General features: G+C 42.5%; 1 protein-coding gene across 1 annotated transcript; it reads right to left on the bottom strand.

Moving 5' to 3' along the window:
* Nucleotides 1-13,653: 13,653 nt before the first annotated feature.
* On the bottom strand, nt 13,654-44,871 carry P2RY8 (P2Y receptor family member 8). The gene is made up of 2 exons (XM_075713742.1): nt 44,834-44,871; nt 13,654-15,884 (listed from the first exon to the last, which is right to left on the bottom strand). Exon 2 carries the CDS (start codon nt 15,814-15,816, stop codon nt 14,743-14,745), a length of 1,074 nt encoding a protein of 357 aa, XP_075569857.1. The 5' UTR covers nt 15,817-15,884; nt 44,834-44,871; the 3' UTR covers nt 13,654-14,742.
* Between the last annotated feature and the right edge of the window lie 27,218 nt (nt 44,872-72,089).

The following is a 72,089-nucleotide window of genomic DNA, read 5'->3' as shown; positions in this document are numbered from 1 at the left end:
AAGTCCAGGTAAATGACATCCACAGCCTTCCCATCATCTACCAGGCGTGTCACCAGGTCATAAAAGGAGATCAGGTTGGTCAAGCAGGACCTGCCTTTCATGAACCCATGCTGGCTGGGCCTGATCCCCTGGTTGATCTGCACTTGCCTGTTGAGTTCACTCAATATGAACCTCTCCATAATTATTCCCGGCACCGAGGTCAGGCTGACAGGCCTGTAGTTTCCTGGGTCCTCCTTCCGGCCCTTCTTGTAGATGGGTGTCACATTGGCAATGTCCCTGTAAATGTTTTTACATATACTTAATTTGAAGATATCTATCCCACATAGCTATCAAATGACATTATACCTTGCCTCTGAGGAAACTTGACAACTGCTGAGGGAGTGCAGTATATCTAGTACTAGAAGAATACCAGCCTGTCTCTCAGCTCTGTGTCCATCTCATGGGACAAGAAGAAGCAGCTACGTTAAACATGGATGTAGCAATGCCCAGGAGGAGAACATGGCCATTCACAAAGCATCTTTTAGCAACACAGAAATCATTATTCAAGCCCCAGTGAAGCATCCTTGGCCAGCATATTTAAATAGTATAAAGAGTTTCCTTCCAAGAATCATTAAAGTGATGTCAGGCATTCAGACTAACTGCTTTGCCTTTGGCCTCTGCCACAGAGAAGGTATTGCAAGGTGGAGAAGCCTAGAGCCTTGAAAAAAATCTCACTGTGAACACAACTAAATCCTAGTGAGAGGAGCACAGACAGGTTTGGTCCCTGTGTTACCCAAGAGGATGAGCTGCTAGGGCCACAGCAGCAACACAGGGCAGAAGAAAGAAAGGAATTCTTCCCTCCTGCTAGTTTCCCTCTGATATCAAATGTGTGCTATAGCCCCTTCTGGGACGAAATGGTGTGCTGCAAGCACATCCCAATTTACATGGTCGGGAGCACAGATAGTGTTTTCCTCAATCCCATCAGTGCCAGGGAAGAATACTGAAAGGAACAGGAAAGCTCAGCTGATTAACATGTGGCTCAGAGGCTGGTGCTATCGATGGAATTTTGTATTTTTTGATCATGGGGAGGTTTACACAGCACTGGGCCTGCTGGCGACAGATAGAGTTCAGCTATCTCTAAGGGGGAAGAGCATTCTCGCTCATGAGTTGGCAGGGCTCATCAAGAGAGCTTTAACCTAGGTTCAAAAGGGGAAGGGGATATAACCAGGCTCACTAGAGAGGAGCCCAAGGGTGGCATGCCAACGTTGGGGGTGAAATCGATAGCCCAGCTCAAGTGCATCTATACCAATGCATGCAGCATGGGCACCAAACAGGAGGAGCTGGAAGCCATTGTGCAGCAGAATAGCTATGACTTAGTCACCATCACAGAAACATGGTGGGATGACTCTCATGACTGGAGTGCTGCAATGGATGGCTATAAGCTCTTCAGAAGGGATAGGTAAGGAAGGAGAGGAGGTGGGGTGGCTCTGTATGTTAGGGAGTGTTTCAATTGTACAGAGCTCAACGATTGTGATGATAAGGTCGAGTGCTTATGGGTAAGGATGAGGGGGAGGGCCAACAAAGCAGACATCCTGTTGGGAGTCTGTTATAGACCACCCAACCAGGATGTGGAGATAGATGAAGAGTTCTATAGGTGGCTGGCAGAAGTCTCACAATCGCCAGCCCTTGTTCTCGTGGGGGACTTCAACTTGCCAGATATCTGCTGGAAATACCATACAACAGAGAGGAAACAGTCTCAGAGGTTCCTGGAGTGTGTGGAGGATAACTTTCTGACGCAGCTGGTAAGCGAGCCTACCAGGGGAGGTGCCTCGCTTGACCTGCTGTTTACAAACAAAGAAGGACTCATGGGAGATATCGTGGTCGGAGGCCATCTTGGGCTTAGCGACCATGATATGATAGAGTTTTCGATTCTTGGTGATGTAAGGAGGAGGGCCAGCAAAACCACTACCATGGATTTCCAGAGGGCAGACTTTGGCCTGTTCAGGACACTGCTTGGGAAGTCCCTTGGGAGGCAGTCCTGAAGGGCAAAGGGGTCCAGGAAAGCTGGGCCTTCTTCAAGAAGGAAGTCTTAAAGGCACAGGAGCAGGCTGTCCCCATGTGCCGTAAAGACAAACTGGCGGGGAAGATGACCAGCCTGGCTGAACAGGGAGCTTTTGCTGGGACTCAGGGAAAAAAGGAGAGTTTACCACCCTTGGAAGAAGGGGCAGGCAACTCAAGAAGAGTATAGGGATCTCATTAGGTTATGCAGAGAGGAAATTAGAAAGGCAAAAGCCCAGCTAGAACTCAATATGGCCACAGATGTAAGAGATAATAAAAAATGTTTCTACAAATATATCAACAAAAAAAAAGAGATCCAAGGAGAATCTCCATTCTTTGCTGGATGTGGGGGGGAACATTGCCACTAAGGATGAGGAAAAGGCTGAGGTACTTAATGCCTTCTTTGCTTCTGTCTTTGATAGCCAGACCAGTTATCCCCAGTGTATTCAGCCCCCTGAGCTGGAAGACAGGGACAGAGAGCAGAATGAAGCCCCCATAATCCAGGAGGAAGCAGTTAATGACCTGCTACACCACCTGGACACTCACAAGTCAAAGGGCCAGATGGGATCCACCTGAGAGTACTGAGGGAGTTGACGGAGGAGCTTACCAAGCCACTCTCCATCATCTGTCAGCAGTCCTGGTTAACAGGGGAGGTCCCTGATGACTGGAGGCTTGCCAGTGTGACACCCATCTGCAAGAAGGGCTGGAAGGAGAATCTGGGGAACTACAGGCCTGTCAGCCTGACCTCGGTGCTGGGAAAGATTATGGAGTGGTTCATCTTGAGTATGCTCGAAAGGCATGAACAAGTCAACCAGGGGATCAGGCCCAGCCAGCATGGGTTCATGAAAAGCAGGTCCTGCTTGACCACCCTGATCTCCTTTTATGACCTGGTGACCCACCTAGTGGATGAGGGAAAGGCTGTGGATGTCATCTACCTGGACTTTAGTAAAGCCTTTGACACCATCTCCCATAGCATTCTCCTAAGGAAGCTGGTGGCTCACAGCTTAGGCAGGTGTACTCTTCACTGTTTAAAAAACTGGCTGGATTGCCAAGCCCAGAGAGTTGTGGTGAATGGAGTTGAGTCCAGTTGGCAACTAGTCACAGGCGGTGTTCCCTAGGGCTCAGTTTTGGGGCCAGTCTTGTTTAATATCTTTATCAATGGTCTGGATCAAGGGATTGAGTGCACTCTCAGTAAGTTTGCAGATGACACAAAACTTGGTGGGAGTGTCAACCCTCGAGGGTAGGAAGGGATCTGAACGGTCTGGATCGATGGGCCGAGGCCAACTGTATGAGCTTCAACAAGGCCAAGTGCCGGGTCCTGAACTTGGGTCACAACTACCCCATGCAACGCTACAGGCTTGGGGAAGAGTGGCTGGAAAGCTGCCTGGCCGAAAAGCACCTGGGGGTGTTGGTTGACAGCCAGCTGAACATGAGCCAGCAGTGTGCCCAGGTGGCCAAGAAGGCCAACAGCATCCTGGCTTGTATCAGGAAGAGTGTGGCCAGCAGGAGCAGGGAGGTGATTGTCCCCCTGTACTTGGCACTGGTGAGGCTGCACCTGGAATACTGTGTCCAGTTTTGGGCCCCTCAGTACAAGAAGGACATTGAGGTGCTGGAGCATGTCCAGAGAAGGGCAACAAAGCTGGTGAAGGGTCTGGAGCACAGGCCTTATGAGGAGCGGCTGAGGGAACTGGGGTTGTTTAGCATGGAGAAGAGGAGGCTGAGGGGAGACCTTATTGCTCTCTACAACTACCTGAAAGGAGGTTGTAGTGAGGTGGCTGTTGGTCTCTTCTCCCAAGTAGTTAGCAATAGGACGAGAGGAAATGGGCTCAAGCTGCGTCAGGGGAGGTTTAGGTTGGATATTAGGAAAGTTTTTTTTACTGAAAGAGTGGTCAAGCATTGTAACAGGCTGCCCAGAGAGGTGGTGGAGTCACCATCCCTGGAAGTGTTCAAAAAACATGTAGACATGGTACTTTGGGATGTGGTTTAGTAGGCATGGTGGTGTTGGGTTGATGGTTGGACTGATGATCTTAGAGGTCCTTTTCAACCTTAATGATTCTATTCTAGTTTTACCTGCATTAAAGAATAATCCAGCCACCAAGCCAGGAAACATGAAATTAATTATTATTCTACCCTTAATTGGTTTAGTGGTGAAGTTGGTCATGTTAGGTTAATGTTTGGACTGGATGATCTTAAAGGTCTTTTCCAACCTAAACAATTCTATGATTCTATGATACAGAAGCAGTATCACTGTTGCACATGCTTCCACAGCTCTCTTTCTCAACTGTTGCCACAGCCCAGTGTCTGATGATGAAAGCAACTTCTGATCTGCAGCTTGCTTTCTCTGTGCTGTTAGCTTGAGGCCAACAATCAGCCTCAGAGGAGAAGACAAGGCAGTGCCTAATAACCCTGTAATCACTGGAACAGGAGGGTAAGTGTTTGCTGACAACATCCGTACTTCTCTGTGTGTTTGTGAGTTTGAGGGGCAGTGGATTATATCGAATCCCCTAGCCCCTCTTAAAGTCATGTGGCTGGCTTGTGCTGCGGGGATAGTTCCACTTCTAACCTCAGAATTTCCCCAGTCTCACTCCTGTTAACATTTAGATAATCTCTAGAGCAAAAGAAATAGTATATCAGATTATAAAGACCACTGTTTCTTAATTGTTTATATTTGAAAACCACATAAACAAGTTCATAAAATATTTTCAGAAAATGTGTGTGTGTACATAATGTATCTATTATGTACACAACATGCACATGCTATATATATGTGTGTATTTATATAAACACATATATAATGTAAGATATGTATTTGCCTAAGTATGAAAAACAACTCTTCCTTCTACTTGTACGCTATAATGATTACTGCAGATACAACGGTATAAAGTTAGGGAAAATGAAGATAAGATGCAGAGAAGAGAAGGTTTATTGGCTCAGCTAGAACCCCAGCTCTTCCTGAAAATGACTTCGAGGCTCGAAGGTCAAGAACATTTGTGGAGCTCTTAAGAATATGTTTGTTATTTAAATCTCCACAAGAGGGCAGTGCATCCCATAAATTTTCTACATACTTGCTCGCATACTTTAACTTTCAAGTAGCTGTAGAGAGCTGTAACTTTTAAGGACTACAGACCACGCACCAGAAACATTCAAAGTCCTAGTTTTAACTATAAGGATTACTTAATATAACTGGGTATGCATGCATGGGTGTACATATAGGGACAATCAGAGCTAATGTTAATGTCAATAGATCTAGCAATATCTTGACAGAGATGGATTGAGATTGGAGCTATAAAGGGACACCATGAACACATAAATAGGTACTAAGATATGTTTGTAACAGAGCTCAAGGTCCCTCGATCAAATTTGCATGCTTGTTAAAACAGGAATAATTCCACCATGTGACCCAAGTAACTTTATTGAATATGAAACTAAAAACTTAGAGTAAATATTGTCAGATTAAAGGCTGTAGTTTTGTCTTCTGTCTTCTCAATATGATCAGATTTATCAATTGAAGAAAAGTTCTTTGTTGTATTTTATCTTATTTTTGTACTCCTTTAAAGGTTTAATTTTAGCAGCAGTATGTGGGAACACTTGCCTTGTTAAAAAAGCTCAAATATATTGACATTCTAGGTAAAAGTGTACAGAGTGGTTTGCATTATTCATCAGAATGGGGTGAGATAGTGATGCGTTCTGCATATGCTATGGAAAGCAAGGTGAAATAAGGAAAGGAAAAATGTCAGCCTGTGGATAATAATGCGGAACTGAGGAAACAGAACCATCAGTGTTGCAGTGCGGAAACTTTTTGAAGGAGAAAAAGCCATTGCACCTCTGTAGAGGGTTTCTAACTGAGAAGGTGGTACAGTCTCTTTGTAGAGGTAAATGATGGGAAGAGGCTTCATCATTTAACTTACATATTTGTCTTTATTTTCTGAAGCTATGTGGGTTTGGGGAGGTAAGAAAGACCTGCAGCCTATTTAAGTGTTTGCTGAGGTCCCCAGCAATATTATTTCCCAGGTCATGAGCCAACATGGCTTTCCACCAGACGAACAAGCTGCTGTTACAAGCATGAAGTTGGCAAAATCCAAAGACAGCTGTCAAGAAGAAGGTGGTAAGAGTCCTAGGATACCAGCATTGATTTTGTGGTGTAGGTCCCATGGTAACACGGCAGTCTACCAACATCTGGATGTTTGAATGCAACCAACAGCCAAAGCAGTTATCATTCAGGTTTCAGAAACGGAGGAGGCAGTCAACATGAATGCTGCCAAGCAATATGTTGCTTAGCACAACACTTAATATTTGCTTTTGGTCGGGTAAGTTCCACCTTTTGTGACTGGCAAGCCCACATTTCCAGAGATCTGAGCCGCTCTGAGAGGTGTTTGCTCAGTTTCTAGGTAGTGGTTTATTTGTCTGTTAATCGCATTCCTTTCCTTACAGCAAAGATCTGGAGATTTGCTGCTGTTTCCAGCTTTCACACTGAAAGGGCTTTTTTTTTTTTTTTTATAATGAAACTGTCTGTTTATGAAGAAAGCTATTTACAGACATTCTCTAACTGCAGTTGGCCTCTTGCACAGACTAACTTTCTGGATCTTTTTCCAAACTGTCAGTTACTGTATTTGTCCCTGCCACTGCCACAGAGGTTACTTCTTCAGTCTCCCTCCTGTCTCTATTTTAAATCTGTTTATACATCCCTTAAGTCTGTTGTCCTTTTTCCTTTGACAAGGCTGCTCAGGTATACAGCAGAGGAGCCAAACCTTTGAGTTTCCTCAGATTTAAGGCAATCAACAAAATATTTCCCCATTTTTCTGGTACCTCACTGTATCCAACAACAGCAGTTAAGGGTGTGGAAGATGTTGGGGAAAGCTTCAAAGGACAATTAACCTTGGCAGCTCCCAGCAAGACAACATGCACACTTTACTTTCTGCATCTGAGTAATTCTGGCATGCCAGAGCCAGGTTATGTGGGCAGTGGTGCAGAAACTGGAGAAAAAGGACCATCAGTGTCCCAGTGCTGAAAATTTCTGCAGAAGGAAGAGAAGAAGACTGACTGCAGGCCATCATCATGAGCCAAGATAGTGAAGCAGGGGGTTGAGGTATTTATGCTAAAAGCTAGAAAGGTATTCTGTCTGGCAGCTCAGAATTCTTGTTTTATAATTAGAGGCCTGAGAGTCTCCTCATTTGATAACATATTCCAGCTGTTTAGACTTTAAGAAAAAATACTAGAAGTTGTAAGACTTGCAACTAACTCATGAAAGACCAGGAGTTTAGTAGGAGTCCAGACTTCAGGCAGGGGTTTTCTGTCAAATAAAAGAGCAAGCTTTAAAAAAGGTATTTCAACTAAGCATTACGCTCTATTCTATTATGTGCTCCATAATGACACTTTATAGGTTTGACAAGAGAACAGTTACTTGCAAAAAATTAATCCAGAATTAATGTAATCCAAATATATCAAGATGAATAGTACGATTGAAATCTTGCCCTCAATAACTCCTTTTAAGTCTATGAACTACAGCATAAATGAGGAAAGACAGTACAAGATTTACTCCAATAAAGAGTTCCTCTTTTTTTTCAGGATGGAATTAATTACTAAGTACAATAACCAAGGCTTATATCCTAATTGTTCTTGTGAGAGTAATTTTATTTTAGAATTTTCATTTTGGGCACTTAAAAGAACTGCGGCTTTAGCTAAGTCTAAAAAATTTGCCAATAAAACTGTTTCTCTTAATGGACTTTGCCAGGACAAGATACTGTCACAATATCTTAAATAAGCTTCTCTGGAAGAAATTGTCAGGTCATTGAAAAAGAGACTAGTGTTACATGATCTTTCAGCAAAGGGACACTAGAGGTCTTGCCAGTGTATTTGTGACAATTCAGGCCAGGGAATCATACTCTTTCACTAATGCAGCTATGACAGCTTTTAAGAGTAGACTAGGCTGCTACCTGCAAAGCCAAAAGAGAGCCAGCAGCTGTGAATGGCCCTGCCCCAAGAGGCAGTGAGGTCTGCTGTTAGTCAGCACCAACAGCAGCAGCCTTCAAGAGAGCTGAGTGATGGAAAAGTGAGAACAGAGGTAAGAAAAGATGTGAGAAATGGAATTAATAATGATATGCTTTGAAGCAAAATGAGTTAACTGTTACCAGCAGCCAGAGGGGTTTGTTGAAGGGCGATACACGAGTTCATCTTTACCTGGAAGTGAGGGACTGCTTGATCAGGGGGGTTGGACAAGGTGACCTCCGGCAGTCTCTTCCAAACTCAGCCATCCTGTGATTCTATGACTTGTCAACAGGGCTAAGTGAAAGAGGGCCAAGCTTGTGCCCCAGGCTCACCCTGGGGCACTCTCAGCTCCCTCCCTGACTCTGGGATAGCCTCTTCCAAGACAGTAGCAGGCAAAGCTCCCCACTGAATCCCCACTGGCAGCACCCCAGCAGGCAGGGTGGAAGAGGCCAGGCTCCATGGCAGTTCTGGCAGGCTTTACATGGAAGCATGAGACTGACTAGAGTGGGGCCAAAGGGCTGTCTAGCTTATGGTGTCGTGCCTTAATTTCAAGAAAAGGAAGAACAGGGCAATCCCATAATGTCACTTCCCCTTAATACTCCTCCAACCTCTGACCTTTTTAAGCTTGGGGTTTTTCCTAAGTCTGTTGTTGTTTGCCTATTTAGTAACCTACTGTGGATTTCTTTTTCTATGTACTATGTGCATCCATAACATCCAATTCTACTATGAGTTATGAGAAGAGATACTAACTTTTAATGGTTTTCATCCTCGATCTTATTAGCTTATGTATTGGGTTTGTGTGGTAGGGTTTTGGTAGCGGGGGGGCTACAGGGGTGGATTCTGTGAGAAGCTGCTGAAGCTTCCCCTATGTCCAATAAAGCCAGTGCCAGACGGCTCCAAGATGGCTGGCCAGGGCCAAGTCCATTAGCGATGGTGGTAGCGCCTCTGGGATAACATATTTAAGAAAGCGAAAAAAAACCCTGCGCAATGGCAGCTGCATCCAGAGAGAGGAATGAGAATATATGAGAGGAACAACCCTGCAGACACCAAGGTCAGTGAAGAAGGAGGGGGCAAAGGTGCTCCAGGCACTGAAGCAGAGATTCCCCTGCAGCCCATGGTGAAGACCATGGTGAGGCAGGCTGTCCCCCATGGAGGTCCACGGTGGAGCAGATATCCACCTGCAGCCCGGGGAGGACCCCACGCCGGAGCAGGTGGATGTGCCCAAAGCAGGCTGTGACCCCGTGGGAAGCCCACGCTGGAGCAGGCTCTTGGCAGGACCTGTGGACCCATGGAGAGAGAGGAGCCCACGCTGGAGCAGGTTTGCTGCCAGGACTTGTGACCCCATGGGGGACCCACGCTGGAGCAGTCTGCTCCTGAAGGGCTGCACCCCGTGGGGGACCCACACTGGAGCAGTTTGTGAAGAACTGTAGCCCATGGGAAAGACCCACGTTGGAGAAGTTTGTGGAGGACTGTCTCATGTGGAAGGGACCCCACATTGGAGCAGGGGAAGAGTGTGAGGAGTCCTCCCCCTGAGGAGGAAGGAGCAGCAGAGACACCATGCCATGAACTGACTGCAACCCCCATTCCCCGACCCCTGTGCCACTGAAGGGGAGGAGGTAGAGAAATCAGGAGTGAAGTTAAGCCCAGGAAGAAGGGAGGGGTGCAGGGAAGGTGTTTTAAGGTTTAGTTTTTATTTCTCATTATCCTACTCCATTTTGATTGGTAATAAATTAAACTGATTTTCCCCAAGTTGAGTCTGTTTTTGCCTGTGATGGTAATTGCTGAGTGATCTCTCCCTGTCCTTATCTCGACCCATGAGCCCTTCACTATGTTTTCTCTCCCCTGTCCAGCTGAAGGTGGGGGAGTGATAGAGCAGCTTTGGTGGGCACCTGTTAACCAGCCAGGGTCAACCCACCACAGCTTAATTTGTTATTCCCCAGTTCTTGTTTGGGTAAAGACAGTGAAACTCATGCCTATCAGCTACTGCACTCCATTGAGGATTTTGTAGACCTCTTTCCTACCTACCTTACATTGTCTCTTTTCTTAGCTGAAGAGTCCTAAACTATTTAACTTGTAAGGGTTTAAATTCATACCTTATATCATCCCTTCTCTTGACCTTTTCCAGTTCTTGTAGATCCTATCTGTGACGAAGAGACCAGAAGTGCACAAAGTAAACAAGGTCTGGGTGAACCATGGATTTCTACAATGCTGAGATGATGCATGGAATTATGTGTTATGATTCATAGTGGTCACTGCTGAGCAACATCATTTGGTACACAAAGCTATGACTGGATTTCCCCATGTGCGTTACTTCACACTTACCAACGCTGAATTTCACCCTCAAACATTCATGCTAGCATGCACACCCTTGGGTATGTGGCATATACCCTAAGCATCTCCTTAGAGAAATACCACTCTGGTGGATACCAATGTAGACCTCATGTTATTTTAAACACTTTGAACTGGAAAAAAGGACAAAAAATGATCTAGTGACTTTACGATGATCTGTGGCCCTCTCATGTATCAGCATAGATGTAGCCAAACAGACACTGAAGCCAAAATGGAGCATAGTCAGTCTAGGGAACATTTATCAAGGCACCACTAACCCTGACTGTCCCTGCCTATGGCCCAGGACGCCACGTCAGTCCCCCTTGGGGCTCTCCCCACATTGCCCAGGGCCCAGAACCCCATCTTAGCCCCCTGGGGGTGTCAGCCCCCGCCCCAGCGACGCCACAGCAGGGCTGGTCTCTGGCTCCCCACAGCCCTGCCCTGCCCGGCCATGGGCCCCGCTGAGCCGGCCCAGCCCGGCCTCAGCCCATCCCCAGGGAGGTGCCCGATGCCCCGGGCTGGGGCTGCCCCGGTGCCCCCCTGGCTGCCCTGCTCCTGGCTGGGGCTGGACAGGCCCTGGCTGCCAGCCCCCTTCAGAAATGCATTGAAATTTAAAATGATTTGTATTTGGTGCACATATTGGGCAAGGAGAAGGATTCCATGCTAGCCAACATCCCATTCAAGTATTGCTGCTTTTAAAACTTGTGTGAAGGGGGTATGCAAATGCCAGCTTCTAAGATATATATATATATATATGTAAAAAGAAAAAAATGTACAGGTATGGAAACAAAAAAAAAAATCAATCTTCAAAATGCTTGGGGAAAATAAGAGACCTAAAATGATACAGAAATCTAAAAAAAGCACAATAGCAATGGGAAACGGATTCATTTTATTTCATAATGTCGTTTCCCTGCCCTCTTCTAAGCTTGTAAGTTTCTCACACATGGTAGGTGCAAACAAAGGAAAGAATCTTATATCATTTTTGTGGGGTTTTTTGATTATTATATATACAAAAAAAAATCCAAGCACATTCATAGATTAAACTGCTAAACAATAATTAAAAAAAAAAAAACCACAAAAAACCAATACCCAAAACCAAACAGAAGCATATACATTCATGTCTTCTCAGTAAACTTACGTTAACCACAGAGGCAATCAAGTAAGCATGTCACCCAGGACCCATATTCCCCAAACCAAAGGCAATGGAGACATGAACTTCTCAATAACCTCTTGAATGGCAATCTATATTTATGTGTATATATTTTTATATATATATATATATGCATGTATGTCAGCTCACACCCACTGACCAAGGAGAGTAGAAGTCTTGCTACCTTATGGTGCCCCAGAAGGACATGTTTCCAGTGTCAAAGAACAGTATGTTGGGCCACTTTCATGACTTGTTCTCCTCCTCTCTAAAAAACCCTCCCCAAACTTCACAGTATACATGGTTGGACTCAAAAGATTGCAGTCGTTGGGTTCATTTCTGTATTCCTTTCTCAAGGAACAATCCTGCTGACCCAAATGGGAATTTTGCCTAATCTGAGCTAACCAGAGGCTAGTTAGTAAAATGGCATGAAGAGGTACCTGAAGGAGGCATCCTTCCTGTTCCTTTTTAGACAATGTCACAAGAGGGATGAAGGGCTATGAAAATCAGTGTAAGACTGGACCGAAGAACATTTTCAGTCAGTTGTGAGCATCTTTTCTCTCTTGCAAAAGGAGCAATTGAGTATTTTTCAAAATACAGCAGTTGATGTCCAAAGTGCAAAGTTTCTGCCCTCTTGGCTCTATTTGGTGTCAGTTATAGTTCAGGCACATCACAGCACATTTTAGGAGGCACTAAGCACCTGAGGATCAGGTTCAAGATAAAACAGTGAAAATCTGCATTAGAGGTTGGAGAAGTAATTGTTTTCATTGTAAAAATACTTGGATGTTAAAAAAAAAAAAAAAAGAAAGAGATTTCAGTATAACCTCCAAAAAAGTTTCTGCCACAGCAAAATGCTGAAAACAGTTTTGGTAGTGAGAAAGCTGGAATTCTGTGAAAGTGGATGGTGAAGGGACTTGAACAGCAAGGGGAAACAATGCACTGCTAAATTAATATACAGGTTTGCAAACCACAAGTAAACTTAACTGAATTTCTGCCTGATGGATGTGGGACAGCTTAGGAAGAGACATCGTTCTTTCTTTGGAGGTCGTGGCGCAAGCAGGCATTTTGGAGCATTAGATAGAGCTGAACAGGAGCTCAGATCCCTGGATTCACACAGGAACATATTCAGTGGGCTCCTCTCTTTCAGCACACGCGAGGTGATTTAAAGTCGTAAGCCCATCTCACCGCACATACGCGCCCAGCACACAGGTTGGTGGTGCAGGGTAGCTTCCAGGCAAACTGATGGGAAGGTTTGGACAGGTTACGTATCACGAAGGTTGGCCTTGTGGGCAGAAAATGTGCAGAACAATTAAAACTAACACTGTGAAATGCCACGAAACACTTCAGATGGATTTTGAAAGGTAGTACCAGGTCCACTCACATTTATCCTGCTCCAATAACTGACAATACTTTAGCAGAAGATACAACATAAAAATATCTCACAGTTGATTTTGTGGTTATGCAGCCTCTATCGTGAAGAAATTAATGTGATTAGTGGTTGAAAATTGTGTTTTAATCATGTCATACACAAGGGAAAAAAGGCAGATTTTAAGGGCCTTGGGTGTTGTCTTTTACTTCGGCACAGGAGCACAGAAACCAGTATAGGTCTGCTCAAGGCGGACCTAGAATGTTGTATCTGAACCAACTATCCGTGATGTCAAAGACAGCTTCCTACTCAGCATTGAATGGAGTCACAGTGCATCAAAAGGATACCTTATAGCTTTGTCTCGTTTGTGAGGGGAAACTTGTCTGTGTCTGTCAGGTGTTTTTTGGCTCTTCACTGTCAATGAGGACCAAAGGTAGGTAAAAAGCTGTAAATACTACAGGGAAAACTTCGCCTTTGTCTGGCCCCAGTACATATTCTGTAGCAGCTGTCTTTCCAAGCACACATGCAGTTGTTGAGATATGAGAATAATTAAAACATGACACAGTATAAGCAAACAAGCTGGAGAAGGATATTTCAGGGAGGACTCCCAAACACAGGACTGCACAATCAACCTGCCATAACCTATTTCCGGGGTATTTGGTACATCTCCCATTCTCAAGCCTTGCTTTCATTTTTTATCATTGAATCATAGAATTTTGGGGGTTGGAAGGGACCTTTAGAGGTCATCCAGCCCAACCCCCTCTGCAATGAGCAGGGACAGCTTTAACCAGATCAGGTTGCTCAGAGCCCCGTCCAACCTGACCTTGAATGTTGCCAGGGATGGGGCCTCCACTACCTCTCTGGGCAACCTGTTCCAGTGCTTCACCACCCCCACTGTAAAAAATTTCTTTCTTATGTCTAGTCTAAATCTATTCTTCTTTAGCTTAAATGCATTATTCCTTGTCTGCTGAGGGGGATGGTGCTTCTCCATATAGCCTATAGTGAATTGGTGAAAATGACTTGTTGATACCAATCACATATGAGCAGCAGCATTATTACTGTAGTAGGTCAATGTGAGAGAATTTGTTTTCTTAAATCAACTGCTCCCCACTGTCCTGACTAATTAATAACTTCAAGAAATGAAAATACAATCCACTCAGCAGCTGAAGTAATCTCAAACATTGTTAGTTCTAGCTTTCCTTTCATTGTATGAGATATTTTGCTATATAAAATTGAAATAAATAATATGAGTCAACCTAACCTTCTCAAAGGCTAGTGTGGTTTGGTTTTGATAAACAGTTGGGTGAGTGTTGTGGTAAATTCACAGTGCCTATACATTATGCATTAATGGTAAAATGACAAACTATTTTTACTCATTCTTTTATAGAAATACAACAAAAGAAAAAGCAATACATTAAAAAAACAAAACAAACAAAAAACCCAGAACAGTTTTTAGAAAAATAACTCGCCCTACCCCAAATCCAGCTTCAGTTTATGCTCTAATTCATATACATTACTATATTACATATAACATATTACTGTATTTCACATTCACTGAGAATCACAAGCCTTTGCTTAAACACTGAGATCATACATATTTTTGTTCTAAACTTATTCCTTGGTTCCATGTAGTAGGACTAATTCCAGGCCAACCCTTAATTATCAAGGTAGGGTTTGCTTCAGTGCCTTCTTGAGTAAAATCAGTTCCTTTAATGCTTCCATTTCTTCCCAGAAAATACTGAAGTAGGATGCACAATGTAAGTATGGCTTGAGTTCTGTCACTGGAGCAAGGTATTTTGAGGGTAGCCATTCAAAAATAAATGTATTCTGTGTTTGCTCATGGATCTCACAGGTGCCTTTCTTCTGGGGATGTCTAAGGCTAAAAAACACTTTCCTGCCTTTGCAAGTAGACCTTTACTCCCTCTAACCCATCCATAGGTCCGCTTGACATCGACCTGGCTGACATGGTCCTGCCAGAGAATAAGCTTTCCCTTCTGGTTTCCAAACTGTCGCTGAGCAGTACCTTAGGGCGAAACACTTGCATGAATTTCTGGTAAAATTCTTTGGATGCAAAATAATAAATGAAGGGGTCTATGCAGTTGTTGAAGCAACTGAGGCACAAGGTGAGCTTGTAGGCAGGATACAAACCCCTGCCATAAAATAGGCGGACAATCATATGCACAAGTAGGATAAAGTTATTGGGGGCGAAGCAAGTGATGAACACCAAAAGGACTATCATCGCCAGGTATATGGATCTAGTCTTCTGCCTGTTACCATATCTGTTCGATGTCTGAATAAGCTTCCGAATGGTGCCAATATAGCATCCAACTGTTACAACAAAAGGGATCAGGAAGAGCACGACAAATAGCGTGAGGAGAAAGGCTACCCAGGCTGTGAAGTTGGGCAGCATATCCCATTTGAGGACATCAAAACAGGTTATAATCCCCAATTCTTTCACTTCATAAGTCAGATCTGTGCTTTCTAGTGGGTAGAAGGCTAGTAGCAAGAAAATCCACATACCTAGGCAGGCAGCCAGGGCATATCTTTTTCTTCTCCACTTGATCAACTTCATGGGATATACTACACCCATGTACCTCTCAATGCTGATACAGGTCATGGTCAGTATGGAAGAATACATGTTAGAGTAGAACATCACGGTCACGAGGCTGCAAAGAGTCTTGCCAAAGCTCCAGTGATTTCTTTGGATGTGATAAGAAATCTGGAAGGGAAAACAGCTGGCCAGCATGAGATCTGTGATGCTTAGGTTGATCATGAAGATAACAGAGGGAGTTTTGGGTTTGATGTGCCAGCAGAGCACCCAAAGGGAGAACAAGTTGCCAGGGATACTAATCATAGCCACCAGTGTATACACAACTGGGAGGGTGATGGAGATAGCTCTATTCTGGAGCATTGCCAGCGTTTCAAAATCCAGGTGGGATCCGTTTTCAACCATTATTCACAAGGGGGTTGTTGATCCCTATAAGCCAGCTGGGTCATATCATGAACACTTGGCTTAAAAACCTAGAGAACAAATGTCAAGAGAGAAAAGCAATATGTCAAAACAGAAATTAAGAACCTACTTCTTCTATTAATTAAACTAAGAAAAAGCCCCATGTAGCTTGACAGATTATCTCTGAATGAACTGAATCCATTAAAATTATCCCCTGAAAACTCTCTCCTCCCTCTGAATCATGGTAATGTTCTACCAGTCTCACTTCTTCCTAGCTTTGAACAGCTACTTTTTCCCTGCTGAGTGACTTTCTGATACTTTTTGCAGTCTAGACACTATCACAGCTCTTACATTACTGTAACATAAATAAAATCACGTCACAAATTGAAATTAAATTGATGTCTGCATGAGAACACTATGCCATAGGATCGCCATAAGCTAAATCCATCCTATCTACTCTGCATGTCATGACCTCACTTGTAATACACAATATTTTCCAACTTTTTTTTGGTCCAACTAAACAGTGCTCCATTCCAAGTAAGCACTGGATTTTTTTAAAAAATTGGTTCCAACTGGGGAAAGGAGAACATGCAATCAGTTATTCTTGGTATATTCATGATACAAACAGAATATAAGGAAAACACCATGTATAATTGAGAACCAGGGACAGATTGCAGTTGCTTGGACTGGTTTATGGGCTGAAGGAACTAGGCTAAAGAAGTAACAAAGAAGTAACAAGGCCTCTTCTAACAAAAAAAAAAAGCTATTGAGTTTCAATTTCTGCAAGATGTAAGTTATTAAAAAAATGTTCAGTTTGCAGCTGTCTTATTGGCATCACCTGTAATTCTGCAAAATTAGTTTCAGTTTTGCAGTCTGCAAAGCAAAACCATGCTTTCACTGTCTGGCCTATATAGATCTTTCTTGGCAGATGCAATAGCTTATGGTTTAGCTTATTTATTTTATACAGTGTAGCAGCATTTAGCAGCTGCAAACAAGAACTCGTGCCTCAATGTGCTACATGCATGTGTACTTACTTTCTTTAAGCTCCAAGTACAGAGATGCAGTTTCACAAAAATACAGGGTTGAAAAAGTGAAGAAATGGCAATGAATGACCAGAAAGGCAGAGGACAGAGCAACAGTAAGTTCTGTGAAGAGTGGCGATAGGGGCCTGAAAAGGGTGCCAGGCCAAGTCAGCCAATAACTTTTGGGCACATCTATGCTGCTTAATAAAAGAGGAGCAGAGAGCAGGTTCAGGCACACACTCCTATTTGTGGACTCTGATCACCTGCACTGTTTAATCCAAGTGTCTCTTTGCAAGACACACCTGCTGTAGGGGGTTAGATTAAAAAAACATAGGTGCCAGTCAGTTGGTGTCACTTAACCTCAGATCTAGTTAAATAAGACCTGTAATTTAGTTGTGTGGTCATAGCCTGTGAGCAGTGTAACAGGTCAGTCCCTCAGAGAGGTCAGCCCTCGGTGCTGACTAACTCTAGCTGGAAATAACCATTCTGACAAAACCTGTGATTTCTGACAGAGGCTCTTACTGAATAACTTGCTAGACCTTTCACAAAATAACTGTTTATGATTCCGGAGACCTGACAAAGGTGAAGTCTCTAATGATGGCTGTAGTACAGCAGAGATACTCAACTCTCAAAATAAAGTGAATGCAGCAGCAGAAAAAGCACAGCTACAGCAGCAAGAAGCTCAGTGGGAGCTTATATCTGTTGTTTCTTGACCTGATCAATTTGACATAGTGCTTCAAATGTCAGCTAAAAATATTCAGAAGTAGTGAGAGTCAGTATCAAATGAATGATGTTAACTAATGTTGCCAGTCTTTCAGGAGCTTCTAGCTGAGCTGTTGGAAGCTCAGAAAGAGGCACAAGAAAATAGGAATTGCAAAGAAGTCAGAGATGTGTTCCTAATATATCATGCACATGACACAGAGCAAACATGTTCCAAGTAATGAGCACATCACATGATCACAACTGCAAAAGCCCCTTTGAGCCAAATCCATTGCAGATGAATTTCTGTTCTTGTCAGTGGAGCTATATCAAGAATGAAACTAACTCTTCAGTTTTCAGAGGAACTTGAAAAAGCACTCACTGATACAAAGTTCTTGGGAAAAAACCCTAATGCTATCTAGTTCAACTCTTCTATCCTTGACTTACCATAGTAAATACCTGTTAATGAACTCTATTGCCTCAACATCGTTCTCAAGTGACTTTTGTGCCTAACAACCCTAAACTTCCAAAAACAAACAGAAAATGTTTATCTATATCAAAGTATCTACAGAGCTCTAATAATATGCCTTTGCAAGTGAAACATATTTGTTCTCACAGGCTAAGGGATCTCACCCTTAGCTACTATTCCTATAGAAATTGTATGTACTTGGGAGGTAGGAGTGTAGGTGAAAATTTCCATTAAATCCGTCACATTGGTCCTAAAGCTATTGAATACCTCTCACATTTGGTTTTGTTTTAGGACTAATCGCAAATGTATTTTCTTCTGCACTTGCTTTTTCTGAGAGCACATCCTGATAAGAACGAGATAAAAAAATGCATGCATAGATGCTGCAGTATGAAAAACAGTGTCAGGATTCGTGGCCTGGCAAAAAGCAAATTTTATGCACTTGTGGAACACTGCCATCAGGAAAATGCAAGTACCTCCCAAATTTAGGCATCCCTTGAATAGGTGTTGAAAGGCACCAGGCTTTGTGGTTAGGTGCCTACAAGAGCTCTCCAAAAAGGGTATGTCCCCTTGGTGTGGTTTTCAGTAAGGAAGATGTCCATCCAGAGGAGCAAAAGAGGAACTATGTGATGGTTCCTTAGTGTCTTCTGCAGGGGAGGAGGGGGCATGCAAAGCACAAAAGACTGTTGTTGCAAGTCATTCTCAAGGGCAAATAGCCTCTTGGGGAAATGTGGAGTACAGAAAATCCTCCTTCCAACTTTGCCTTTCCTTTTGTTAAATCCTTCTGGGGCTCTAATCCTGAATTCCTTGTTCATGAAAGCCTGGGCTAGCAGAAATTCCTGCTCTGAGTCACCCTTGTGAAGGTTTGCTTTTTAAATGCTCAGGTTAAGCTGCTGGAACCACAATGTGGCATTTCAACATACTTTCCCTCTCCCATTATTGTGTCTATTTGGGTTTAGTTAAGGCTGTATTTATATTTTTGTCCTGTTCAGGGTAACATTATGTCCTGCCCTCACTGCAACCACAGTCTCTGTCTGTCTTTTGTGGTTTAACTTGAAAATGTCATAAACCAAGTGAGAGGGTAATCTTTATGAGGATTAGAATTAGATTCCCCTTACATTTTATGAGTTGCTTCCTTTCAATTTCAAGTTTCCAATACAATTCCAATCTGTGGAGCTTGCATGGATTCTCTGCAAGAGAAACTTTGCTGCAGGGTAATTTTAAAACATCAACCCTCAGCTAAGGTTTCATGTGCATAATCTGTAAAATTATAGTTCTGTTACATAAATGACCCTGTTAGAAAGACATGGTTTTGCTTTTATTTTGGGGACACCTATATTCAAACTACAACAGACAAATAGATGTACAAGTAGACTGAAACAAAAACTCATTAAGGATTATTCAAGTGAGAAGATCCAGTCTTGTTGCCATTTACATCAGTCCTCAAGCTTCTGACATAGAAAGAGAAATGTTAAGCTTTTCTGTTTGCCTCATTTCTGAAACATTTAGTGGGTGGATGCACTTTAGTTTTGTATTAGGTACTAAGAACACCTACGGCCTCTGGAGTAACCCTTGCTAAATCCAGGTAGGATTTTTTTGCTCCTCTTTGTACTCACTGGCTCGTGGCACTGTGGACAGAAAGCTCACTTGGAAATTCAGTAACGCCAGCCAGGTTTTTGTCCAAGCTGTAACCATGAGCAAAGGTGACAGCTGCTTAGTGCCTTTTTGACAGAAATGGTGATTCCTTTCCCTTCAATTGACAAAAGATGACAAATAAAACATTAAAGAGTGTCCTGAAAATCAAACAGTAAAAAATCAGAAGAGGACTGTGTTATTTCTTTGCCATGGAAGAGTAACAATAGAGATGTGTCTACTTTCTCTTTAGGGGACTACTAAATAAAACTGATGTGTTCCCTCTCTCACATCTATTCTCTTCCTGTTGTCGATGTCAAGCACACCTGTGAAAAAGACTGGAAAGTCTGTGAGCCAAGTGAAAACCAGAATTAACCATTTTATTAAAAGTTTTGTGATTAGTTTTGTGATTTGAGATGGAAAAATAAATCTCAAATCATATCATGCAGCAGAAAGCCTTCCAAAACCTGTTTCATAATTTTTGGTTCACTACCTGTCAAAGAACTATTGTGTAGAATAAAAAGGTCTTATTTCATAAATTCTTTGACATTGTTACACTTTTGGAAAGACACCCTTCTAGCTGAAGAATGTAGGGTGGCATGTTTCAGATTACAGGAAAAACACACTGAAATGCAAATTCAACTCAATGGCGAACATTCAGAACGAAGCAAAATGAAAGCACAGATTTTATTCTAAGCACTTAGAGAAATCATATTAACAGTTTTTAATCAACACAAATGTGGCTGAAGAATGTATTTTGGTTTTTTTCAAAAGACTGCATTTTTTGAAAATGAAATTTATTTTTTTACTTGCTCAGTTTAATACTATTACAAAGTAGTAACAAGAGCTAAAGGGTTAGGACAGTTTATGTCTACCTAAATGTAGCTAAAACTGGTGAAAATTTAGGGATCCTCAGTGTGCAGTGTTCCTGCTGGGGATTCAACCCTTCCTGGACTGTCTGAATTGCTAGTGAGATGAAAGAATATTAGACAAGCACAGAAAACAGACACTTAATTTCTATTGTAGACTCAGTATGAGGAGAAGAAGGAGCTGGAAAGGCAAGGAGTCAGGAGCCAGTCATCCTGAGTTGTGGGAAAAGTGACAAACACTTTGATATTTAGATAGAGTAAGGGGTTTTAATATGAGGAACAAGAAGAAAAAGTGGCCTTGTGTAACACATCTTAATTATTGTTCCTAAAGCATCATTGATGCGATTCAGAGAAACACTTCTGCAAATGTTCAAGTTCACCAAACTGAGGAATGTAAATGAGTGCATCTCTGACTGTGTGTTCCTTAAACTGAACGTGGACTTTACCGAAAGAGGCTGCAGGTTTTGTCTGGATGGTTCTTTCTCACCCTTGCAATAAGCTTTCATGCAAATTTTAGCTTGTAGGGTTACATTTCTACATCTCCAAAAGCCAAGGGTTTGGTTCAGTCAGTCAAGATCTGAACCTAAGTCTTCTAAGAAAACTCTTTGTATTGTGCCTTCCCTGTTCTTTTTGCCGTTTTCTTTTTTTTTCTGTTGTTTTGTTCTTAGTATCATTATTGCAAAGATCAGAAACTGTTGCTCAGCCCGAGTTATGTTATCACAAAGACATTGTTTCACAGTAGACTTTAGTTTATCTTCTTTTAAGTATAAATACATTCGGGAAACTAGTCTTCCACCCTCTGTGCACTTATGTGTACAAATATTTCTGAGCAAACAAAACAAATCTGAAAACGTCTAACTAGCTGCAATATTCCTGACCTTCTGTGTAATTTAGATTTAGGAAAATAAAATTATTCTTTATTTCTTATTTTTCACCAATGATTATTCAGATAAAGGACACAAGAAAACAATACATATGCCTTCACTGCAAAAGATGGCATATTTTTTACAATGAAGGAGTTACTTTATAATCACTATTTCAATCAAAAAATCTTGCGGAGACAAACTTCAGTCTTTATCTTAGTACACCTAGTCAAAGTAAACCCTATGGTGGTTATATCTCTGACCTCAAATAGTTAGGGCAAGGTAAAACAAGAGTGTCTTCTCTCCACAAGTATTTCACACTGAGAGGTAAAAAAAACCTCTATTTTTCAGTAAGAAAATGTAGAAGCATTACCAGCTTTAGTGTAGTGAAAGGGTACTTACCTGTTGAGCTTGTTAGCTATATCAATCTAGACGAAAGCAGCTTTACACAAAAGTGAAGAAAAATAATCCTATTATTTCTGCCTATTAGAGAGTGCTTCTCTTCTCCAGCCTGAGAGAGTGCAAGTGGGCAGTTTCCAAGGTTCAGCCAAAGAAGTCTTACTAAGTGTGAAATCTAAATATACAGGTGAAGGCAAAGATACATTACAAGGGAATACTGTACCGATTCTTCAGAACTAGCTAAGTAGCAAAATTAACTGTACATAGCTACCTTTACATTTCCTGCGTCTGCCCTGGACTATGCAGTTTTGCTAATACTTGAATTTTAGTTCACTTGAACCTTCACCTTTGCTAACCATAAATTAGCAAAATCAGGATTCTGTGCTGGTGTTAGCAATGTTCATCCTAATTTAGATAAGGTTTGCATAAGCACAGCCACTATCGTCTGTGTCAATAATCCTGTTCAGAGTGAAACTAGTCAATGTGGTCTTCAAAAAGTTCATTTCTGCAGTAGTCAGGTTTATGCAAAGAGGAAGGCTGTGGGCCAGTATTGACAAAAACCTCTCAGCACCTGAAGTGTGATTCTATGAATTTAAGTGCTAGTTACACTACAAAATGAATCAGTTTGCAGTTATCTTTACTGTGTGCAATACAGTCAACTTTTAAAAATTCTGTGAGCAAAACCTTAGGTCAATTGAAATCCAACTTGTGTAACTCCATTGTTAGATTTTTTAGGCTGGTTTAAATTTCAGTCAGAGTGAGCATCCTAAACTGGATTTAAAGAGGTTCCAGTTTATGGGCCAATAGCTAGAATATTATATGTATGTTGGTCTTTCCTACATGCACAGACTTTGTAAGCTTATTTTTTTCAAGCCTGATATTTTTAAAAGGATTAGCAAAGCTAAGGCAACCCCTTTTAAGAATTCAACATAACAGCCCAGGAATTCATTCTACAGGAGATACACTCCTCTGCCATCAGTGCCCATGTGCATGCTTTTATTTCCCAACAGCACAAGGTAACTTGCCTCTTGGTGAAATAATGCTGTCTTGCACATATCATGGAGGAAGAACATGCATGCAAGCAGTTACTGAAATATTGCTGACGCCTAGCGGGGAACCTTCATTTGGCCGCATTTTTTGTTAGATGGTGCATGGCCATGGACAACCAGCTCTCAAAGCTCCTTTTAACCATTCTGGTGGACATCCTGAGTAGTGCAAAGTTATCCTGTGCCAGAGGACCCTCCTGCAGGTAGCTTGACCGTAAACTACTCTTACACAATATTGAGTTATATCAAGATGATGAAGATTTATGTTTTTATAGAACTTTGACCACAGAAGGTGCCTGATCAAGTCTAAATTTAAATAACATATGAACTCTTTTCCTTTATAGCTTTAAATCTTTCAAATATTTTCCATGTCCAGGATTGACAGACAATGGCTTCCAGCCTGAAGTTACTTCCTACTACAAGTAATTGCCTCACATAGCTGTTGTGAATGTTGCAGGAAAAAACGTAGTCAATCATTTCCTTTCTGACCTCAAATGCCAGGAAAAGAAGTAACAGTTTGTTTGCACAAGGTGTTTGTGGTAGACAATATGACAGATTCCCAACAAAGAATCCCTCAATCTTCAGAAAACTGTATGGTCTTACACTGAATCTGTATGGTCTGACTGACATTTTACAGCAAACATACACACACACACACAAAAACATATGTGTGTGTATATATCTATTCTATTTGAAATCTGTACTTTCTATCTTTTCATCTCTCTTTTCTGTGAAACTCTTTTCGAATATTTCCTCTCCTGTTTAGTCCACAAAGGAATTGAGGTAGAGCTGAATGCGTGTTTTTGAAGATTATCTTTAGAGATTAAAAAAAAAGCAAAAAAAAAGCTTGCACATTGCTTTTTCTTGCATTTGCACTAAGAATATGACTGTCTGTAGCTGTTGATCGATTTAACATATGGTGCAGTCCATAAACAGGACAGTCAACCAAGTTTTGCAGGTGTAGCTGAAAGGATAATTTGACATGGTATTTGGGAAATGTTTTGAGAAAAGAATGCAGGGTAATTCTAATGTTCATGTAATGTATTGGGGCCAGAAATTGGAAACAGTATTGTTAGGGGTGAGTCAAAGAACTTGGCTGAGCATGTAGGCTGCCTTCAGATAGGCCTTCTTCCACTAGTTAGTCTCAGTATGTACAAAACCTCTTACTACCTCCTAGATAAGTAGACATGTCCCAAAAAGCCCACGCTGGATCCGTAACAACTGGTGACTTGTAAATACAGGCTGAATTATTGTTCCTCTTGTTAAGTAAGTTCTATATGAATATGCAGCTCTTTTTCCAGAGCAGTAGCATTAAGTAGCAGAATTTGGGTATAGCTGGTGCTTTTCTTGCCTGGTCCTTGCTACAGCCATAGATTTAGCATCTGTAGAAATATAAGTGCCTATTTTAGGGTGAGTTGGAAAGTGTGGATGCCACTGACTGTACTGAGTGGATCTCCAGCGACTGTAACAGGCTCTTAAGCAGTGACTTCCCTTGTAAATTCAGGTGTTTGAAGCTGAATCCAGCCCATTTTAAACATCTCGTTGATTCAGATCCTGGTTTCCTGGAGACTGGTAATTGCCTGGATTCTGTCAAAATCTGAACTAGTCCACTAAAACATATTTGTCCTCTTTCACACTTGGACTGTTCAGCTGCCATTTTAAAATGACCAAGCCAACTTCCATGTGAAAATGAATTGGCACAGAATAGGGCCAAATGTATGATTTTACCTGCACCTGTCTTCTTCCACCTGTGTGTCAAAACCTACAGTCAGTTTTACATGATCCTAAACCTGTTTGTGTAGCAAAGATGCCACAGCTGGGACTCAGAATAAAAATTATTTTGTCTTCTGTTGGTCCTGCTTCTGTACTTGCTCATCTCATCTCATTTATTTTTATTGACAGCCCACCTACAGGACTGACTGCTCTACTCTCTCCCCAGATGCCTTCTGCAACGTAGTGGTGGTGAACTCCTGGCAGACTGCGTGTTCTCCTGGCTCACATGTCAGTTAGAAGTGATTCTCACATCAGCACTAGTGAAAACAGTCTTGGCTGAAAAATGCGTGAGACCAGGGGCTCTGTAGGAGCTAAAATGACATGCACTTGGCAGCTTTCTCCCATATCTGATTCTCTGCTCCTGAAAGGGCAAGAAGAGCTAGATATACAGAAAGAATGAGCCTTGCTTCCTGTCAAACTGTGCCTCTTACTGGAAGGCTTTGATACAAAAAATGGGCTGCTGGAAGATCTTTTGTATGGTTGGAATGGATATTGTGTCCACTCATTTCCCTGGACCCCCTGTCAATACCCGCTGAAAATAGGTAACCGCATGTGTTTCAGGAGGAGAGGTGTGCCTGGGCTGATGAAGGGCCAGTAGGCAGCAATGTATGCAATTCAAGGCAGTGGGAAATGTGTGAGCTCTGTGGTTGTCTCCTTGCTCCCTAGTGCTTTGGACAATGCTTCCCAGCCTTGCCTCACGGGAGCAGTGGTTGGGGATCACCTCTGGTGAGAAGTCATGAGAAGTCTTGCTCTGTCACAACTCCTTCCTTTGCACAGTTTCTCTTACTGATTATTGTCACAGCTCAGAGTGCGAACCCTGAATCATATCTGTTCTACTGAGCTATATTACACCGTGTTTTTCCTGAGTGGTGTTCAGGTGCCTATGTATATGGTCTTACAAATGGTTGTGATTCTCTGCTAGAGAAAGTTTCTTAATTTTTTTCAACGTTACCATCAGCAGTCAATAGTATTCAAGCTGCAGACATGGGGTACCCTGGCTGATTCTGCCTTTTAATTATGGTCATATCATGATCAGAGCATGTGTCACTAGGACAGCCATGTATCGCCTGCCTCTATCTTAGAGGAGCAACTTAGGGCACATGCAGTACCGCTATGGAGCCCAGATGCCATGACCAGGATTCATTTATCTCGGGACCAGTCCTGCAGGTCTGGTATTCGTGCAACTTCCAGTGAAGTCTGAGGCAGCTCTGTGTGGTGCATGCACATCACCTCAGAGCTCTTTGCTTGGTACGTAGAAGCCAGCTCACCCTGTCAGAGCTCATGCAAACTCATGTCATTCACATGCTGAAAGAACTGAAAATGGGCTTCCCTGCAAAAGCTCATGGCTTTTGTTGAGCATCGATAACTGCAGCTGTACTGCTTGTGGCTGGCACAAGGCAGAGTATAAATTCAAACATGCCTGAACAGTGCTGAGCAGATGTATACAAAGGCACAGCGCGCATGTAACAGGAACCTCAGAAACAGCTAACTACAGGAGCAGATATACTGCATGACCTAGTTTTAAAAGCAGTGTTATATATGCACACAAAGGAAAAAGAAAGATACAACATAATTATAATTTTTTCCCTGACTTACCACTTCACACTTTTTTCCTGACTTCTCTTCAGTTTGGCAATTTGATACCAGTTAGAGGTATGACTGGTAACATACCAGAAGTGGCGATTATAAAATGGGAAAAAAAAAGATTTCTAACAAAAGCTTCATCTCTTGTTCAGTTTCTTTGTGACTGCTTGAGCTATCACACTAATACAAGGAGATACAACAGGAATAGCACCCTGAAACCACATCTGCTCTTGTTTCATTCTTCTGAAAGTCCTCCTTGAGTGCAGGTGAGACATCAGGTCAAGTTCAGCTCTTCAGCTTAACCAAACTGCAAGTGCTCTAGTATTCAGGCTTCGGTCTTCCTCTCAAGTCCTCACCATGCTTAAGTAACTTAAATGCATAAATAAGACAAAAATTGGATTCTATCCTTGTCGAACATATTCTTTCTGCGTTGAGAAGTGTATAGGTGCCCTAATTATAGTCAAGATACATGCTGATATATTATTATATGAATGTTACCTGTAAATAATCACAGGCAGAAATCAAACGTGTTCTGCAGCTGGTTTTGTTGGGGGAGCTAGTCTCTGCTATCAACAGACAATACATTGCAACAGCTTGTTATTGGCTTTACTTGAGTGCCTCTTCATTGGTAGCAACATGCCCTGAGATATCTGGATCACTGCTGCTCTGCAAATCATTACTGGAATCTTGCAATCCTGAGAAATAATAATGAAAGTGAAGATGCTGTGCTTTGAAGAGTGTTATTTATTGACCTGTACCCTAAAATTAGTGTCTTAACCATAATTTTTATGACCTTGGCATTTAGCTCTGACTTAATAGAGCTAATTATGGGTATTCCATTTGTGAACAGTCTGTATCTCACAACCTCTTCTACTACATATATCTGTGGTCTGCTATTTTTAAGTGTATGGGAAAGCAAACACATTCTTGCAATGTAAGCAAAAGTGTGAATCCATATCTCACCAGGCACTCCATGTATTTGTTCTCACTCATAGAGACCAAGGAGGTTGCTTACCTCTCTGGGATAAAGATTTGCAAAACAGCTCCAGGTTACCATGTGAGAAAGTATATTCATTACTATACCATAAGACATACTATACTACAGCCAATATACTACCACCTTATACCCTACTTTGTCTCTGCCGTGAGTTGTCTGCTTGCTCACATGCTTAAGGTAAATAAACACAGCTGAGATATTTTAAATGGTGACCACATGCAAGCAGCACAGGCTGGTATGAGGTGAGAGCAGCCTTAGCATGATTCTGATGTAGGCAGCGCCTCAGGACAGGGTACAGCAGCAAAATAAAGGAGAGGTGGGAAGCCATCATGGGGACAGGTAAGCATTCTTATTTATCCAACTTCTAAAATGAATATTATGGATGAGATATTATTATGATAATATATGATATAATATTATATATTCAATATTCTATATTAAACATAATTTATATGATATAGGTATGCTATAAATATTTTTTTCACTGGTACCACAAACTGAAATACCTATAAACCCCATAATCAACACCCTAGGTGCTAGAATTTCTCTCTTTTATCCAATGATGTTTTTGCTTGTGTTACTGATTTATCATATATATATGTGTGTGTGTACATATATATGTGCACAATATTATATATCTTATGATATTATATTGTATGATCATATATAATAATATATTATATAATTTTCTTTTTTCATAGTATAGCTACAATTTTAACATTCTTCTGGTTTTAAACTTTTTTTCATGACTACAAGTGAAATTTCTAAGCCATTTGGATATTATGTGTTAGTAGAATAAACCTTTAAATGAAAGGAAAGCAATCCTACAACAGAAGTGCTCCAAGTCCTAATGTAAAAAATGCTCAGAATAAATTTAAAGTTTGAGTTTCACTGGTCCAAAACATTATAGAAAAAAATGTCAGCTCCAGAGCTCAGCCAGTCTTAAAGAGAATTTCCTTTTAAGGTGACACCTAAAATTCAACCACCCGGAAAAGTATACTAAGTCTGTGAAATGCAGTGACAAGGACAAATACACAAAACTCCATTAGTTTTTTAAAATATTCTTAGCTTAACCCTTAGACTGGAGAACTTAGAACTTTTAAAGTTTTATCATAAAACAAATCCATGTATTTTAAATGTAAGCTTTAGGTGATTCCAAACTTAACTATATACATAAGGTCTGGTGTGACTCAGTCTTCAGTGAGGTGCCACACACTGTGGCAGCTAATTAATTGCCCTTAATTAATCATCTTCTGGCTGTGGATCGAACTATTGAGGTTTAGCTGAGGTCCACCTGAGGCTGGCGTCTAACCTCGAGGGAAATATATGGCTTTGTCAGAGCAAGAAGGGGGGCCCCTGGGTGGCATGGGCTCTTAAAAAGAGTACAGGATAGAGAGGAACTTGACTGTGGTGAGAATTCAGGTGTGGGAAAAGAAAATGCAATATTCTTACCCTCTGGCACTTCAAAATGACAAAACACTCTTCCCTTCACCCGAACAGTTGAAAAGGAAAAGGAAATTAAACTCTTCATGTTCTGCTAAAACCTACTAACAAATAAACAATAAAACGAATGCAATAATCCAGCAGAAAAGAAATAAGCCGAAGAAACTTGCAAGCACACCGTAAAGGAGCAGTCCCACCACAGATGAGCAGTCTCTGCCTTTCTGAGGAGAATGGACATTTACTGACAGAGGAATGGCAAGCTGGAGAAAAAGCTCCTACAGATGGGAGGTCCTTCAGTAGCACAGATTAAAATACCACCTGATAAAAAAAAGAGAGAAATTCTAACCCTTGGGGAGCTGATTAGATCTTATAGAATCTTAAAGAGCTTTATAGATCTTACAGAATCATAGAATCATTTAGGTTGGAAAAGAACTTTAAGGTCATTGAGTCCAACCGTTAACTTATCGCTACCAATCTACCACTAAACCACGTCCTAAGCGCCACATCTACACATCTTTTAAATACCTCCAGGGGTGGTGACTCAACCACTTCCCTGGGCAGCCTGGTCCAATGTTGATGACCCATTCAGTGAAGAAAGTTTTCCTAATACCCAGTCTAAACCTCCCCTGGCACAACTTGAGGCCATTTCCTCATGTCCTATTGCTTGTTACTTGGGAAAAGAGGCCAACACCCACCTCGCTCCAACCTCCTTTTGGGTAGCTGTAGAGAGCTATTTCAGTTTGTGTGGAAACTGCCCATTGGAGTTGAAGCTGTGAAATTCATGGCATACGTAAAGACAAACTCTAAGGTAGTTTTGAAGACTGGTATAATTATGCTCCGATAAGATACTGATAACAATAGAGCAGCAGGAGACAGTTCTTTAGAGGCAAAATTTGGGTTGTTAGGAGCCCTAGAGACCTCTAAGTAATGTGCTCTGAAATATTACTGCATCCCTGCAGCTTCAGTGTGTAACTTGAAAATGGATGCAGAAGAAAATGATATAAATGTACTAAGAATAAAGGAAATGTTTGGTGCAGATGGCACCGATTCAGGAAAATATGGTTTGACCTAAACCAAAACAGGCCAAGGCTTCTGTTACTAAAAGTTAAGGTTATAGTTTTTAAACTAAAGACTAGAGAAGGCCAACTGGCACAGAAAAGCATATAGTTCAGGATGACACGTACTTAGGGGTGGGAATGTTATTAAATCCTCTGTATTCTTAGAAAAAAGGACAGGAAAAGTTATTAATAAAGTCCAGGAAGGAACTGGACAAACAGTTTCTATGTGTGAAGTGTATGAAACAGATCATGCAAAACAGGCAGGAAAAAAAAAAAAAAATTTGTGTCTCTACAGATACATAAAAAGTGTAAAAATGCTGAGGCTGATTTCCCTGGCTTTCAGATGGGAATCTGACCTAATTTAGGCATCTGAGAAGTCAGACGAAAGAAAGTAACTGTTGGAAATGGTATGGCCAGGGCACGCACTGATATAGCCCTGACAAAATAGGCTGTGTCACTGAAGGATCAGTACAATTACAGGAAGGTTCGTGTCACATCCAGTAAACAATTCAGCTGTATCAACAGATGAGACAGAATTTCCATGGGCTGAAAGCTGTAATTGCAGGACTGTATCATCAGTCACATAACGAGGATGGTAAATGTGGCAGTGATGTGCTTGGGACAGAAAAACAGCTGTGAGAGCAAACAATACGGAAATAACAAAACCCTTCAAGTACCCCTAAACAAACTGGGCATGTGTGCCGAGGTGTGATGTGTGTGTTCAGGCACTACAAGTGTGACTCCTCGTGGAAACCACCCATGCAAGATCCAGAGGGGAGCTCCTCGCAAGATGAGGACAAGCAGCTCTTGACTCAGGCCTCTGTTATCCTGAGCCTCCGCAGTGGCAGGAGCACTGACCTGAGGTCTCCTGCTCCCCCGTCAGGACACCCAAGAGCTTTGGTCTATAGCCTATGACAAATAAATTTCTACAACTTCAGCTGCTTAATTAAAAAAATAATATTCTATGTCTGTGTGTGGGCTTTGACCCTACCTGTGCTTAGTGGATATGTCTAAGGAGACAGAGTTTTTCCTTTGCTTTTTTTTTTCTGGACCCTTAAAGTGCTTGGGTGGAAGATACACACCAGGCTGTTGCTTTGGGCCATTGACACAAGCAGCGCTGGATAACGGCAAAGCCCAGCAGAGAGGGGAGCCTGCTGGTGAGCCTGGCCCTTTGCTACATTGGTACAGAATTAGGTCTTGGAGAAATACCAAGGGAAATCCTAATATCACCGAAGAATCCCTTTTCTTCTTAAAAACACCTTCTCCTGTCCCCAGAAGAGCAGCTGCTCTGACTGAAGGTAGAGAGGGCCCTTAGCTGGTACTCTGAGTGTTGCTTGGCACTAATAAACCACTTGCACTTGGCGCCATTCTCTGCTGCGGAGGTCGGCTGGCCAGGGACAGCCCCTGCCTAGGCTATCAGGCTTCTTCAGCAGGGCCATGGCATGCAGCCTGCCTACTCGCAATGGTCCTGGCTGCTGAGCCGTGCTCGGGAGCCAGTGGGGAGAAGTCAGCTAGCACAAATCAAATCTGCACCAGGGAGCCTTCTTGCAAGCTAATGGTGCAGAGAAGCATGTTCCAGTGACTGAAAACTTTCCCTGGAGCTGATTAATCTATTAGCATCGATATAACATAAAACCACAACTTGTTGGCCCCAAAGCAATGTATAATACATGGAAATATCTGATGAGAAATGAGACTTGGTAAAGAACGGCAAGCTTGAAACCAGGGCTTTCATGAGGGCTCCTCTATTAGAAGGTTTTGGTTCCCCCTTTCACTCTCTTATAGTGCCATAGATCTCGAAGGAGAATTGCTGCTGGGAGCTCCTTCACTGGCAGGCATGTGATGCTTTGGCAGTGGCTGAAATGTGATCGCAGCCCCCACAGCAGCCACCTTCTCTTCTGAAACCCCAAGAATGCCCTCAGCTTCCTGGGAGTAGAGACAGGACAGTGCTTTTGAAAACACAACCTGCTCCTCTGCCCGCTGTGAATGAAGATCAGCACCAAGTACTTTCTTGCTTCTCTTTCTGAGAATTTTTAATTTTTGCTTCTACTTAGTTCCCAGCTCTGTTTCGGGACCCATGGCTCGTGCTTGATCATGGGAAGTTCAGGGGCTCAGGGCCATCTCAGGGTTTTCCCACAGACCTGCCAAGCCTACGCTCTCCCCAGCCATGCTGAAATCACCTGAGGCTGGGGCACGGTTTCTGCACGTGCAGGTGGTGGCCAGCCCGCCTCTCCATGCGGCATCAGCCAGGCTGTGGAGATGTCCACCAGGGCGTGCGAGGTGGAGTCACTGATGCCTGTGGTAGTCACTTAGCATTACCGCCCGTGTGAGGTTTAATGTGGTTTGGCAAGCAAATGGTGGAAAAAGCCAGTGTTTTGAAACTCACTCAGGGAACTGAAGGAAACAGGTCCAAGTCCTTTTTATGTTAAAATCTCAGCAAGTGTTTGTTGAGCACACAGAAGACATAAAGGCAATGTAAATTCCAGGAAAGCAGCTTTAGTATCCTTGCTTTTTCTGTGTTTCTCTGTCTCTTGCTCTGCTGCATTGTCATACACATATACAGAGAGGGAGAGAGGAAGAAAAGGAAAGCAGAGTTTTAAGCTTTAAAATAAATCAGTTTTCTTGAGGATTGGGGTTTAGTAAAGTTTGTGCATTACATTTTCATAACAGAGCCTGGAAAGGCAACATAAATTCTCACAACCCCTTCTAGCACCATCCATCCAGCCATGCAGGTGAGCAAAGCCATAGGGCTCTAACATCTCAGATACCAAAGATAAGAGTGCAGTGATAAAAGACATTTCATCACATGATGTGGGGAAAGTTTTTTACAAGTTAAGACTAGCTGCTCAGTGCAGGTTCCTCTTTCAATTCTCTGAAACTCTTTTAAAAAAATTACACACACACAAAAAACAAATTTCAAAAGCGGTTTCCTCAGTTCAAACCTCCCACCACTCCCACACCATCTCTATAGATGTTACCTCTAAGACGTACTATAAACTACACATAAAAGTTACTTGTGTTTGTACTGCATAGACTGATAGTTTTTAGAGCATTCTGTTATCTCATGTTATAAACTACCCTACACAAAACCCCAATGCTTGTAATTTAGTTTTGTTTATCTGTTTCTTTAATGTAAAAGAAATCTATCCTTTTTCTATTGAGACAAGTAGAAAGCGAAGACACCTAGCAATTCATCAGCTAAACCCTATCCTTTCTTTTTAAAGGTTATACAATCACAACAGGAAATATTTTGAAATGGTCACACTAATCACAAGACAAACTACTTTTTAGGCTGAACATGTGTTTATACTAGTCTCCTATTTTTAGGTCACATCACATGCCAACTCCTTGCCATTGCCATTTGTATTTTACTTATAGATGAAATAATAACTTTTGCAGTCTTCAAGAAAAATAAGATCAAACTTCATTCTTCCTTTGCTCTTACTTGCTATACTCAAATTCATAATCTGACAGAAGCGAAGAGTGAGAACTAGCTGGCTGACATTTAATTAAATGTCTGGCTTTTGTTTGCGTCATAGTTATTCCCTTTTTTTCTTGTTTCTTTAAGCATCTGCAGCAAAACAGTATTTAGGAAAGATGCTAATTTTGGCCTAAGTCCTCAAAAGGAATTAGACATCCAAATATTTTTGAGGAATCAGTCCTTAGCATTCCTGACTGTTTTCCATGCACCTTTCTGCAAAAGCAAGCTTGCCTCCTGCTGCCAAAACTGTCAAGGAAAAAGTAGCAACGATACTTTGACGAGGAGATCAGTATGTCAGTGACCTCTCTGCAATGGCACAATAACCAAAACACTATGACTTTCTAGATTAGAGAAAGGATCCACCTTATTTAACATGGCTGTGTAAAAGGATGGCTCTGGCACTCCAATAGCACTTCCAAAGTGCTGGGATGAAGTGGGCTGAGGACAACACCCACAACGAGCTTCCTCATTATCATTCCTGCAGAAAGCCATGTCAATAAGGACATGAAAATATTATTAACTTCTCTATATCTTTTTGTGAAAAGCCTCCTTGCAATAACAAGAGGTAGATGATTAAGAAGCAGGACTCTTCTGAGAGTTGACAAGACTGTAGGTTTGTCCTTGAGGATGATAATCAGATTGCCTTTGATTCCAGTGCGCTCTCTTTCACTTGCTTGATGCCTTTTAAAAAGTCACTTTCCTACTCCGATTTAATTTTCTTTTTTTAATAATACTAATACATTTGTACTGCTCAGTTGCCTCGATGATGATGGTTTAAGAAATATTAGTGTCTTGCCTTTGGAAATGCTCCAAGTGTTATAAGGAGAACGAGCAGCTTTTGAAATTGCCGGCATAGCACCTGCTTTTATTTAACTGAAGAAGCAATCTGTAAAAAACATACTTGCATGCTTACTCTAAGATGAAAACTGTTTCTGTAATACACTACCCATTTACTTAGAAGATTTTTCATTCTTTTCTAGAATGCCTCAAGAAGTTAGATATGTTCTATATCCAGTTTTACAGAAAGTATTCATCCAGTTAATTAATATTAATTTACTGGAATCAGTGGAACTGTTCTCATGGTTTATAACTACGTTTTTCCCAGGCAAGGTATTAATATCTCTTATGCTATAGTCCCTGCAAACCTTTCAATGACTTCTTAAAACAATAGTAATCTTGATGAAATCGTTCAAAGGTATGCCAGAAAGCTCTTTAATGAGTTTTTGTGCCATCTTTTTGAATGTCCAGTTCAAGCCATATTCAAGGACTGCATTTTCAAAACTGCATTCAGATATTTTTCTTTTTAAATTGAGCACTTCCTTGTACCTGAAATTGTGATACCCAAATAATGAGACTTCCCAAATCAATTATTAAAATAGCAAATTCTTTCTTTACAGGTAGTGGGTTTTTTCCTGCCCAAATTATAATAATGCAATAATATCCTAAGGGGAAATATCTCCACAACCTGCAAGGTACAATAGGATTTTCTGGTTCTCAAATGACTGAATACCTCATATTACAAAAGACAGGGTATGTTTTTGTACAGTGGATTTCTGATGCCTTGTTTTGTCACTAGTCAGGCTCAAGAAAGCCACAGTTCAGCTGAAAACCAGCTAAAACTTTCTTTAGAAACTGTTTAAAAGCAATTGCGGTTAGCTTTGCTCAATCACAAAAAAGACAGAGACACAGGAGAGCAATAAGTACCTAGAGGCAGTAAATACAGAATGCAAATCCACAGAGAGAGCCTAGAGCACCCACCACCCACACCTCCTCTACCCCAGGTTGTAGAAACATAAGTAGACAGAGGCACCTGCCATGGCCCCAGCTGAGATGTCCCATACCTCGTCAGCTCACAGTTAGGCATTTTAGAATGAGATCCAGAAAACCAGGACACCGAGCAGCAAGCAAGATTGACAACAGGAAATGCCTTGGTCCCTGAGAAAGCTGCAGCTTTCGACACTCTGCTGAGGGTTTCATGGAGACGTCTAGCTACAGCCATGTATTATGACTGAAATTTCTCCTAGAGTGAGATGCTCCCATCAGTCTTACCTCACAAAAAATGGAAGGATCCAAACCAGCAACAACAGTACTGTTCATGTTTCCCAAATATCACTCAGTGGGGACGTAGGAGATACAAATTAATTTCTCTCTTCAGAATGATGAGATTTGAATCTACACCTCCCGCCAAGCAATAAGATTTCCTATTAGTCACTTCATATAAAACATATAAATTACATTGAAATAGGAACTGCAGTTTGGACATCTCCTCTCAGGTACTGAACAAAACACTACAGTCTTTTTTCTCACCCATGGACTTTATATCCCAGTTGCACCATGCAAACTGGAACAAATTCAGGTGCAAGAGTAAAGATAAGTTGTAGATAAATAACTTTAACATGGTGGTTAATGCATTTCTGCAAGAATGGTTGGTTCCAATCAAATTAGGTAAACATCCCTAGTCTGTAGAGAGTGCTCTAATCATCCACAGGATTAAAGGGCACATGGCATTGCTGCCTTTCTTCTGGCTGTATCCCATGCAGGATCTACTCCAGTAAGTCTTCAATAAGTGCTTTGACTATGGTATACTGGGTCCTCAAAATGATACAGCACAAGGAACAGTCTTTCCCCACTCCACAACTGTGGATCATTTCAGGCCTTCAGTCTGAGTTGGGTATTAGGAGATACGTGCTTCTGAGCACTTAATGACTAGGCTTCATAGTTTTGATATTGGGCACCCTTAGCAAAAGCTGAGCCGTTGAAGATGTCAGTCTTGAGTTTTAGCACTTACAGTGATGACAAGAGAGTATTTAGGCTCCTAAAGCCTTTTTTCAACGCTAGCATTAAGGTCAGATATTGGAAATTCCACCTGTGAAGAAATATTTTCTCCTTTAATGTGAGGTTGGGGTGAATGCCAACAAGTAGGTCAGGCACATGAACACACAGAGGCCTGATGTTGGACATATAATGTGAGCCATTTGCCTTGCTGTGCCTTCTGGGATTGTGCCCCTTTTGCAGAATAATCTCCTAGGTTTGTGCAGCTAAATCATCCCTTGGTGAGTGTAGTCCCACCCTGGATAGATTGCCTGACCTGTCTATTTTAAGCCTCAGTGGCAGTCAAGTAAAAATACTTGCCTTTCCTGCTTTTCCGGCAGTCCCAATGGATTTTCTTTAGGTCAAAAATCCTGGCAAGTATTCCATACTCTACTGACAGTCAATCAGCTAACCAGTCCTCCCAGATCATGGTACGTCTGCAGACATTTTAAATTTTTCCCTTGCCAAATTCCTTGAGAACAGGTATCCTGTCCATATACCCTGTCCCAGCAGACTAGGAAAGGCATTCAGCAGAGAAAAGCTACATAGCTCAACTCTGCATTTTTGTAGCCTTCTCCCAGAGTAGTCTGAATATAAAGGACTTGTGGGGGTGGACAAGGGTAAGTCCGGCAGGTTGGGTATGGTGCCTTCGCTGCAAATCACAGGGCTGAGTGCTTGTGTTTCTTTCCCTCCTGACAGGCAGGAGTGCAGTAGAGCTGTTTCTTGTTGCATGAACATGCCTGATTTCCTGAGTTGTTTAGAGAAGGATGATGAGTCTTGGCTCACAGGCGTGTAGGTATCTACTTGCTCTAATTCTTGCTGAGGTCCTTTATATATTCCTCCCCGCCCCCTGCCCCCCACCCCCAGCTGGGATGGGAGAAGAACAATATAAAGATCCTATACTTACACTAACTACATTTACCTACCAAGAGGGGCAATTACACAGGGAGATACCTAGGGAGCTGTTTTCCCCACTTTAAGGCCAGAGAAAAGGACCTCAGTAAAATGAAAAGGTGGGCTCATGGAGTTACAGTGTGGGGCATGTTGGCCTCAGAGTGCAGACTAACCTAATGCTTTTTTTGATAGAACTAGACTCATGGGAGTAGTTTACACAAACCTCCTCACCCCAGCATGGGACCTCAACTATCTCTTGCGACATCCTGTCATTGCTGGTATGACTAACTTGCATAAGTGGGTATGCGGATGCATCACTGTGAAGGAAAGTAGCAGATGATAAGGTCAGTTTTAGTGTTGTGTGGTGGCAGATAGCAAGCAATCCTGATACTTCCAATGCAATGTGTGATGTAGACTTGTCAAAATAAAACACTATTAGAAGGAGGAATGAGAAGACCATAAGATTCCTGGCAGCAAAAGCCTGACAAAACCCCACTCCTAGCCAGCTGTTGTCACCTCTTCAACCCCGTCTTGCTTTTCTGATGAGAAGCTACCTGAAAATTTGCTGGGCTTTCGTGCTCCCAGTTGGTTGGGAAGATGCATAGATCAACTTATTCATAGACTGTAAATGCAGAAGAAAAGCATGAGTATCTAAGAGGTTGTATATTAAAGAGTTAAGAGGAAGGGAGGAGAAATAAGGAAGTAGTGGTTGAAACAATCTGCTTTTAAGCATACAAAAAGTTAAAAAAGCCTTGATAACATTTTGAACAGAGTGTATAAACAACACAGAAGAGCCCCAAACTAGGTGGTTTTTTTTTCAGGGTGGAGGGTGGGGGTGTTCAGAACTAGTGGAAACTATAATGGGAACTTCAGAAATGGAAAATCTGCACTTTTAGCCAAAGAACAAGCACAGGTTTCTCACCCACCCAGGCTGAAACATGAAGTGAAGGGAATATTTCTAATAATGAGAGGAGAGGTTGGTTTCCAAACCCTTCCAGTGCAGGGTAGCACCATTTTTTCTACCCAGTTATTTAATTTGAGATGTATTAGATCAAAAACAGAGCAAGTGCAGTAAAGTACTTTACCTCGCGGTTTGCCGCTAAGGACAGCTGGACTGTCAGTGTCAAAAACAAAATATGAAGTGATTTGCAAAGAACATTGACGTACTCTACAATTCTGATCTAAGAATGCTATGCTGGCATTTTAAAACATATACTATATTTGGCTGTCTCTCCACTGGGGAAATACTCTTGTAATTTGTCATCATTGACAGTAGTGTTTCAGCAGCAGCACAATCTTTGTAGCCCTAACATAGAAAAAAAGTTCTAATGCTAAAGTCACTGTGTCTTGCAGTGTTCAAAAAAGTGCTGTGATTTGCAACTGTCCATACATAGGGCATTGGCAAAATCTACTGCACCGTGTTTCACCAGTGTGAATGGTCATGGAAAAGGACTTAGGTGAGGGGTGGTTTAGGATTAATTTATTTCGTAAGTGAAATAAATGTGAATAAAATCAATATAAAATAAATAAATAGATAAAACTGAAAATATTTCACCTTGATCTTCAGAGCTATTTAGTAGTTTAATTGCTGCAAGCTTAACTTTCTGCTCCTATATAGCCCCATTTAACACTTGTGCATGAAGCAATAAGACAGCACGTAACAGTCTGTAAGATTTTTATTTGCCAGCGTCACTGCGAGTTGTCTATCTTCACTGCCTTTGATGGCTACACATCAGGAGAACTAAGCTTTGGCTCAGATCTCAAAAAAGGAAATAAGCACCCACAGATAGTCTCTACAGCACATTTCTCCTCCTGCAGAGGAGAGCATTGAGGCACTAATGTCGACACAGAAAGTACAGACTGAATCTATTTCAGGGGAGGCTTGGATGTTTGTCTTCTTGCCAGAAAAAAGTAAAAGGGCGCAATGGCACTGGGCTGCAGAAATGGCAGGCAAGGGTCAAGACTTTGTGGACCACTGCGGGGATAACGTGTACCAAAATGCTGGGCCAGGCAATGCTTTCTATGAGCCAGTCAATAAATACTGTTTGTTCACAGAAACAGGGTAGGCTGCTTGGGCTTAAAAGTGAAAGACCCTGTTTTTTCAGTACACCTCCTTACCTGACAAATGAGGTTTGTGGGCAGGCATGTGGCCTCATCTGTAGGGGAAGGATGTGATGTGGGAGAATCCAGAAGGGGATGTGGGAGTCCTGGGTGACTGTCAGCCAGAACAGGCATCAAACACTTCCACTTGTTCACTTTATCATTAATTTAGAAGCAAGAATATAAACAAAACCCCAAAACTACTGAGCCCAGCTGCTGTTCAGCTTTGTTTGAAAAGGATCTTTGGTCTATATTCACAGGTCTGTTTTTCCCCTCTCTCCCTCAATAAATGTGAATGTGTTGGTTAATTCTAGCCAAACTTGATAAAGGATGTAGTCCCAAGATTAACTAAGTTTCTGTGCATTGCATAGAAATATTTGGCCTATTGGATGAAAGCCTGGGATTCAGACATTTATAATTCCACCTAATGTTTTCTAGTTCCTTTCCCTGATTTCTTCAACTGCATATGGTTTTCTGTGTGTCATGGCCATAATAACTCAGGAGAAGGCTGTAGACATGTGCAATGACAAAAATGACAATCTTCACTATGTAGTAATCCACTGTAAATCAGAAAATTCTAGGAAGAAAATAGGCTAGTGTTTTCTACTGCCTACTTCTAGATTCACTGGAGGGCTTGTCAGCGTTATCTCCCCTTTTGGGAGAGCGTCACCGTGAGTCTCATACTAACTGCTCAAAACGCCTCTCACCTGTCCCTTTTTCAGCCTGGGATCAAAGCAGTAAAATTGTAGCTCAGAATAAAGGGCAGAGTATTTCATGTTCTTACAAAAACTGGTCTGCAAATCCTACACCAAATCCTGCTTGACTCAACACATGACAGACCCAATTTATGAATGGGCCAAGACCCAGTGAATGGATTTATCTTCCACTGAAGGCAACAGAAAGCGACAGCATTTAGCATTCAGCTGTCTTGGGTACACAGCTGGACACAAAAATATCTGTGATGTAGAAGCGTGACTTTATTTCTAACGCCTGACGCAGTTTGAATTTCTGGCCAGTCCTTTGTGAACAAACTCCTACTTATTCATGTCTTTTTTTTCAGAATTACTAGAAAAGTTTAAGCTGGTGATATATGGAAGGTGAGAACTTCTTTCTTTGCTGAGACAGGTGGGGGTAGAGGAGCATTTACAGTTCTTGTAGCATGTTAGTCTGAACTGTGACATTGTTAGCAATAGCAAGCTGCAACACTATATTTTTTATTTCAAACATGAGGAGGTCAAATCCCCAGGTGCCCCCACACTCTTCAGAAGCAGGCAAAGGTGTTTCTGACCATCTAGTTTTTGTTCTACACTCATGACTGCAGTAGTCCCACAGACAAGTTAGAGCAGCCAGAAGAGTAAGCACAACCAAATTTCTGTAGTACAATATTTCTGTAGTACAATTTGTCTCTCTCTGCTCTGCTACTGCTAACTGGCATAGCAATAATCTTTCGCCATGCAGGTGTTCCCTGTGTAACAAAGTGATCCCCAGGCACGTCTGTGAGAGACTTCAAGGTTTGTTTTTGCAGTACCGCAGCAGCAAAAACTGGGAGGTGCTGGGAATCCACCCCACTCAGTGTAAACATTTTCAAGCTGAGGTAGACCAACCATCTATGTTATTGATATCCAGATTGGTTATGATCTGTACCTCTGTCATGTGGGGGTAATCATGTACTCATGTAAGAGAGCCCACAGACATTAGCAGGAATAGACGTGTTCATGAACATGTAAAACTGCGCCATGTCCTGTTACGTTCTCTGAGAAGTGGTGTTGATGGAAAACTTTTCATTTAAAAAGCTGAAAAAAGCTTTCACACATGTATATGGTTTAAGATTGCAAACATTTAACATACGCTGTACCAGAAACATCTTAGTGATGAGTTTGTGAAGCTATTTTATCCTCCAAGACCAGATTTTAAGGATCTCAGCAGACAATTGCTGAGATCACAAAAGCCAGACATCTAGCAGGAAACTTCATTCTTCATCCTCTTAGAGGTGTTAACAATATCTTTATGCCCCACAGGAGAAATGTGTGACTAAGAAGGCATGTGAAAGAGTGGGTTCCAGATATTTTCTTTGACAAGCATGTACAGATTTAGGTCATGAATTGGGCTGATAAAGAGATGTTGTATGCAATTTGCAAAGCAGTGTTTAGTTCAACTTAAGGGCTTGATCTTGTTCCTGCTTCACTCAGTCTCACGTTCTTGTACTAGCAGCCAACTTCTGTTAGCTGCAATCATGGATAAGCTGCAAACTTTTTGACTATATATTTCCAATGACCACAACAGCTCTGATCAGTGCAGCGATTGTTTAAGCACTGTGTAACTGAGATCATCAGCTTTGCAGAGACCTGGGATTGAGGGGAGGGGAAGGTGTCCCTTATGAAAATGTCTTATCTTTTCCTTCCTTGTCAAAATACTCAAAATGCTCATATACCTCTGGAAGGTTACTGCTCTAGCAGCCTGGACAAATAAACAGCAGAAGAGCCTGGGAACCAGAATTTCATCAGCAGGTTCCCCTGGTTGCTTTGCAGTTTAATGATGCTACTAGTGAAAATCTGGAAGTCAACAAGCTGAAAAGAACCAATCAACTCAGCTGCCAACTTTACAAATCAGCTGTCTGGAAAATGGAACGGGTTTAAGCCTGTCCATTTCCATTCAATCTTTGTTGGAACCAATGCCCTCCCAGCAATTTTCCAAAGGCAAAAAACCCCATCAGAAAGATTTAGACCTTTTTCTCCTCATTGCTCAATGAGGGACACTATGCCCTGTGTACAGCGCACTGTTCAAACTCTTGTCCTCAATACCAAATAAATAATCTATTTGTGGGCATTTTTGTGGCATCCAGTGTTGTAGCATCAAAATGCTTCAAAAACACCTGCAAATTTCTTCTTTGCAGCCTTCCTCTAATATGAAGATTATTTATCCCCACATTACAAACAGGAAAGTGAGGAATGGAGGCCCTGAGTTGCCTGAGACCTGGTTTCTAAGAGCATTTGGCATTACATAAAATGTTACTGTCTCAAGGCCACATTTCTATTGACTATATCTGGATCTGTGAGTACTAAATACTTCTGCAAGTCAGACCCAGGTGTCTTTTAATAAGCATTTGAAAATGAGGAACTCAGAGTTGGTGCCTGTTTCTGAAAGCTTAACCCCTTGAAGCCAGATCTGAAACAGGATTTCAGGCTCTGCAAGATGAGCATCACATGGGTGGAAGGATTAAGGCACCAGGGAAGACTTAGGTGTTTCAGAATGGGATCTGAAATAGCAAAATGATGAGAAACAGTGTGAAGTCAGCACTCTTCACATGCCACACACATAGTTCATCTGCAGGAGACTATAGATGAGCCTTGGAAACATGAAAAATTGGAAAAAAAGTCTTAGTGAGTCTCACGGAACTTCCTCTCTCACGCAGGAAGAACTACTGGGAGACGTGAGCCCTGAACCTCTTGGTGAAGGTTCCTTTTATGAAAATTCCCTGTTGCCTTTTCTTTCTGGGGACTGAATATGACTTGCTACGTTCTTTTAAGATGGTTGATAGAAGAGAAACACTTCCCTTCCCTGTCTAAATGACAGAGTAGCGGTTAAGGTCAGGAAATAGATGCCTCAAGTTGCCTCCCAAGTCTGACTATGGGACTTATTATCTGAGCAGGAGATTGTTTTAACCACAAAGTTGCTGGGTGCTGCCCATATTTCACATCAAAGATGCGCAATAAAAAATTATATATATGACAACTCAGGGAAAGATGAAAATGCCATGGAGGAAGGCAAGAGATTCTCTAGCCTAGTGACAGGGGCAGTCATCAAGTGTAAGGTGATGGACATGGCCTGGTATCTACTCTTTAGATTGGTTTTTGGGGTTATCCAGTGACTACTTAATGTGAAATACTGTCTTTGAAGACAAGACTAGAGATGAGGTCTTTTGCCTTCTAGCTGAATGATATTTCAGGCATCTGCTCCTCTTTTGTCCAATGACCAGTGCTTGCTCTTCCAGCTTCAACTGCCCAGGTGCCAATCAGCCCAGACTGTGGTAGCTCGCATACTACCTAGCTAGCAAGGAAGGAGGTGGATAAGGCTTTAAATACTTTCCAAAGAGAGTGTCGAACGTACATGATCTTTCTCCTAGGAGAGTGCTCTAGAGGAGTTACGCTATTTCCTATTCCTTGACTGTGTTTGAAAAGAAAGTACTTGTATTTCTAAAGAAGAAACATAGTCTTACTGATCTGCTTTAAGCATGGCCCTTACTGGCACTAGGCCAGCTCTCTCAGTCCTGTCAAAATCTAATTGCTTATAATTGCAAATGGACATCTGTTCTATACTTGTCCTTAAGTACCTTAAGTACTGCTATCTTAAGTACTGATATGTTATAAGAAGCAACTACTAGGGTATAATTCCTCAGTAGTCAGAGGCTGTATGAGAATTGTCCCCACTTGGAGCTGAAGCTCTGAAGTTCCACCCCACCCCCATTCCAGGCATTCCTCATGTATCATTTTCTTATGGAGGTGCCCTTTGCTCAGTATCACACAAGAGTTTCAGGCAGAATCAGTGACAGAGGCTCATTTCCAGGATATCACTCAGTCACTAAAATCACAAGGCTACTTTGCCTTTTCCTGTAGTCCTACCTCTCAGTTCCCATGTGTCCTCCAGCAGCAAGCAGATCTGAGCTGATCAAGGAGATGGGAAACAGTCTCCCTCTGAATGGGCTGTTGATTGATTTTTTGTGCTGAGGTAATTCTGTCATATTTACACTTAGGAGACTGAGGACTATACCACATGCGCAAAGGAGATGTTACTACATGAAGGGTATATCAATATTAGTAAATTAAACACTGTCAGAACCTGGACTCAGGCCATGAAATTCAATTCCCTGGGCTGTTACAGTTCTGGCAGTTTTGTTTCATGCCAACTAATGCTCCCTCAAACAACTTGGCCCCACACAATAACCTTGTGTCGTTTAGGAGTTATCATAGACCAAAGACCACTCCCAAAAAGGAGTTTCAATGTAGTCATAAGGTTTCAGAGGCTGAGAACAGTTATTACAGATGTGTCAAGTAAGCTAAAGATCAGGGTGTGACTGGTCCCAGCAAATGGGTGTAGTGCAAAATTAGTCGGGTAAAAACGTATTTTCTGTCTAGACCACTAGAGGGTGCAGACAAACCTACTTTGCATTGAAGATTTCCCTTTAGGTTACAGACACCTGGGTATTTCAGGTTTTTCTCCAGAGTACTTGAGGAAACGAGCTGAAAGGATCACGCCTTGCTGTCCTCCACAAACCACTTACATCATCTGCAGCATGTAAGCCAAAGTCTCTCTCCTGTTAACCGCAGTCCAGACACTGCCCTCTGTCCTTGTCTACCTTGATTTTGTACTACCAGTTTTCCTCTTCTCTTTTTTTTTCCTTTCCCTCACCATTTCGCTTCCTGCTTATCCACAGTTTCCTACACTACCCCTCACCACCCCCTGTGCTCCAGAAGGATTTCCCTTTAATCCCTGCACTGCTTGACTGTCACAAGGTGAAGTAACAAAAGTATGAAAGGCTTATTCTCCAAGCCTTCAGCTGCTGAACCGCTGTAGCCCAGAAGTGGGGTCTACTCAGTGTGCCCAGGATCCTGGGAGAACAGGATTTCAATTGGGCATGATTTAGAGAGTCTCAAAGACCAATCATATTTTTGAGGAGTTGGGGGCGGGGGGGGGTGGGGTAGAAAAAAAAAAATCTTTACAGGATGATTCCTTTCTTTGTGCTTACTCACCTACTCAAAGCAGAGGCTTGTGTTCCTGAATATTCCCTTATCACCTCAGCAATTGCCTCATACAGCTAAACTCTGTGTGTAACATCCTGCCAAAGAAAATGCAAAACTTTTCATCTTAAATGCTGATGAGACTTACAGGCAGCTCCCTAAGGAATTTGCCTCGCCGTGGTCACCGCTGATGTTTCCGTGCTGCAGCAGATCAGATTTCCTCTATGAGTAAGAGCTGAAGAAGGACCAAAGAAAAAATCTTTTAAGAATCAGTTGTTACCAAAAAAAATTTTTTAAAAGGAGCACAACTAAAGATAATGCCAAACAGTGACAAGCACTGATAACACTGCCTTTCATAGTTTTAAAACACAGTTCACTAGCTGTAAAACATACCTGTGTAGGATTACTAAAGATGCATAATATCCACATCTGAAGATGAAGAGAAGATAAAAGAGCACATACTTTTTGGTTACTTGATATTTTCCCTTCTCATTTTTGAAGATCTGAATCAGGTGCAGTGTATCTGGTAGCAAGTAACCCTAGCTGCTTCATCATGACCGTTCCGGTGTGTAATTTCTGTTGTTATTTCAAGACTTAATCAGCAGTTGGGAGAGTGAGGATGTGAGGGTAAAATTATTTTCAATTCACCAGCTGCTGAGCCTGAATTCCTCATGCAGTAGTGTGAAAATGTGACAAAAATGTGCTGCTCTTGATGAACAAGCCTATAGATGCCTTGCTGCAGCTGAACAACCCTTAGGCCCTCATCAGTCTGTGTGCAGAAAGGCAGAATCTCTCTGTTACAATACCAATGAGAGCTAAAATCCAGCATTTGCAAAAATTGAGCTGTTGCATGAAGCATGTACAGATCTCTCTCTCTTTCTGTCTCAGTATTTAGCTTTAGTTAAATACTTAACAACACTGAAAAATAAGACTACCAATGGAAAATTTCAGTAAGGACAGAAGGCTTCTGATCAAAAATATGTGAAAAGAGACCGGACAAACTCACATTACCAGATTCAAAGGATGTAGAAAATGAAGCCTGTGGGATATTTCTCATTGATTAGCACCTAAATTTAGACAAAAATTGGATTACATTACCCATTTTAAACCTATTTTAAAATACAGCCCTAACTCTCAGCCTAAGAGTCCCTCTTGGGTTTCCTGCATATAAATAGTAAGCCCAGGAGGAACACTAACTTGACCTTCCCATTCGAGAACTGGCACTAAGAATAAACAAGTCCAAACAACAGTCCCAAAGACATTTTACTTATAACATAAGCTCATTTCATCCAGGAATTTTTGAGGAAGTAATCAAGGGCCAAATGCTCCAATTTCTATAAAGTAATTTTTCAGAGGAGAGCTCCATTTTCAAGCTCATTTTGCATGCTGTGAAAAACATGAGAACAGTGTCAATAAATATGCCTGATACAAAAAACATCCTTCTGTCCATTTGGAGGCTTTGCAAACATTAGTTGTCAGTGGTGAAGCCCCCTGGACTTCTGGTTCAAAACAACTTTTTATCTGGAAACGATGCAAATATGAAGTCAAGTTGTTAGGTGGCAATACATGTGCAAAACACCACCACATCTTTTAAACACATTGAGAAACAGTCTTGGTGTCTTTTCATTTTTGCACAGGACAGAGGGAGCCCACCACAGGATAGCTACTTGAGGCTGGCTTGCAGGCTGCTGTGTTTCTCCCCTCTAGCCACTTGACCAGAACACAACAGTTACTGGGGGGTACCACACTTACCATATAAGGAAAGGCTTTTCTAGGATTTGTTTCTTTTACATCCTATTATGCTGCCACATATCACATACACACCTCTCTGACAGAGAGCTGAGGAGTGCACCCTTTTCCCACACCAAAGAAAGATACTGATGCTGAAAGAGAGCACTGAGAGCAAACATTTTAAATCACCTAAGCTGGCCTTTTCTGCACTTACAGTCATCAGTGAGAGCAAAATTGTCTGCATAGGCAGATGCATCTGAGTTGAACCCAAACCCACCCTGAAAGACAGAAGGTGAATACACATTTTCAATAAAGGTACATGAAGGGACGCTAAAAACTAAAGGCAGAAGCAGTGGATAAGCTGCTGGTTGATGACAGGGGAGGCCCGGGTTCAGTTTGCTCTTCCCACACAAAGCTAAGTACTTTCCCTTGAGATGTGCCTATGCAGTAACTGGGAAATGTGACTTTAGGATGGGTAGGCACACCTCAGCCAGCTTTCATCTAGCAAGCTGTAGCATAAGCTGCAAGTATTTAGCAGCTAAGGCCATACAGAGCTGTAAGGAAGAGCAAATTGCTTAGCGTTGATACTCAAACTGAGAAGATTGAGGCTGATGCAAGTGCTTCTACCCATGCCTCTTCCCTAGCAGAATAGTGACGTGCTCTCTGGCTCTGTCTAAACTGACATACAGCTGTGTGCAAGGGAAGACCTGGGATTCTTGATCAGATCATCTGCACTGGGGAGCTGCAAAAAACAGGGCACAAGTCTGGCATCAACTGGGATTCATCCAAGTTCTCCATCTGTAGATGACAGTGACAAAACTTCCGTGGCTCATAGTCTTTTAAGGGTGAAATTCATTACAGGGGTCCAAGTGCTACTGTAGTAGTAATCTCACAAGTAAAGTGGAGGTGATTTAGGAATGAGGTCCAAACATTGATGGGACTTACGTGTCTGAAGCAAATGAATGCTTTTGAAAACCCTAGCTAAATTCTCGCGACCACTATGTGTAAAATCCAGAAAGTGTTTATACCAAACAGTGAGCACAGTCAAGGAGCCAATGTCCAAACATTAAAGCTGATTTCAAGCAAAGACTTAAAAAAGCGCAAATGCCAAAAACCTGAATCTCCAGTGATCCTCACGGCACGTACAATTTCATTTTCTGGAGGGTGACCTGGTGACAGCACGTTATTACCATAACTGCCCTACAGATGGGTATTTTATGCTTGTTTCTGAACTATTAAAAAAACCTTCACGCAAATAGTCTCTCTCCCTGTCTATTAAGAGACAACAAATGCAGTACGCAAGAGTGCACTGTGTTACGAGACTTCCTTCTGGTGCCCGTCTGTCTGAGTTCAGTTTTTATGCACCAAAAGACCCTGACGAAATTATATAATTTTATGATATGGTTCCACAGTCACTTCTGTGTGTAACTTTGGCTGCTGCAAACCTCAGGAACAGTCTCAGGATGACTACAATACGTGACTCTGCAATAGCTAAAGATAGATATCGGGTCCAGATCTACAAATAAAACTGGTCCAAAATTAACGGTTTGTTTTTTTTTTTTTCCCCCAGTATGTAGAAGCTCATTCTTCCTCCTTTTAAAAATACCATTGAAGACATGCTATGATTTTTACTACTATCCTTACTGCAGCAAATCATACACCTGAGAACCCCTTATTTTGATAGTGGTTTGTGCAGAGTGAACTCCTTAAAACTGGCGGTAAGAGTTTTCTTTCTCTCTTACTGCAGTATTTACTGTCATAGTTCTGACTTCTGACTATGTGTAACATAACTTCTTCATTATCATTGCTCTATTATTAACCCATACGGACTTTCTTTATTTCTACAGCTCACAGTCATCTGGCACAAAGACACACATGTACTTCTTGGATTGCAATGAACTTTGCTCTCCCTTCTGATGTAAATAATAGGAGGGAGAACAGATCAGTCCTGACTGAGTCTGACGCCACTGAAAAACAATTTTGGATAAACAATCAAGAAGTGAAAAGCTGTACTCCTTACCTGGTCTGGGATGTACAGTGCACCTTGAAAGCCTCTTAAATGACAGAGAAAGATTAGAAATAGTTGAAAGTTTGTACTCATCCAACCACAGGGCTCAGGAAATGACCGCGTATTTCATAACGATTAACTCCTTCCTCACTTCTAATGTCTTCGCTTTTTCAAGTACAGTAAAAAAATCCATCTTACCCTTCCACTGCTGTTTGGTAACTAATGCCATGCCCTACACCTGATTTCTGTTTCACGCTAAGAATATACAGGTGGCCAGAGGAGATGACTCTGATCACCTCCATGGAAGAGAGAATTTGCAGTATCTTCTGCATAACTGTGACCAAGTACATTTTACTGTTGAGTGAAGTTTATGTGATGAAGTGTAGAAATGACTAAGTAATGGCTCGAGTGCCTAACTCATTTTTAGAAGAGGCTTAGAACAATATTCTCAACATGACTTCAGTGTTGTGGTACCCAACAGAGCAAGAAAAAAAAGTTATTTAAAGGAGCAGCATCCATTGCAGTCTGGACAGACATTTGATGTATTTATGATGTATGATACTTTTATGCACAGGGTGTCTCTAGGTGAAAGTCAGGCATGCTGGAACATCAGGAGTTAAGTCCTCTGTGCATAAAACCCCTTCTGCCCCTAAAAGCCTGTTTCCCTTGGCTGAACATAGCTGTTGGACTGAAAGGCATTTCTGAGCCTGAGCACTATATAAAACCATTAGCCTGAAAGCAAGTAAAGCCTGAAAGCCTTTGGGGAGCAGGCACCTCCATGCTGGACCCAAGGTAGCACCCAGGCTCTCTGCATGCAGGTGCTGGGGGGATCAGAACACCAAAGTGGATTCCCCCCACCAAAACAGCAGGATGAAAAAGAAAACTTGTCCAACAATGCAGACTGTAACATTGAAGTCAGAGCTGTGTTTTGCACCCTTCTCCTTTCTTTATGATTTAGAAAACAAGCCCCGGACATATGTACATATGTATCCTTTCTACAGTCTTGAAGTCTCTTTGCCTAGGCATGTGTGTGTTTTATTTTAAAAAACTTATTGGGGAGGAAAGTGTCACTCCCTGCATTTGGGATGTTGGTAGAGGAGAGAATAGAAATGTCACCAACATGCATTTTTATAGAACAGTTTCATAGCTCAAGCACCCAGCTATGATGATTTGGGTTTAGTCTCGTCTTTAAGAAGAGCTAAACCCATGTTTTGGGCATAAAGCATGTCAGAAGTCCACGAAAACTAGAAGAGGTAGGGATCTAATCCATTATTCTCAGCAAATCTGAGCTGACAAAGCAGGACGATGCGTTAGTGAGCCTGTGCTCCACAGACTTTTCCATGGGAGAGGTTTTGTATGAACTACATAAATGACTTTATTAGCAAGGACCAGAGCTCAGCATTGTCCAGCTCTCAGTGGATGGTGGGTTTCAGAAAGACATTTCTTCTTAGATTATTGCTACATACAAGACCTGGTCACCCAGATCTTGGATTCTTCTCAGCGGAGTGCTCCAGCTTCACCAAAAGGACTGGAAAGGGTACACATCTCAGCTGTGTGCTTAGGGGATTATCCCAGAAAGTGGGAATAGGGAGCCTGAACCTGTCCAGACTGAAGGGTCTTCCACTGCCTGGGCCAGTATTCTGGATTGCTGCACCAAGGGTGGCTAGGACCACTTTCCCCAGCACTGCTCACAACCACCCTGCCTTGTGCGGAGAGCACTGCTGTGCCCATGTTGGACAGGGTTCAGGTTCCTCCGGGCAGCCAGACATTGTGGGGTGCTTCCTCCCTCCCACAGATGACAGCAGATCTGGTACCTCAGCCTGCAGAGCTTCTGAGCCTGTGGAGATACCTCATGTTTGGGCTATCTGAGACAAGGGGTGGGGTTGTCTCACCTAGCTCTGGGCATTTGCACTACACATGTCTGCACCAGAGCTAGTCATTCAAGGCACTCTTGAATACAGGCAATGGAGAGAAACAGACCTTTGCAAGGTTCTTTATCTGGGAGTTTTAACAGCCAAATAAGAGTTCCTTTTGCTATATATATATATGCTTGTATAATTTTTTGTGCAATCAAGATTTTATAAAAACAACACATAAAATCCTTATTCTCTTGAAGTTACGTTCTTCCATTGACCTCCTAGGGATTATTTCCAGTAATAATGATTCCCTTGGTGTGCTCCTGCAAGATACTCAGAAGGTTGATCTACACTTGATGTTCATCCTTTCACAGTCTACCACAAAAATAATGGGGATACTCAGGATCCTTGGTGTAAGCAGGTGCTTGGTTGCTTTTTTTGAATGGAGGCCAAAATATTTGGGTGATTCCTTAAGCAAGGGTTATTTATTGTATAGGTTCATATGCAGAAGCATCGGGGAGTTTTACATTAAGCACAGTTGCAGGACAGAGACTTAAGTTCTTCTTGCCTTGACTCCTCTCACTTTCACATACAAAAACTGAATCAACTGTCAGTCTTTGTCAGCTGCCAGGCTTGCTTCTCACCATGAGCCTACAGGTAAACAGGAAGGAGTTTCAGTCTCGCAACCTCAAAGCATGCAAAAATTATTGAATCAGACCTCCTAAAAACTAATGAGATTTGGTCTGTTTCCTAGGTTGTGTTTTTTTATAACAATCTTCTTTCAGTTCAAGTATAGCAGGTTAGAAATAGAGCTTTTTTCCACATTTTGATCCTTAAGGCTACAAATATTTAAAATTTTAAAGCATTTTTTCACTACCATTTTTAAAGAACCTTTCCCCTCTAAAACTGGGGAAAGGAACTTGCAGAATAAAAAAATCAGCATTTACTTTTGGTAAAAATATGAAATTTGACAGTCTTGGAATATTATATGATATAAAGAGTATAAGCACTAATTAATGCTGCTGTACAATATATTATGGTATATTGTAACATAATATAATGGAAAAAAGTTATTTAATAATTAAATTATTATTATTATTATTATTATTATTGCTACTACTACTACTAGGTAATCAGTTTGATAGGACTCATTTGGCCATGTTAAAATTTCCTCAGAAAGCAATTAGATGCTAAGAAAGCATCACTCTGAAGACTAATCATGTCTTTCAGAATGATTATTAGCAATGCTGTCAAGTTTTATAGATCAATTTCCTTTGGGTGAAGTTCTATCCCTCTCTAAGTTCACAGCCAGCCTCTCACTGAGGTGAGTAGGGTCAGGGGTTCATCCTGAGAGTCTTCCCTGGAGCCACCTCAAGCAGTGTATGAGTATTTGGGTTCCTGCCTTTGTTGGTAAGAATCTGCACTTTGACTATGTTCTCCTGGGAGACAGGGACATGACTTTTGTGTAAGACATTTTAGATTACTCTGGTAATATTTTAAACTTTTTTTTTTTTTTTTTTTAAAGTGATGTTGGGAAGCTCCTTAGTATATCTCCCGTGCAGAGATCTTCCTCTAGGGTGAATCTGCACCAACCTTGAGGGCGACCTGAATGTGGCTCTGGCTCCTGGTGCCTGGAGGAAGCAGATGCAGATGGGGATCTGATTTGCATAAGGCCCTGAGGGCTCCCAAGCCTCAGGATATACCAAACCCTTGCATAAAAATATGGCACTGCAGGGCATGGCACGATGTTAGCTGTGACATGAGAACAAGCAAGAGAGGCAAGCTGTCATGGCACTCTGCCTAAAGGGTTCTTCATCTCAGCTTGAGGTGCATTGGGGGACAGAGAGCTTGCACAGGCGGTAGTGGTGGTGAAGGGGTCTGTAAGCACAGCAATACGGGAGTGTGAACAGGGTGGTGGAGGGTGGGCAACCTCAAGAAAGAAGTCCTGTGCTTTGGGAGTGAGAAGACGGAAGGGTAAATTTGTATGGAAAGAAGGAGGAGCTGGGAGGGCTGGAGAAGTGAGGGAATGTGGTAGGAGTGAAGGAGGCTGAGAGAACAAGTCCCAGAACTGTGGAAGGAGGGCAAGCAGAATGGAGGGGAGGAAAGAGGGTCTGGTGATGTCCATCCTGTATCACAGCAGAGGGAAAGGAAAGGAGAAGAGTGTTCTGGGAGACTTCTGCATCTGTCATCCAGCACCAGGAGGTCTTGGGCAAGTCTCCAGGGCTCAGGCACTTGGTCCATTCTAGGCAGGCAAGATCACATGGCAGAAAGTGTCCCTCAGCAAGGTGAGCTTTGTGGAGGGACGGAAAGAAGGCAGGCAACCAGTGAAAAGAAAGAGGAGACCCCTGCCTCACTGTCAACCAGATATCTCCAAGCTCCCTAACACACACCCACCTCCAGAGCTCAGAACTGAGTTGTGATGCCAACAGTGACAAGGACAGACAGAATACACTACTTTCGCACTCATTGTCCAAGTGGCAAAACTCATTTTAGCCCATGCCATTGAGCTAGCAGTGCTATGATGCCATTACACATCTGATGAGACTCCAGACTTCAGTTATGACTGATTGTCACTTTTAGTGCTAACATGCAACCACCTGTGGAGCTCTCCAGAAAGAAGACATTCCTCTTAACTCTCCAGGGAATAACTGGACAATCTTGGCCAATTACTTCTAAAGTTAGATTCAGTATCGAGACATCTTAGGCCCATGAAGGGGTGGTATGGTGAAAAAGAAACCCTACTTAACAGTTTTTCCTTGCACAAGGAGGTGTGACCTGCTTCCTTGTCCAACAGCATGGCTGTCATAGGGTCAAAACATTTCAACTGGTAGTTATTCATCCCCAAAACTGCAGCTTCATGTAGTTTTGCCCAAGAGAAAATGAAGGGAAAAAACTCAAAGCCAGAAAGATTCTTTTCAGTGTTTTCAAACTGACATATTTTCATTTTAGCATAGGAAATTTCTGTGATAGGAAATGAGTGCTCCCTAATTCGGTGGCAACAGTAGAAGTACATGATACGGGTCTTTGTTTGAGATGGGCCTTCCATTTCCTGGGGAAGCATTTCACTCACTGGACTGCAGCATAATTTGGGGTCAGGATCTCTCCAACTAGATCTGTTCTATTACATCCAGGGAAACTTCTTACTTTTTACATTGATGTCAGTTACACCCCAAAACCCGTCACAAGACTTTGAGATTCTCAATGTCTCCTCCCTCTCCAAACACACTCACACATGCCCCTTGGTTTCTACGCAAAACTGGAAGCACTTGCCAAATGAGACTCCTGGCATGTGTTTTTCTTGCAAGGGTTCCTGTGCTGTGTGGAGGCAAAGTGGGAACAGGTGAGTGAGACCTTATTGCAAGCATGGGATGCGAAAAAGTCTGGGGAAAAAAGAGAGGGAGAGTGATGACGGATGGGAGAGGGGAGTGAATACTCCATGATGTGCAAGGGGGAGGGAGAAGCAGGTAGCAGGGAAAAGAGCTCTTAGGTAGGAGTAGGCAGGGCGCACAGCCTGCAAATCAGGAATAACCAGGCTCATCAGATGCACTATGGCATGCATCAAAGTAAAAGTCCAGATGCAGAATTTGTCTTTACCATTGTATGTTGAGTAAAATATTGTCCTGGTTTCGGCTGGGACAGAGTTAATTTTCTTCCTAGTAGCTGGCATAGTGCTGTGGTTTGGATTTAGTAGGAGAAGAATGTTGATAACACGCTGATGTTTCTAGTTGTTGCTAAGTACTGCTTATGCTAGTCAAGGACGTTTCAGCTTCCCATGCTCTGCCGGGTGCACAAGAAACTGGGAGAGGGCACAGCCAGAATAGTTGATCCAAACTGACCAAAGGGCTATTCCATACCATATGACATCATGCTTAGTATATAAACTGGGGGAGGTGGCCAGGAGGCAGTGATCGCTGCTTGGGGGATGGCTGGGTGTCGGTCAGCAGGTGGTGAGCAATTGCATTGTGCATCACTTATTTCGAAGATTATGATTATGATTATGATTATGATTATTGTATTGTTATTATTATAATTACTATTTTACTTTATTTCAATTATTAAACTGTTCTTATCTCAACCCAGGAGTTTTCTCACTCTTACTCCTCTGATTCTCTCCCCAGTCCCACCGGGGAAGGGCGAGTGAGCGAGCGGCTGCGTGATCCTTTGTTGCTGGCTGGGGCTAAACAACGACAAATATTGAACTACTCTCTGTGCAGAACAAATCTGCAGTCTGGTGACTGGTGACTGTTGCCAGGAGATGGGTAATGCTTGGATCGAGAACCAAGAGGTGCCTCAGTTTCCTGAAGCTGAAACTAAAGCCTACTTTGTGAAGCACAAGAGCTCTGCTTCCAGGTCTGTAGCTGCCACCTCACAGCACCCCTGTGAATCTAGCACTGACATTGTTGGAAAAAAAAATCCCAAATGAAAAGATGTATTGGGGCTGAAAATGAAATTTTCATCAGCTCAAAATAAAATACACATCTTGATTCACTGAAATTTCTTGAAATTTTTATCCCCAGTCCTCAATGTGCCAGGGGTTTTAAGGTTTTGACCACCGTGTCATTGCAGTTTTGATCACTGCCTCCATTGCAGACTGCAGTGAAGTGCAGCAGTATACAAGCTCACTCTGAATAAAACCACCTGCACAGCACAAAGTGGCTAGAGCCTTAGCTTGAATTGAGTCAGCTTCCAGAAAACTAACAACTGCTTTTGAAATCATTTAGAAAACTGCATGTTTGCTGACTGATTGCTGGTCTGACTAACCCCTACTAGGCAGATTTCAGTTTGATAATCCTGATACTCAGTCAGACTTTAGAAGTGACTTCCCCTTGATATTATTTCTATTTCAGGGTCCCCCACATAACTGGGTCTCCCTTAATTTTCCCAGCCAGTGTAAAGGGGCCATTAAATGGGCAAAAAAGAAATAAAGCAGGGATCAAAGTTTCTTCCTTTGTATTTAATTATTGGAGCTATTTTCCACCCATTGTATAAAGTCCAAACTGTTTGTCATTGGTGTTTGTTAAAGATATATTTAAATTTCAGCCTAAGGACTGGACTCATGACTGAGCACAAGTGTTACTTCTGTGGGAGAAGGGTTGGGAGGAGGCAGGATCCAGACCTCAGTCCATTGGGTTACTGCGTTTGGCAGAGGAAACTTTCTCCCACACAGAGACAAACAGAGTGATTAGAAGCTCAGGGAACTTGGGTTGGAGGAAAATGCACTTACTTGTTGCCATTCTCCAGGCACCTGCTTGAACTGGGCCCCCAAGATTAGACAGACACAATGCTTTCTGCTGACATGGCCACACACCCATTTCTCTGAAGCTCTCCTAAGGAGTGGGTCAGCTCAAGAGACAAATCTCTATGGTTCTGCAGAAGGCAGTAGTCTGGTGGTCCCCCTATGCTCTTATGGTTGAAGCAATTGAGTGTTTCCCCAGAACTGAACTCTGTCTTGGTCCTCTGCCCCATAGTTCCCATGAGATGTTAATAAGACCACTTCAGCCAAAGTTTTCCCGAAGTTGACATATTCTTGGGTCTCAATTTCCAGAAGCATGCCTTGAAACATCTGGAGACTGACCAACTGAAGTCAGTAGTGGCAAGGCTTTGGTCAAAAACTGTGTAACTAGGGTCATATAGGTTCCAGCAAAACTTCTGCTGGTGGTCATTAAAGTTGTTTGGTTACCTGAGCTACAAGCAAGACTTGTTTCCTGTCAGACCTCAGCCAACCCAGACACTTGAATGACTGGTGGGCAGACTGGCAGGAAACCAATGTTTCCTGTCTGCCTGTTCCCTGATTAACCAAGCTCATGGATATATCACAGAATGGTTTGGGTTGGAAGGGGCCTCTAAAGATCATCTAGTCTAACCCCAAATGAAGGATGTGCAAGTGGGAAAGCCTTTCTTCAGGCTGCCCAGCTTCCTAGCTTCTTGTAACCGCGCTCTCTAAGTCTTGGACAAAACAGGCAGGAAAATGGCCAGCTCCTACAAAAGTCAATACACTCATCATACAGAAGCAAAATATTTTTCTGTGGTTGAAAATAATAGCTTTTTAATGTTTTGGGTTTGGTTTTGCCTTTTTTTTTTTTTTTTTTTTAACAACTGAAGTGTTTCAGTTTTGTTTTGCACCTATTTGGAAAGTGGTTGTTTTTTTTTTTTTTTTTTGGTTTTGTTGCCCAGATGTAGGATGTGACAAATTGGAATATGCCGAGTAGATGTTTTGGAGTAGCCATCAGCTCTAGAGCAGCGGGTGCTGAAAAATGAGGCTGTGGCTGTCTCATACAGGACAGTGGGATCCCTGTAGTTTTTTGTTGGTTTTTTTCCCTCTGTCCCCTTCTTGCACCACACAGCTTCTGGCAAAATATATTCACCCATGTTTGGGTCAGCAGATGCTTTCAAGTCTTGACTGCCACCAAAAATCCCTTGAAGCCATGTTTACTTCTAACCCCAACACTAGGTGTGCAAGAAACAAGCCTTCCTACTGAACAAGAAAGGAAAACAAAAGGTAAAAGAGTTATCAGCTGGCCAGCACCAGTAATTCCACCTGCCAAGGCAGGGGGACCATCATCCAGGCCTACCTGGGAGATGAGACAACCTTTTTTTTTTTTTTTTGTTAACTGTAAAAAGGTTGTTTTTCAGCTCTTATGCAAGACATCCTATTTGTCTCTAACTTCTCTCTGATTACAAACGGCTCACAGGAAGGAAGCACTCCACCTAGTTTCTTAATTTATCATGCACTGTTGCTTAAAGGTGTCATCCGTGTCTCAACAGAAATCTTTTTTCCCCTTCTTTTTAAGAAAAAGAATAGTGGGGGGAAAAAAGCAGATGATCTTACTGCTTGTTAATTATTAATTGTATGGCAGTTACACCCAGAAACGCTTTTGATTTTTCCAGCTGCACATTTGCTAAGAAATCCTTTTAGCAAGACACAAAAAGATTTAGTGTTATTTCTTGCAGAAAGGAAACAGCATGTGTGAGAGAGAGAAGTTAGGTGCTGCATATTTCCAAAGGGGTCTGTATTGCAGCTCAAATCAGAAACCTGGATCCTACTCCTATGGTACAAGCATCAGTCAGTACTTTCAATCCTGTAATTACTCCTGCGGACCATCAGATAAAAAAAGTGAGGGTCAAATTATGTTCCGAGGTGGGAGTAAAACTGTTGCAGTTCCTGGAATGATTCCATGCTTACTGCCATCCTCATGGTGCTACAGCTTTGCTCCTTACCTCCTCATTGCTTTTGCTTGCAAAGCTGTGCATACAAAACACTCCCACTCAGGGCAGGCAAGGTACTTTGGGGTGACCCAGGGAAGAACCCAGTTCACATATGGCTCTTGGGATGATCAGGGGGTGCAGGGAGCCAGCTAAGAGGGAGTTCAAGGGGTGCAGAACCTCTGGATGTGCGGTGAGCACCAAGGGCAGCGGGCAGGGGAAAGAAGCAAAGGAAGGAAGCAGCACAACTTGGGAAGCCTTTATAGGAGTGCCCTGGCAGCTGGGGAGGAGAGCTGTCTGGAGCACTTGCTGTGGCAGGTGTCCTCTCAGCTGCAGCTTTCCAGAGGAGCAGCAGCCTCACATGCAAACCTTCTGGCTTGGACGCCGGCAGCGCTCCAGCTGCGGCACAACTCAGGCTCCCACGGGGTGCAGTTGAGGCCCACGGAGCCGCTTTTGTGGCTGGTGCTCTTTCGCAGCAGACACAGACCTAGGGCCAGACTTTGGGCAGCAGGTGAGGCTGTAAAGCCAGAGCCCGGAGGGAAAAGAGGTGCAAAGCACCAGGTTGATTTTCTGCTGTGCTGCACTTTGCCATATACTTCAGATACTAGGGGCTACATAACATGATGGGCCATGCCCATATTCGGCTGATAAAATCACCGACACCATTAGAAAACATACATACAATGTGTTAGCACTGACGGTATCAACAATGCAAATACTGACTGCAAAGAGGAAACCAAATTTACATAGACAGATTAAAGCTAATCTGTGGGTCTTTTTGCCATTCAGTTTTTAACTGCAGGCTCTGTCAACTCATCTGTACTTACCCTTGACCCAAGCAACAATGAATTTTGCTCTCAGTCCAGATATTTGTTTGCTGCATGACTGAACCTTTGTTGTATTGTCTTCAGTCATTTCCTTTAACAACGCAAATGGGAAAGAAGCTTTAGAAGAATTTTTTTAAGCCCAAGAAAAGTAGTCCAGCAGGGTGCAGGGCCCCTGCACTAATGTATACCTTGCATTTCTAATTCAGAGACATTCATATGCTGGAGTATTTTGATGCCAAGGAAGACCATTCCCTTCTTGCTATTCACACCGAGCTGTATTTAGAGCCAATAATTGCCTCCCGAAGAAGTTGCAATCATGTTCTGGCAGAAAGCAGCATACACTAGTCTGTGGTTTTTGCAATCTGAGCTCTAAAATAGCAGTCTTTTCAGGTCCCAAATAAAAATGTAATGTGTATCTATTCCAGACTAAATATATTTTCAGTTCTGTTATTCTTCTCTCAGGAAGTTCTTGACATATCTTCATTTCCATTGCATGTCTCAGGAATGCATCTGCAGATCTTCGTTTGTGCCTTTTGTTGAAACTCTTTGCAGCACAATAATAAACAACGGGATCAAAGCGGAGACTGTTTAATGCCAGCGAAAGCTTATATAACCCCAAACAAACTCTTCAATTTGGCAATATAGGCTAACTGGATTACTGTTATCACCGTATCAAACATATAGCACATCATAAAAATCTTACACAAAGCAAACTTGAAAGCACTAGTGCACTTTTTGGTTTCCCCAAATTATGTATGAGGGGAGGTTAGAAGTTTTCAGTACGAAGTTTTTGAATAATTGCGATGCCATTGCTAGTGAGCGGGGAGAAAGCACAAAAAGACCTGTGAGCCAAAGCAGCGTCTCTAAGGTAAGCAGTGTTTCTTAAGAAAAACATAGTTCAGGGCAACAAACGCATCAAAGCTAACTGCCGTCTGCCATTCCTGCGCTGAAAAGTGTGGTGTATCTTCCTAAGTGTGGTGTATCTTCCTAAGTGGAAGAAAAGGGTTGAAGACAATGCACATCAGAGGAGCAGTCCTGAACATCTCAAACATTTGCAGCGTCGAGTGACCAGTTCCTGGGCAGCGCCCAAGGCTGCTGCGTGTGTCCTGAGCTGGAGCATCACCTCTTTCTACAGAAGGCAACAGCCGCAGGGTGACAAGAGAGCAGGGCCAAAGAGCCGGCAGGCGGCAGGCAGCGTAGGCTCTCGTGCTATACAGCGAAGCGCTGCTGGTGAGGTTAAGGGGGAATTTCCCAGAGGCAGCCCAAGGCATCCAGCAGCTAAAGGGGACTTGCCAGGAGCCTGGGCTGACAGGGAAGTGAGAGAGCAGAGGGCCGGCAGGGCAGCGTGCAGCATTCACTCTTGGGCATCTCCCCTGTTTTGTTAGCCAACGCTGCCACAGTGATAGGATGGATTTCGTGATCTCTTCTGAAATGACTCTTCTAGATAAAAATAGAAGACCTTTTTTCTTTATGAAAGGAGGCCAAATGGGTAAAGAATAAACCCATTTTATTTCTTTTTAAAATTTATATATATCTAAGCAGCAAGTTTCCTTACATGTCAGAAACCTTTTAACTTCTTTATTTTCATCTCAGTAAATACTATGAATTTTCATCCATAAATGATTTTTTTTTAAAGTTATTTTCTGCGGTGTTTAGTATGTCTCCCAGTTGCAATAACAATTTAGGCATTTGTACATAATGCATGAGGAAAGGATGTTCTCTTAGGTGCTCTGAATAGCTGCTCCACCAAATAAATATTTCCATTAATGCATGTTTTTACCCCCACTCAATTCTTATTCCTCTCTATTCTCCCAGTCCCATCTTCACTTGTAACCCCGAATTCAGTGCAGTTCTTGCTAACAGGATTCTGATTAGAAGGTGCTCTATATGTTTAGATTTCTTAAATTTAGTGGGACTTAAGCCTATGCTTTTTTTTGGATAAGGCTTATTGGCCCAAATGGGAGTAAAAACCTCGTTGTTTACACAGGAAGGGATGCACCTCATCAGTCCTGGTTTGCATCACCGGGCACCAATGCTGCAGGCAGCACTGCAAGTTGCCTTTTCCCCTCTCTCCCACCTGTGACCAGAGCATTTGAGGCTTTGAAGCTTGCAAAATGGAGTGGTGGTGGTGAGGAAAACATGCAGCCCGAGCACCAGCCTATTCTGGGGTCTTCCCAGTTAACGTGCTGGTGGGGAAGCACTTGCTAACAGACCTCCTGGGAATACCTTTGCAGCACCTACCTTGCTTTATGCTAGAGGTGGGCAATCAGCCTAAAGACAACCTCTGCTTTTAGCCCATCCAGCCGCTCAGCCTCACCAGTTCCTGTCACCCCTGTGAAGGTGGGGAGGTCACTGCTTGCTGCTCCCCACCCCACAGCCTGCCAAGACAGCAACCAGAGGAGAGGGGTGGGAGGAATTTGGAGGCTGAAACATACCATCCCTGAATAACGTGGTGAAGGTCCCACCCTCTCTTCCTGGGTTTCCTACCTGTGCATTATGTGCGGTTTCATTTTTTTGTCTCTTCTCCCAAGAGGACCCACTCGCCACCTCAGAAAATCTAATTTTGCACCTGCCACGGCTCCTGCTGTTGCAAAGATAGTGAGGTGTGAAGCGAGTCTCGGGCCAGCATGAGAGGAGACAGGTGACAGTGCCTCCTGGTGACTTCTGCCATGATGCCAGGCTCCTGAAGCAATGAATGCAGGTGTCCTCAATTATTTGATGGGCACTGAAATCCTCCCGCAGGCTGTATGCTGTCACATGCAAATATTACAGGCCTGAGGGCAGCAGCCAAATGCCAGCTTGAAGCCCCTTCCCCCTTCACTGAAGGCAAGGGAGCAGGTCACTGAGCAGGGCTTGCAGCTCCTTGACTGGTGGCAAGTGTAGGACCATTTACTATAGCTGCAGTAAAATACACCCATGAGTGAGCAAAGGAATCTGCAGACGTTTGGAGGAAGGGCCCAGCATATTTTTGTAGCTCCAATGGAGACACCAAAAGCAGCAATCGCTATCCCAGCTGAGGTGGCCAACCTGCTGGCCCGCTATGAGCCGCTTCTCCTACATGACCTGGACTCCTTTGGGGAAGCTGGATCCAGTGGCAGAGAAACAAGCCTGTTTGGCTGACTGAGAGTAAAAATTCAGTCCAAAAGCATCTGCAGCAGCATTTTCCTTGGTCCTTGCTGACCAATTCAGCACGGAACAAACTCCTAAGATGCAGCTAGGAGCCAAATGATGAAAGGGAAAATTAAAAAAAAATATATAATTAATTTCCAGGAATTCTGTTTCCTATGTAGTCCAGCACTATGACTTGTGAAAAGACCCCTTCTAGGACCTGAAGCAAACTTTTCTCTGGGTTTAATTTCTTTTTCCCCATCTAATATTGAAGTATCTTTAACATTAACTTTAAGGCCTTGGAGGGAAATTTAAGGATTTTTATTTTGAACTTACAGTGGCAGCTAGATAGCAGGTAGCTTTTCAAGTCTCTGAGCACATGTAAGCCTCCAGAAGATCAAAATATTTGGTGTTTCCCCAGTTCCCACAGCATGAACTAATTTGTACTGGATTTCCTATCCAGCAGATTCAGATATGGGGGATGTTAGTCATCTTCCTTGTCAACTCCCACACACACGGATGAAGGGCAGCCTCAGCTTTCATTAATATGCAGCGACCTGTTTGTAATTTCTGGTTCTAGAAACATAGCTGCAAATGTGAGAGGCTGAGTCTTTAACGAGCCCATGGCTAGGAATGATAAGGGATACTTCCTGTAGGTTTCTGCTGCATCTATTGTTTTTCGTAACAATGGGGGAAAATGAAATGTGTTTTCTAAGTCAGCAATTTTATGACACTGTTAGTTTGCATTCCCTAATAAGGAAGCATTAGGGAATACCAAAACTTATAAAGGTGAAAGAATTTGAGCAAACAGGATAAAAATTAAGGCTAGTACATCAGTAATTGCAGCTCATTGAGCTACATTGAATGCATTTAAATTTAATTGTTTGGTAGGCCAATTTTCTTCATCACACATGTAGAAGCCTCAGTTGACACCATCTTCCTCCCCCATATGAAGGCATGCACCTACACGAGCATGAAACCATTGCTCCCACAGGCAGCAAGATCCTCCTTCACTGCAAAAGTCCCCAGCTCCCCCCTCTTGAGATGAGCTGTGCTGTCCCTTCCCTAACAGCAACAGCTGGCACCACAGACATCCTCCTGCTCCTGCCAGAACAAGGCAGGAGCAAACAATTGCTGTCCCAGGGAAAGGAAGAGAAGCAGCAGGAGGGACGCCCAACCCAGCCCCTATTCCAAGTGCCTGCAATGCTCCTCTGTTGTTGTAACTTATGCCAGGTCAGCTTCAGGAAAATCAAATTTGCTGATTTTAAAGTCTTTGCTCCTTATGCCCCCCGTCCCAAGGTTCTTTCCCTTCAGCAGGCTCTGGCTGGATGCAATGCAGGGCTCTGTCCTGGGCAATACATTTTCAAACTGCTGCAGGGCACACACTGCCCCACTGACCCAAAGCAAAACTGAAACATGCCGCTCCCAGGGCAGCTGAGACTGTGACCCCGGGAGCCTGAGAGGTCTTCAAGGACCTGTCCGGCCTCTGCTTTGATGATCAGATGCAACAGAACTAGGGAGCTTTGACCACCAGCAGGGACCTGCCACCTCTTGGCCAAAGCCCAGACACAGGCTAGCACTGAACTGCAGATGTGCAGGAGCTATTGCAACCCAAACGCTTCCCTTGGCCTCCTCTTCACTGCCACCATTACTTTACTTGACTCAGACTTGGCCAGTTGTACAAAACGGTTGGATTAGCAATGAACAATTTTTCTTAGGCTCAGCATTAGCTTGTAGCTACCTTCACCCTTGTCTTGTTAGCTAAAACACCATTTCCTTTTCATCTTCCTTTACCCCATCAGGCCAAGTAAGTGTGAGTTTAAAGGTCAAGTGCTAATCAACTGACACTGCAACAGTTCTGTGGATAAGAATCACATTAGCTGTGTAAAAGCTGCCAACCCTCATTGGCTAGATTTCTGTCCTTGAAGAGAGGCATGGCCTGGAGGGCGATCTGTCCCATCTGTCTGAAACAGCTGTCCTGGAATAAAATGAAATCTCTTTCTAGAAGTGCCCATCTCTCCCCAGTTGACAAGATTAACTCAGACATCTACCTTTTAGACTGTTTAATTTGCATGAGCTGAATCCCATCATTTGCGACTTACTCTAGAAAGGCAAGTCTTAACTCATGGGTATTTTAATGAGTTAAACTCATTACTGCCATTGCTGAGCATAAATTCAGCATGTAGCTTCCCAAAACTGGCCTTGCTATACTCAGTATATGAAACAATTATTTTAGAGTGAAGCTTAGATTAAACTTGATAACAGATGTGATTTTCCCCAGTCGTGCACACACCCCCCCCCATTTCTGATAAAAAGATATAACTATTTCATTTCTGTGGGTGTACAGCTTAGAACAATTGAAAACATGAGTCCGAGTCAGTACCAGTTGGTGCAACTGATGCTCTAGCAGATTAAGGCTAGGGTATTGCTAGCTATGCATACAGACCTTTCAAATTAAATGTGGCAGAATTAGAGCATGGGACCAGAAAGTAACACTGTATTTTTATTCCTTAACACTTCTACCTGGAGGTCCTACTGCCAGTGTCATGCATCTAGAAATCCTAAATGTGATAAATACTAAGAGACTGTTTTAAAAATCAGATTATTTCTTAAATGCTTGCTTTATGGGTTGTCATTCACTGAGATTCATATCTTCAAACCTTTTTCTGCAACTATGGGGATGAAAAACTTTCTCTTAAGAGCAAAAAAAGAGGAAGAAGCAAGTCCCAATTATAATTAAAAGGAACCAGTTTATGCAATTAAAAGAGGATCTGAGGTGATCACGAGTTGAAATTAAACCAGTTCTATTTATCCACAACAAATTTCCCTTCAGGGAAAAGAGAGAGATCTAGCATCATCCACCATTTCAGATATGACCAGGTGGAAGAATCCCAGGCAGCTGCACTGACACAGGAGTAGTCATGCTGCTGGTGCAAGTTGTAGGTAATCCTTCTCTGAAGGATATTGTTGCAGCTGCAGCATGAAGATATAGGCTGGTAGCTAAATGTTTACAGATCAACAGGAAAAACCAAAAGGAAGGCGAGCATTTATTAAATGCAAAATGACATTTTTAAAAGTAGTATGGAATGTCAGACTTGTGGAAAGTAGGAGATAATGGCATGAAAATCACTCTCCCTCTGCACAAACATTGTGAGAAAGTTTCCTCTTTAACTACATAATCATATTCCTCCTTTTCCCTTCTGCATCTGCGTCAGTCATAGGGTGGCTATTGCTAGGCTACCTCAGCTTTACTTGCCTGTATGGATGTAAAGGACTACTAATGCCAATCATGCATGCTATAAAACCAGGTTTTGTTGATACTGCTCATCAAAGCAGGAGCTGGGTTTATGCACTCCCAGCCCCACAAATCCATTTCTTTTGTATCTGCATGTTAACCTAGCCACAGTTCTGGCTCAGTGTTTATGGATAACGAGACTCAAACATTTGCAAGGGGATGAGCCTGGAGTACACTTGACCTCACCTGTGCCCCATCCTTCTGAAACCAGGAGAAGGGAGGGACACTGGGATAAAGGCTTGGGGACATGGTTGTGCCTGTGCCTGATCATGGGCTGGGGTTTGGGTGCATCTGGGCTCAAACACAAGTCCAACTGTAGGCAAAAATCAAAAAAACTTGTCCAAAACTTGCCACTCATGCATGTAGGATTTGGAAGCTGTAGTGACGTGTAGCTACCCACCAGGTGGTGCCATGCAAGCACAAGAGTTACCATCACTGCTTTACAGTGGTACCTTCAGCAAGGATCTTGCACTCCTCCAAACTCTGTAGAAATTTGAGTTATTCCACACATAAGCACTCTTTTTTTGTTCTAGTAGAAATCAATCCTAGGAGGTAATTCTTGCAACTGTGTTGCTACCCTGATCTTTGGTGCTGTATTCTATTTTTCAAGAAACAATGTAAACATGAAGGAAAGAACAAGAAAAAAATTATTGATAGAATTCATACATTTTTTGACACTATCTCCATTGACTTTTCTTTCCTTCAGTGTTGAAGAACATGTATTCAGTCCTGAGATAAAAGTTTCAGATGATGTTTCAGTGTTGAAAAGATTGTGCTTATCAGCAATGAGCAGGAAAACTGGTGTTATAATAATGAAAAAGCTTTGGGTTTTGGTCAGCAGATATCAAGACTGACAGCACACAGCTTGTGACTGAAATATGTATATCTGCTGTCCTAGAGTGGGAGGTGAGCTCTGACATCCAGTAATTCTCTTTCCACTTATCCTCACAACTACTTTTATTAGCATGCCCTTTACCTTACACATATCTTAACAATCTTTTTTAGACAGTAAGAAACTGAAAAGAAGGTTATCTTCATCCCTTGGCCTTCCATCTCCTTCCTGAACTCCCTAAAAAGGACAGTTTAATTATCTATACCAAGCATTTGACTTCATTTTGTCCTTTTTCCATTTGACTCATTCCTGCCAAGGTATCTACTTGTGTCTGACTTCCCCTTCTGGATAGAGTTCATCCACAGGCCTGAGGAGCCACGAGCAGCAGGAAAATCTGGCACTTTTGGAGGCAGGAGATAAATAATGCAATATAGGCAGAATGTGAGAAGGGATTCTCCATACATGCCACTTTTGGGGGGCTCTTTGGGCTATTTGGTGCTTTGATGCAAGTGAGATGAAGAGAGTTGGGAAAAAATTGCTGAGTCCTGATAGCTTCACCCAGATAACCCTGAAGTATATTCAAAAACCTTAAAAAAATATATGAAAAACCTTAAAGTCCAAGAAGCAATGGCCCACAATACAGTTATCAAAGTTCAGTACTGTCCAATGAACAAATTCAAAGTGAGCCAGTCCTGTTCGCAAACACTACAAGGAGCTGGTCCCCATGCAAGGCACTGGGATAACATGAATATAGCCATTTCAAAGTAGGATCCTAAAATTCCCAGGGGTGACAGAGTTTCCAGATGTTGGAAGCAAAACACCTGCACCTGGCTCAGAGATCCTGGGACACGATCCCAGGCCTGGGGCTCAGTGCAGACAGCTTGGCTTCAGGTCAGAGGACATCCTTGGATGAAAGTGCCTGAGACATGAGGACAGAGGGGCAAGTGCCCTCATCTCAGCTAGATGGAGAGCTGCCTTGGGTCGAGCAGGGTCATAGCAAGAAAGATGGTGCTGAGTCAGTTTCGGATTCCCAAGGATGAGGCAGTGGCACCTGCTGAAAACCCCCATGGTTCATTTCCAGGGAACTGCTGCCAAGACAGGGCAGGAGGAACATGTTTAATGCCATGGCTTTGATGTATGACTGAAATGTCAAGTTTCTGACCCCCAAACGGAGGGTTGTAACTGAAAGCTCATTCCCATCTTACTGTTCTTGTGACAGTAATAAAGCACCTGAAACACCTCTGAAGAAAGGGACTTTTTTGCTCTGACTCAGACCAGGTGCCATAAATCTTTTCATCTTAATGCCATGGCTTCATGCTGATTTTATGCTGAACTTTAACCTCATAAATAGAACACAACACACAAAATGGTGGTTTTATTTCCTTTTGCTAGGCGTTCCTCACTAGTACAGACCATAAGTGGTTTTTCAGCTGTTTCACAAACAGATTTTGAAAAAAGGACTTTGCATCACCTACATGAGAAGGCAGAAAAAAAAAGGAAGCACTGAATTGCAAATTGTTCATCGCCTTCCTTTTCAATTCCTTGTTTCAGCAATGGGATTCTTGACCTCTACAGCTAGCTCACAACTTGTCTGTAAATTACAGCCAGGACTTTGATTTACTACCAAGTCAGTTCAACATCCAACAGTTAAAAACTTCAAGCCATCCTTACCTCTGAGCAGCTTCACTGGCACAGAACCAGTTTCAAGCGGTTTCAAGCAAGGTCACATAACAATTTGACAAGCTCAACATTCAGTCAATTTATTTAAGGCAGGACTTATTTCCTACCACATACATAGAAAAGATAGTTTCCACCACACACGCATACATGAGGCAATAGAAAGCCATTGGCTTTCATTTTATGGCATGGCTGGGTCACATTCTCAGTCCATAAATAAAACTGCATTTACACTGTCAACAAAGCTGTTTTCTCCCCATAGGATCTCACCAGAAACCAGACATTGTTAATTTTTATTTTGTTGTGCCCAGCTGAAGGTAAACGCATCTCCCTGTGTGGAACTGTCAAAAGTAAAAGCCATTTACAGGGAGTCAGCCAGACTACACAGACCAGTTCCTTGACTCCATTAAGACTTTTATATTGAGATGGTTTTTGGCAAGCCTACTGTTATTGCACAGAAGGTTTAGTCCAAATCACATCCCTACACTTGCATGTGAATGGTGAGGTAGTGATAAATAAATCAAAAAGAAAAAAGCTTCTCTGATGAGAAGTGGAAAAGCTCTACATTGTTCAGATTAGACCTTTTACCTGTGTGTAACTTGAGCTACATCACTGCCTGGAAAGACACTTCAATATCTAAAACAAGTGGTATGAAGCTCATTTGCATGCTCGTTTCAGTAATATCCTTAGCAATATTTTTAGTGCACTAAAGGATCAAATAGCACATTGAAACTTCATATCGAAATACAAATAAGCCCCATTGTTATCAACTAACATTTCTGTTATTGTCTAACCACTGTCTGTAGAGAGCGATATTTCAAAATTGTCTGCCTTTATACCCTTCTGAAACAGTAAGTCCATACCTCACTACAAAAAGTCATTATCTTTGTGGGTTATGTAGTAAATGCAAATAAGGGCAATGTTCTCAACGTTCAGGGATTCTATCTATCCTGCCTCATCACAGCTGTAGACTCCTCTCTCTTGTCTACTGTGAAAGTCTTTTTTTTTTTACATTTTCTTCTGAAAAGTTCAGCCACAGCCATAAGAGAACAATGTACTTCCTGAAAAAGACTTGTGCAGAAATCAACTTTTTTTGTTCTAAAGAACAAAATGGTGAGTGGCAGACCGAGCCTCCTTCCAGAGATGATCAGAAAGAGTTCTGAGGTTTCTGGGAAGTTTGTGCGCTTTTGAGATTTGGGTTTGGTCTGAGTCAGAACAAAACTATACACACAGAGACTTTTTTTTTTTTTTGAAATTTCTCACAAACCAAAGATTCCAAGAAATTACGATGTTTCCTCAGATGAAACACACCTTGGGTGCTGCCCCTCTTCCAGGAGGTTGATGTTTCTGAAAGTTTCATGTTTATTTGGTGCAGCAAACCCTCAAGGATATTACTGAGTTACTGAGTATGCCCATTGCCTGCTGGACAGACAAATACATTAAAGCTTCCGCTCCCAGCACGGGCTTCTCAGGCCATGGCCACACTGGCCCCTGCCAGACTCTAAACCTTTTTCATGCTGCTGGCCCCACACTCCAGGACCCTGAGAGCCCCAACTGGGACCCAGCTACTTTGCTGATAATGCAATAAGTTTCCAGGAAAACACTTTAGGTAAAACAACAGCATTTCTCAGTGATACTGACAGGAAAACTTCAGACCAGCTCTGCTGCTGAGCCCCCATTCTCCAAGGCCCTGAGTGCAGCCCCCAGCTCTGCTGCCCTTCCCCGCTCCTCAGGGTCAGGCTGCCCCTGCTCAGAGCAGCCCTGCTGCAGCCTGGCTGGGTAACCTGGGATCACACTGCTGGGAAAGAGCCAGGGCAGAAAGAGCTGGGAGTATCACTGAAGCAGCTTTACATCTCCCATTTTCTTGGGAACTGCATTTGCGACCAGATCCTCAGCCTCGGTCCTTGCCTCAGCTGCACCACAGTCTGTGCCCAACCTTGTACCTTCTGACCATCACCTACTGCACCCCGCTGGAATTTGCACCTGCCCCATCACTGTGACCTTGCTGGGTAGTTGCAGGGCTCTGGGCTGGCCCTGGTCACCATCCCCATCCCATCCCTGCTCCCTTGCTGGGTGCTGCTGAATGGACCCTGGTTGGGCAGGGCATGGCCCTGCTGGCCTCACAGCCACCCTTGGCTCCTGACTCGCACCTGTGGGGCAGCCATCCACCGCAGCCCCTGTGATGTCTTTATGGGACAGTGAAAGCAAAAAGGGCACTCTTCCACTCACTTCGCAGGTACTCTGATTTGTGTACATACTTGGGTTTACAGGCTCCAGTAATTTCCTAAATAAAAGTCAGGGCACAAAACAGAAAAAAAACAGAATACAGCTACTATGTGTGTGTCAAGATGCAAGCACTTGATCAAAAGAGCACAAATGAAGAGAAAAGGAAGTATTTTGGAGATTTCTCATTAGGAGTTATCCTTTCAGTAGAGAGGTACAGGTATCAGGCTATGATGTTAAACTCCCTGGCTACAGCATCTTATCGAACAGAAGTGGAGAGGAAAAGCTGTAAGACTTCAGGCTCTGCTTTATTCCTTTAATGGGACTTTCTGTAGAAGATATCAGTTCTCTTACATAACACATCATCCTTCTCAAAAAAGTCATACAGAAACTGATGAAAACCACTGTACTTTTCCAGTGGCTCCCTGGGGTTTATCCTAAGCAGTCAAGTAATTGCCCTATGAGGAAAACAGTGGAGGGAAGACAGAAGCCAGACTTTTTCACAGTGACTGTTCCACAGGAAAAAAAACCACCAAAAAACCCACTTCTGTAATAGACTTTGTCTGTGGAAAGAACCTTTTGCCTCATTATAATTGATTGGCTTTACCTGAAATACTTGATTGGCTTTACCTGAAATACTTGAAAAGCTCTATATATTGCCAAGCTGAGCATTCATAAGCTCTGAATGCAGTAAGTGAGTATCAATTCGATAACATCTTCACCAGCTTTGCACAAATGTGCAGAAGCCTCTTCACAGGGTCTAAAGTCACAGATGTCTGTCCAGGACAGTGAAAGCTTTCTGCAGAAAAGTCCATTTTCTCTCCATGTTTACCAGCTGGCCACGGTGTGTTGACACCTGTCCAGGTCACCTTCCTCTGCTCCCGTGTCCCTCCAGCATCCACAGCTCACCCACCTTCCCTCACTCTCACCACGCCAGTTTCACTTCCCCTCTCGGCAGCTCGTTGAACACGTGTGCAAGCAGATGGACAAGAACAGTCCCTCTCCCTGCAGCAAACCCATGAAGCACAAGTAAAATAAACTGAGCAGCTCTCTGGCTTTTGGTTTTCATTGTTATGCAGTCCCCATCCTACTCACTTCTGCTGTTGCGGGCACCTTGCCCACATTTCACACTGGCAGGTCTTTGGAAAGGGATGCTGAGTAAAATGTTTCTTTATGAAGCCTAAGTGACTTCAGAAGGCCAAATCTGCCTCTTAAAATATGTAAGCAGTTCTGAAAACTTTTCTCCATATCTGGAATGGATATATGTATGTAAAGTACTTGGCATCATAAAACATGAGCGGAAATACACAACTGAGCAAGAGTTAATACATAGTTAGCTAAATACATTAACTAGATCAGTAGCTATAACACTGAAACCCTGTTTTCAGAAAAGAGCTGTTGCCTTAAGCAGGGAAGTTTTTCACACCTTTATTTAACCATGGTCAGGCCTGAATTCTATACAGACATTTTCAATAAAATGTGGCTTGTTACAGTACTCACTTCAACACAGTTTTACATAATTGTACAATTAATATATGTCGTGGTTTAGCCCCAGCCAGCAACTAAGCACCACGCAGCCGCTCGCTCACTCCCCCTATCTCGATGGGATGGGGGAGAGAATCGGAGGAGTAAGAGTGAGAAACACTCCTGGGTTGAGATAAGAACAGTTTAAGAATTGAAATAAAGTAAAATAGTAATGCTAATAGTAACAGTATAATAATGATAATAATAATAATGATACACGAAGCAAGTGATGCACAATGCAATTGCTCACCACCCGCCAACCGATACCCAGACAGTTCCCGAGCAGCAATCGCGGCTCCCCAGCCAACCCCCCCCAGTTTATATACTGACCATGACGTCACATGGTGTGGAATAGCCCTTTGGGCAGTTTGGGTCAGCTGTCCTGGCTCTGCCCCCTCCCAGCTTCTTGTGCACCTGGCAGAGCATGGGAAGCTGAAAAGTCCTTGACTAGCATAAGCAGTACTTAGCAACAACTAAAACATCAGTGTGTTATCAGCATTATTTTCATCCTAAATCCAAACCACAGCACTATGCCAGCTACTAGGAAGAAAATTAACTCTATCCCAGCTGAAACCAGGATAATATATCAAAATAAAAGCACATCACTTATAATCCATAGGACTTTGGGGAATTTATAAATCAAGTATTTGTCTGGCGGGTTTTACACTTGTGAAATTTGTCTGACTGACAGACAAAGTAAAGGTAGACCAAAACCTGGATTTAGCCTTGTATAGCTCAAAATACAGTACAAGAAACAGCAATCACAGTTTCATAAAACAAACAGGGCTGAATGGGTCATTATTTGTTCATATCCTTTCCCTATGGCAGAATCAGTTCAATATCTGACATAAACTGCTTATCTAACATATTCTTAGAAAGAATCATGGGGAGTATAATTTCCTCAGGCAATTTGTTCAAGTGCCACCTTTAAATTAGAAAAAAGAAAAAAATCTTCCAGATGTGACTCTTCTTTACTCAATCTGGAGCCTGGGACTCCTCTCTTACCCACCTTGAACACAGAGAATTGAGCTCCTTCCTACATAAGCCCTCCAAACACTCTTCTTCTCCAGGCTAGACAAACTCAATCTCTTCAAACTACAGACTGAACAAATACTACCAC

This window comes from Pelecanus crispus, chromosome 1 (genome assembly GCF_030463565.1).
Source record: "Pelecanus crispus isolate bPelCri1 chromosome 1, bPelCri1.pri, whole genome shotgun sequence".
In the NCBI taxonomy this organism is placed as follows: Eukaryota; Metazoa; Chordata; class Aves; order Pelecaniformes; family Pelecanidae; genus Pelecanus; species Pelecanus crispus.
Note: the sequence above shows the minus strand (reverse complement) of the source record. Positions and strands in the feature narration are given on the sequence as shown.

Bases quoted from the DNA above. Each gene is read 5' to 3' on its own strand.
- P2RY8 (XM_075713742.1), bottom strand. From the start codon at position 15,816: ATGGTTGAAAACGGATCCCACCTGGATTTTGAAACGCTGGCAATGCTC.